The sequence below is a fragment of the Sminthopsis crassicaudata genome, chromosome 6 (assembly GCF_048593235.1).
Source record: "Sminthopsis crassicaudata isolate SCR6 chromosome 6, ASM4859323v1, whole genome shotgun sequence".
Classification (NCBI taxonomy): Eukaryota; Metazoa; Chordata; class Mammalia; order Dasyuromorphia; family Dasyuridae; genus Sminthopsis; species Sminthopsis crassicaudata.
In genome coordinates, this window is record NC_133622.1 from 2,213,864 (window position 1) to 2,285,952 (window position 72,089).

At 40.9% G+C, this 72,089-nt stretch overlaps 2 long non-coding RNA genes across 2 annotated transcripts; both read right to left on the reverse strand.

Moving 5' to 3' along the window:
* Window positions 1-17,079: 17,079 nt before the first annotated feature.
* Window positions 17,080-29,231, reverse strand: LOC141547897 (uncharacterized). Its single transcript, XR_012483659.1, has 2 exons — window positions 29,106-29,231; window positions 17,080-18,288 (listed from the first exon to the last, which is right to left on the reverse strand). It is a non-coding gene; the product is annotated as an uncharacterized LOC141547897 (long non-coding RNA).
* Window positions 29,232-34,612: 5,381 nt separating this feature from the next.
* Window positions 34,613-36,377, reverse strand: LOC141547898 (uncharacterized). The gene is made up of 2 exons (XR_012483660.1): window positions 34,991-36,377; window positions 34,613-34,832 (listed from the first exon to the last, which is right to left on the reverse strand). It is a non-coding gene; the product is annotated as an uncharacterized LOC141547898 (long non-coding RNA).
* Window positions 36,378-72,089: the final 35,712 nt, after the last annotated feature.

Genomic DNA, 72,089 nt, shown 5'->3' on the forward strand with positions numbered 1-72,089 from the left:
ACATGAATCAAACAAACAGAAAGAACCTCATTTTCTTGTTACAATGCTGTGAAAATATGCAAAGCGTCACACTGTAAAAACATTGGCGTGGGTCACTGGAGCAAAATGGGTAAGTGCAGTTTGCCATATGAAACTGGCCAGTAAAATGAAGATCACAAAATTGTTTGTTACTATTATAAGGCTCATTTTTCCCCCATAAAAAGAGTAATTTTCATTTACAGGGGCTTAGGGCAATTTTCCATCTAATTTGATGTTTTATAATGTCTGCTGAAGTTGTGGTACCTTATTAGGTTGTGTGGTCATGTAGATTTTATTTTCAAATTTTCAAGGTTATTGGTTCATCAAGAGCAAAGGAAAACTTTAGCTAGGTTTTCATAGACCTCGGAAAAATGCAGGCAGTACATGTCCCATGAGACATTAAATGAAGCTCACTTAAAACAACTCCCCCTGTCTTAGACCCAGAATCTAACAAAAAACTCTAACACATGTTATTGTTGTTTGGTCATTTTTCAATCATGTCTGCTTCTTCATGACTCCTTTTGGGATTTTCTTGGCAATGATACGAGAGTGGTCTGCCATTTCCATCCTCAGATCATTTTTACAGAGGAGCAAATTGAGGCAAAAGGGGTTAAGTGATTTACTCAGTGGTACATAGCTAGTAAGTAAAGGAGCTCAGATTTGAACTTTTAGGTCTTCTTAACTCCAATCCCAACACTCCATCCATTAGGCCACGTTGCTACTCTTTAGCATATAATAGAGGCTTAAGAATGATTATTCAATACTATGACCTGAAAGAGGCTTTAGAACATCGAACAAAAATTTCAAAGTGAAGGGAACCTTAGAACATAGAAAGCTAGTTTGAGAAAGGAAGTAAGAATATTAAACAAAGAATGGTAGTACTGGAAGGGACCTTAGAACATTGACCATAGAATGTTGGAGATGGTAAAAACCTTAGAACATGAAACATAATTATTTTCAAAATGGAAGAGACTTTAGGAATGTTAGAGTGAGAAGGAGAACACAGAATGTTAGAAATGGAAGGGACCTTAGACTATTGAACACAGAATTTTAGAACTGGAAGGGATTTTAGAATATTGAACACAATGTTTGAAGCTGAAGGGACCTAAGAATACTGAAAACAGAATGTTAGAACTGGAAGGGATCCTAGACTACTGAACATAGAATGTTAGGATTGGAAGAGATCTTTGACTATTGAACTTAGAATACTCAAACTAGAGGATAACCTCCTCACTTTACAGAAGACAAAGTTGAAGTCCAGAAAGAAGAATGGATGAGAAAGAATAGAATTGAAAGGAAGAGATAAAGCAAAAAGCAGTGAGAGGCAGAGATATTAAAGTGCAAACTCAATAAAAGATAAAAGCAGATTGGGATTGAAGGCAAAAGAAGATATGATTTCAAGAAGAGAGACCTCTTGGCACCTTGGTAGTCCAGTGGATAGTGTTGGCCCTAGAACTTGAAAGACTCAAGCTCAAATCCACCCTCAAGAATTTATCTGTATGATCCTGAGCAAATCATTTAAACTCTCTCTATCTCAGTGTCCTCAATATGAATAATAAACCTGCCACATAGTAGGTACTTAATAATGCTTGTTTTCATCCTAGGAAATACTAGACGGGAAAAAAACAAAACAGAGAAAAAATAGGGAAACAGACCATTTCAATACCAGCAAAAACCCTATGGATCCAAAAAACAGTGTTCCTGTCAGAGGATCTTACAAAAGGACAGAAAAACGTTTTAAATCCTAATAGTCAATCAGATAGCTAAGGAAAAATGTTTGCTTCAGTTTAAAAAGCAGCAGAACCAATCAATAAGCATTTGTTCAGTGCTTGTGTATAGCAAATACTGTGCTAATCACTGGGGATGCAAAGAAATTCCAAAACTGCCCTCATGAGAAGCTTATATTCTAAGGAGATCTGGTAGCAGTTATTTTAGTAACTGGTGTTCCAGATCCTTCCTGATTTCTCTGAATGACTACAGGCTCCAGCAAGCTTTGCTGTATTGATCACTGACCTTCGGCTCTGGATGTTTTCCTGTAGACTTCTCAAACACTGATGCACATAATCTGACAAAGAAAAGCACACTGAGAATAGAGATTTAGACTAAGTTGTATCAAAGGCTGCTTCTGGTTCAGACATGATGACTCCCAGAATCAGAGGATCTCAACTTTGGAAGGATTCTCCAAAGACAGCAAGTCTACAACCTAACTGTAGAACGCAAAGAAATGGTTCACCAACCTCTACTTGATCGCTTCCGTTGGCCAAAAGCCCAGAATTTCATGAACCCTACCTCCTGTGGTCACAGTGACTGACCCAGCCTGTCTGACTATATTCTATCAGCCTGATAGAGTTGAACTTCCAGATCCAGACTGGTGACCTTGAGGGAGTACAACTTTCTTCTGCTGCTGCCAGCCAGAGGAGTATAAGCATAAAAGGTTACCAGAATAGTTGAACAAAGATATAAGAGAGCATCAAATCAAACAGAACTAAGGAGTGGAAAGAATGGGAAGTAAAGGGATGATTAGGGAGCCAAGAAGAAAAGAAGGAAGGAAAATGAAACTGATTTTTATTATTTTGCTGGTTCCCAATGATCTCATTTTTTAACCACCATTATCAAAGGGTAAAGGAATTGCAAGGCAAATGAAAACATGGAGCAGCACTAGAGTTTTGCCTATGACACATTTCATGTTTCAAATGAAGTTACGATGGGAGCGGAGTTGCAGTTGATGCAATTGGTAATGAGTTAACTGGGCATACTCAAAAACCGGCGTGGTTCTAAGGATGCCTCTAGCAGCCAAAACCTAAGAGCTGGGTTGAGCTGAAAATTGAGGAGAAACCCGTCATATGTTTTGCTTTCAATTGCTAATCCATCAAATAGGGATTCAACTCATTCTAATACTCCAAGGATCTGACCTTATTGGTGTCAAAGCTATTTCTACTCACATAGATTAAAATAGCTTTGCTCTTTGGTAAACAGTTTTATGAGCATCTGTGGCTGGAAAATAATTATCATATCCGACTTTCTAGGGATAAGCCACTTTGTCATCCAAGGCCAGGACTAGATGATTCTAGACATCTCTTCCCCAGGTTGATATTTAAAGCCTTTCCTATTTGATAGGATATTGTGCCTATAAAAATAGCTTTTAGGATCTCACAGTCATGTCTATGCCATAATTAAACATTAGAAGAGAAATATTAGAGGACAGGAGTTTTCATAGGAAATGCACAGAAAATTATGTTGCAACAAATTCAACAAAGGAAACCGGGGCATATTTTCTCTAATATAGTAAAACAGGAATCAATGACTTGCCTAAATGTATGACAAAGACCCCAAGATTTGACTCGTTTTTAAGGTAAAAACAAAGAACCAAACCAGGTGGTAACATCATGGGATTCAGAACATCATAATGAATTATATCCCTGGGGTGTGGGGAACATGAGTGATTAGAAGTTGGGAATGAGGGGCTAGCAACAACTCCCTCCTTCCCTCCTGTGACTAAATGTTTGTTATTTGAGTCCATTGGCAAGGTTAAAAGATGGTGGACCAAACCACTTTGGATAGCAAACCAGACAACCTTGAAGCTTAATGGTTTAAAGATACTAGACCAGACTCCCTGGTATCCAACCGCATCCTCAAAGGATAGCAACACTCCTTAAGGCAAGAATGGAAAAGTAATCATCAGGAGACCTAGATATCTAAACTTAACTTATTTTTAAATTTTATTTTAACATTATGTAATTTTTCCAATTACATATAAAAATGGTTTTCAACTTTCATTTTTGGAAGATTTTGAGGTTCAATGTTTTTCCTTCCCTTCCTTACCTCCCCCATTGCCATGTTAGCTAGCATTCTGATACAGGTTATAGGTGTACATTCATCAAAACTTAACTTAAAAAAGGAATTTTATGTTATTTCTCCAGATTATAAATCTTTTAAGACTTGTAAAGGAAAAGATAAACCAAACACAATTACCAATACACATCCCTGTTTGCCAAGGATTCGCAGAAAGTTTAAAATATGTAATTTAAGAGAAAGTGAACAGGGAAGATTTGTCAGTAACCAAAATTATATGATGACATAAAAAGTAATCCTTCTAATTACACAAAATATCTAATAAATATTTGATGACAACCGGTAGAAAGAAAGAAAGAAAGAAAGAAAGAAAGAAAGAAAGAGAGAAGAAAGAAAGAAAGAAAGAAAGAAAGAAAGAGAGAAAGAGAGAAAGAGAGAAAGAGAGAAAGAGAGAAAGAGAGAAAGAGAGAAAGAGAGAAAGAGAGAAGAGAGAGAGAGAGAGAGAAAGAAAGAGAGAAAGAAAGAAAGAAAGAAAGAAAGAAAGAAAGAAAGAAAGAAAGAAAGAAAGAAAGAAAGAAAGAAAGAAAGAAAGAAAGAAAGAAAGAAAGAAAGAAAGAAAGAAAGAAAGAAAGAAAGAAAGAAAGAAAGAAAGAAAAAGAAATTTAACTTACTAGATACCAGCTGAATTTCTGCATTAAATTAAGAGACAACCATGATTTACACAGTTACAGGATAAAATCAATTAACTGTAAACAGGATCAACAAAAATATATACAAAATCGATTTAATCTCAATGTGCAATGGAAGAATAGGGTCAACAGCAGCAATCGTATTTTTGAACTATTCTCTTATATTCAAGTTCATTGAAAGGTTATACAAACCAGGGGATAACTTTTCTCAAACCGGTGGCCAACAGACATTATTTATACTTAAGACATGTGACTGTGTCTCACATGATATTGTGGCTCACCAAACAGTATATCCTTTATTTCTAATAAGTAAATTTTATTATTTTAATAACCCTGTTGCTTCCCAATGCTCCTTTCACAACCTACACAAATAATTCTTCTGTAGCAAAGAAGTCTATGTCAAGCAAAAAAAAAAAACAAAAAATCCAACCTAATGATCACAACTTATAACTGATGTTTTATTCCATCCTTGCACAGAATATAATCTAGGTCCTCAGTCACCATAAAGCCATGTCTTTTTCCATACCTAGAGTGCACGAACTCTTTGCTGGACATAGGGAAGCGTGTTTTGTCAATTCTCCGAAGGCAAATGGCCTTTTCAATGATCAGAGTTATGATGTCTCTTTATCACTGTGATCACAGAAATTATTTTCTTGCTTGTGCTTATTTTTTGTATGTCAGTCTTTCTAAATATTTTTCTGAATTCTTCACATTCCAAGTTTCTTATAGAACTATAATTTTTTTAATACTCATGTAACATAGTTCATCAAATTTTACCTCAGTTGATGGGCATCCATTTTTCTAAGTTCTTTACTCTCAAAAATTAAGTACACAAATTATTTTTGTATATATGCCTTTTATCTTATTTTTAACCTGCTTAAAGTATGCATTCAGTAGTAGTACCAATAGATAAAAGGATATTAGAGCTCAGTGATTTTTCTAATATAGTTCCAAGTTGTTCTCCAGAACCAATTCATAGTACACTAGTGAGTCTCACTTTCCCATAATCTTTCCAACATTTACAATTTCAACTGACTGATGTGAGGTAAAACTTCAGTTGTTTTAATTAGTATTTCTTCACTTAAGGGTTTGCAACATTCTTTCATGCAGTTGTTATTTTCTCTTTCTTCTTTTGCAAAACTCTCTGAGCCTATTCTTAGAGGCTAGTAGGTGGTTTAACAGGTACAATAGTGGGGCTGAAATCAGGAAGATCTGCTTTCAGATCCATCCCTAGAAATTAGCTATGTGTGACCCTGGAATCTCCGTCTTCCTCATTTTCCTAAACTATAAAATAAAGACAATAATAACATATCTTTCCCAAGTTATTATAGGATCTAATTAGCAAACATTTGTAAAAAGCACTTAACATAATACCTGGTACAGAGCAGATACTTTTAAAATGCTCATTCCTTTCAATCTTCCTCTTTTAATACTTATTTGTTGAGGACTGGTTTTTAATCTTATATATTTGTATCAATTTACCATATATCTTGAATATAAGGCATTTATCCAAGATATTTATGCAAAGATTTTCCCCAATTCTCAGCTTTTCTTCTGATTTCAAATACATTAATATTGTTTGTGCAAAAGATACTCTTTTTAAAAAAATATGTAATTAAAATTACCTTCTTTATCTTTTAATATGATCTTTATTCCTTGTCTGGGTAAGAATTCTTTCCCTACCCAAAGTTATATAATACATTTCCTTCCAAACTCCTTTAGTTTTCCCCAGTTGATTTTAAAACTGTTTACCTCTCTCCTCTGTCTCCATCCTTCCCATTCTCCCATCTCCTACACTCCATCCTTCAAAGTCAGAAGGCAAATTGTCAAGAAGGGGGAGAATATAGTGCTGTTTTGCTTCTATCAACAATTTGCATTCTCAGATTTCACCCATCCCTGTGCCTCCCCAATGACCATAATGGTTTGGAGTAATAAAAAGTCTTTTACCATAAGATCATGAATTATGATGTATCCTAGGATCTAGATTCTGGAATGCCAGCTAAAATGGATCTTTGATCATAGAATCACAGACTTTTAAAGTCAAAAGGGACAGTGATGAACAAGAAGTCCAAGAAATCCCTGAAAAAGAATCTCTCTGCACAAATCTGACAACTGCTCATCCAAGTTGTGTTGGAAGACTAAAAAGAGGGAAACCCATATGCTCCCAGAGTAGCCTTTTCTTTCTTTTTTTTAATAAAGCTCTAGTTTTTAGGAGAATTTCTGTATATCAAATGTGAATCATGAGATGGAATGTTAAAAGAGAAAGTGCCTCCAAAATCATCTGGTTTTATTTTATAGATGAAGAAACTTCATCTAAATTAAATTTACATGAGAATATAAATGTAAGGTAAATCATTTGTTCCAGCCCATACTTGAAGCATATGTTGTAAAAAGCACTAAGCTAGAAATAAAGAGAACTGGATTCAGGTTCTTCCTAGTGCTGTTATTTAACTTGATGACCTTGGATGAGTGACACCTTCTCCAAATTTCAGTTATTATAATTATGAAATTAAAATTTTGGACTTTACGGACATATTCTTAACCCTAAATTTACAGGATTCTATGATTTAATTAAAACATCCACATGAGAAAAGCAATGTGCTTTGCTAGACCTTCCCTTTAGGGCCAAGTTTAGTGGAGTAAGTAGCAGGGTCTGATGTTTCTATTATTAGTCCTTCCTCTGGAATAAATAAGTCAAGGCTCCAAGTTAAAATCCCACTGTTCTGTGCCATTATTATATATTATATGTCATATTAAATTTAAAAATTTTTATACAAACAAAAGCAATGCAGCCAAGATTAGAAGGGAAGCAAAAAATAGGGGGAAATTTTTACATCCAAGGGTCCTGATAAAAGCCTCATTTCTAACATATATAAAGAACTAACTCAAATTTATAATAATACAAGCCATTCTCCAGTTGATAAATGGTCAAAGGATATGAACAATTTTTAGATGATGAAATTGAAACTATTTCCATTCATATAAAAGAGTGTTCCAAATCACTATTGATCAGAGAAATGCAAATTAAGACAACTCTGAGATACCACTACACACCTGTCAGATTGCCTAAGATAACAGGAAAAACTGATGAATGTCGGAGGGGATGTGGGAAAATTGGGACACTGATACATTGTTGGTGGAGTTGTGAAAGAATCCAACCATTCTGGAGAATTATACCCAAAAAGTTATCAAACTATGCATACCCTTTGACCCAGCAGTGCTACTACTTGGCTTATATCCCAAAGAGATACTAAAGAAGGGAAAGGGACTTGTATATGAAAGAATGTTTGTGGCAGCCCTTTTTGTAGTGGCTAGAAACTGGAAACTGAGTGGATGCCCATCCATTGGAGAATGGCTGAATAAACTGTGATAAGAAACGACCAGAGAGGTTTGGAGAGACTTACACGTACTGATGCTGAGTGATGAGCAGAACCAGGAGATCATTGCACACAGCAACATGATTATGGGATGACCAATTCTGATGGACATGGCTCTTTTCAACAATGAGGTGATTCAGGACAGTCCCAATGGTCTTGTAATGGAGAGATCTGTGTCTAGAGAGAGGGCTGTGAGGATTGGGAATTCCAACATAGTATTTTCACCTTTTTGTTGTTGGCTTGTTTTTTCTTTCTCATTTTTTTTCTTTTTGATCTGATTTTTCTTGTGCAGCAAGATAAATGTGGAAATGTATATAGAAGAATTGTACATTTGAAATATATTGGATTATTTGCTTCCAGAGAAGGGGATGGAAAGAAGGAAGGTAGAAAAAAACTGGAACACAAGGTTTTTCAAGCCTGAATGTTAAAAACTATCTTTGCATGTATTTTGAAAAAAACAGATGATGATGAAAAAAAAAAGAGTCAGAGTAAAGAACCCTACCAGGAAGGGCAAACCATCATGGTGAACCAGAGCATCAGACCCTAGGCACAGGAGGGTAGAAAATGAAAAGGGAATCATAAAGAGCTGACACCAGATTGCACACAGGTCCCCATCATTTTTAGCATTGCTTTGGTTTTCCTTGCCTTTGTACTCTCCTTAAATATTTAGAGGCTCACCGGTAGATCAGTGGAACAGATTAGATACAAAGGACAAAAAAGGGTACATCTATAGCAATCTAATCTTTGACAAACCCAAAGATTCCAACATTAGGGATAAAAATTCATTATTTGGAAAAAACTGTTGGGAAAACTGGAAATTAGTATGGCAGAAATTAGATATGGATCCACACTTAACACCATATACCAAGATAAGATCAAAATGGATCCATGATTTAGGCATAAAGAGGGAGATAATAAATAGATTAGAGGAACAGAGGATAATCTACCTCTCAGACTTGTGGAGGAGGAAGGAATTTATGACCAGAGGAGAACTAGAGATCATTATTGATCACAAAATAGATTTTGATTACATCAAACTAAAAAGTTTCTGTACAAATAATACTAATGCAAACAAGATTAGAAGGGAAGTAACAAATTGGGAAAATATTTTTAAAAACAAAGGTTCTGACAAAGGTCTCATTTCCAAAATATATAGAGAACTGACCCTAATTTATAAGAAACCAAACCATTCTCCAATTGATAAATGGTCAAAGGATATGAACAGACAATTCTCAGAGGAAGAAATTGAAACTATGTCCACTCACATGAAAGAGTGTTCCAAATCACTACTGATCAGAGAAATGCAAATTAAGACCACTCTGAGATACCACTACACACCTGTCAGATTGGCTAAGATGACAGGAACAAATAACGATGAATGTTGGAGGGGATGTGGGAAAACTGGGACACTGATACATTGCTGGTGGAGTTGCGAAAGAATCCGGCCATTCTGGAGAGCAGTTTGGAATTATGCCCAAAAAGTTATCAAACTGTGCATACCCTTTGACCCAGCAGCACTACTACTGGGATTATATCCCAAAGAAATACTAAAGCGCGGAAAGAGACATATATGTGCCAAAATGTTTGTGGCAGCTCTTTTTGTTGTAGCTAGAAACTGGAAGATGAATGGATGTCCATCAGTTGGAAAATGGTTGGGTAAATTGTGGTATATGAAGGTTATGGAATATTATTGCTCGGTAAGAAATGATCAGCAGGAGGAATACAGAGAGGCCTGGAGAGACTTAAATCAACTGATGCTGAGTGAAATGAGCAGAACCAGAAGATCACTGTACACTTCAACAACAATACTGTATGAGGATGTATTCTGATGGAAGTGGAAATCTTCAACATAAAGAAGATCCAACTCACTTCCAGTTGATCAATGATGGACAGGGGTAGCTGCACCCAGAGAAGAAACACTGGGAGGGGAATGAAAATTGTTAGCACTAATATCTGTCTGCCCAGGTTACATGTACCTTCGGAATCTAATACTTAATGTGCAACAAGAAAATGATATTCACACACATGTATTGTACCTAGACTATATTGTAACATATGTAAAATGTATGGGATTGCCTGTCGTCGGGGGGAGGGAATAGAGGGAGGGGGGTAATTTGGAAAAATGAATACAAGGGATAATATTATAAAAAAATATATATATATAAAATTTAAAAAATTTTAAAAAAATATTTAGAGGCTCTCAGATTCAGAAAGTGCATGAAGGGTCATCCAGTCTCAAGGTAAGCCTAAGATACTTCCCAGATCATCCCTCATGTCACCTCTGCTTGGACTATGGTGAAGAGAAGTTCTGCAGAGAAATACTCCCCTCATACAACTTCCTTTTTAGGTGTTGCCTTTCCCCTATTAAAATATAAATAACTTGAGCACAGAGACTGCCTTTCTTGTTTTTATTTGTATTCCACAGCTTAGCATGATGTCTTTCACTAGGAAACATTTTTAAAATGGTTTATCTAACTTGTTAGCTAGAGGGGAATCCAGATGACACAGTGACTAGACTGCCAGGTCTGAAGTAAAGAAGACTTGAGTTCAAATCCAGCCTCAAGACATTAGCCATGTGACCCTGAACCAGTAACTTCACCCTTTTTATCTTAGTTTCCTCATCTGTAAAATGAGCTGGAAAAGAAATTGACAAAACTACTCTAGTCTCTTTGCCAAGAAAACCCCAAATAGAGTCACAAAGAGTCTGACATGACTGAAAATGACTGAACAAGAACCAAAAGCTTGCTTTTATTTGCCCATTCATTCAAAGAATATTTATTAAGTATGAACTGTGACAAGCACTGTGCTAAGTACTAAGATCTGTCCCCACAAAGTTTACAACTTAAGAGAGAAGAAGATAAAAACAGAGATGATGATAGCATGCAATATTAGATTCTAAGGCTAAGAGAGTTTTCCATCAAAGTGTTCTTTTTTTATTCATCAGGCATTCACTAAGTAGGCACTATGTACTGCAAGGGGGAAAGAGACTCAAAGAAAAATTAAACCCATTGCAGGAAGTTCAGGGAATATTTGCTGAATTTAGCTAAACCAGAAAAAAAGGACCATTCTACCACTAGCTTACATCTCAGGCAAATCAGTCAAAGCTTCTGAGACTCAGTTCCTTCATCCATAAGGGGGAGATGTTTGTAGGCCATACCTATCTGATAGGGCTATTGTAAGCATCAAACAAAATCATGATTGTGATAGAACTTCGCTAAATCATAAGGATAAAAAAAATGGGATTTCCAGAAGGAAATTGGAAGACAAGATATTCACTTCAGAATTAATTTCAACTCAATCTCCCCATCACCCCCAGCTTCAGAAGTGGCAGAAGAGACAAAGTGCTGGGAGCCAAAAAATACAGAACACTTGGAAAACCCTTTTATCCTATAGAGATAGAGCCCAAGAGGACTTCATCAGGCCTCATCTCAGCCAAAGCCACGCTTCTCCGTCCCATAGAAATTCCTGGAGCTACATGAGAGAGGCTGTCTTGTGGTATTAATTTTCCCTTATTTGATGATGAAGCCATGCAAACAGAGACATATAAAACTGTACTCCTAAAACTCTGGATGGCAATAAACCCTTAACCATGTTTCATTTCTGCAGCTTGCAATTGCACCCGTCTTACTGGAAGAATGCATAAAAACAATCCCTGGATGCAAGCGAGCCTATTAAGAGGTTTCTGGAGCCCTTGGGCTCCTCTAACAGTCTTAGATTCTTTTTTTCCTGGGATCCTAGCTTTGAAATGTTGGGGCCCAGACGTGTCTGTGACTATCATTCTACCTAGTCTTGTATTGCAAAGAACTACCCATCAGAAGTGAAGAACAACATTCAAGATGTAATGTCACGGACAGAAATGACTTAAAGGCCTATTTCACTGGGTTTGAACTTTTTCAGTTGCTATGGATAGAGCACTAAGGCTAGAGATAGGAAATGTGAGTTCAACTGAAGCCTCAGACACTTACTAGTTTGTCATCTAGCCTCTGGTTACCTCAGTTTCCTTATCTAAAATGTCGGTAATAAAAGCTCCTATTTCCCAGCATTCTTGTGAGGATAAAATGAGATGTTCATAAAGTGATTTGCAATTATAAATATCACTGGTTTTGTTATTCAATCATGTCAGTTATCTCTGACTCTTTGTGATTCCATCTGAGGATATGCATTGCAATGATTTGCCATTTTCTTCTCCTGTTCATTTTATAGGTGAGGAAACCAAGGCAAACAGGATTAAGTGATTGTCCGGGTCACACAGTTAGGAAGTATCTGAGAGTAGAGAGTAAAAGAATATGACCCAAAAAAGGAAAAGGAAAAAACAACAGAATTCTTGAAGCTAAAGTAATAAAGAGGAGATTCTTCCCAAAGTGGAAAAAATGGGAACATGGCAAGGTTACGACAGTTACTTGTCCTCTAAAGGATGGTATGGATCCATAAGCCTGTCAGATGATGAGGATCATCCAGTGAGAAGCAGTAAGTCAATATGCACTTAGTGAGCACTTAGTAAGCTCCAGACTCCATGCTAAGCATCGGAAATATAGCAAAAAGCAAGCCAGTGCCTATCCTCAAGGCACTGATAGTCTAGTAGGAAAGACCAAACATAATAGAATTCTGCACTGGAGAGAACATGGCGGAGAAATCCAGAAGAGCCCAGCCTGGGAAATGAAGAGATGATGGTCATGAGTAGCCTCCTTAAAGGAATACTCAGAAGGAACCGTCCAATCAGGGAGATATGACAGGAGCCCATGGTACTTCAGATGTGGAAGTTTTTTGGCTGAAATGATCTTCAGGTATGAAAAGGCTTCTGGAGCAAGTTGGAAAGAATAGAGCCTGATGAGATATAAGGATCAGAAGAAGAAAAGGAGAATTTGTAAGGAGCAGTTACCATAGTCTGTAGATTATAGCTACTGGCTTTCTGCCAAAGAAGACCAAAACAAGTATCTGTCTACCTAGTAACAATAACCAACAATATACGGTCTCCTGTCTTTCGGTAGCAGGTATCCAGAACAGGGCGGGAAATATCTGATCTAAGAATAGTCTAACTAGAGGATGACTATTCCCTTCTGATGATTCACACAAATACGAGAGATTCTGCTGCAAGAAAATGACCAAAGATTGTTAAGCCTCAGAAGCTTGAGCAATATATGGAAGACATTAGGAATGTGACATCTCAGCCCAGCTGGTGAATGAAGAAGGCAAGGTCTTCAAAAGAGAAGTAAAGCCGATCAGAATGTGCTTGCACTGAATCTGGTAAATATAATCAAGAGAGTTTTAAACAAAAAAGAAAGGGGAAACAGAGGATCCTGACTGTATTTCCTCATCAAGCTAGCTATTATGAGAAAGATTAAAATGTAAGAACATTTATATCCATTACATAAGGACGTCATAGCTAGAAATTTACAAGAGATAAAATCCTAGAAAAGAATCAGTAGAAACAAAAAGTAAAAATAAAATAAAATAAGCTATAACTCATGGCCTCAGATGTCAATTTAATTCAACAACAATAAAATTTACTAAAGGTATATGCAATACCCTTTGACCTAGAAATCCCACTACCAGGTATGTATACCAAAGTGGTTTTTTAAAAGGGGAAATTACCTATATTGCAAAAATATTTATAGCAACTCTTTTTTGTGGTGGCAAAGAACTGGAAATTGAAGTAGGATACCCATTAATTGGGAAATGGCTGGACAAGTTATGGTATTGGATCGTTATAGAATACGATTATACTATAAGAAATGAAGAGCAGGATGCTTTCAGAAAAACTTAGAACAATTACATCAAAGATTACATCAAGATAACATTGTACACAGTAATAATAATACTGTATGATAATCAACTGTTGTTAATTTAACTATTCTCAGCAAGACAACCATTTAAAATAATTTCAAAGGACTTAGGATGAAAAAGGCTATCCAACTCCAGGGAAAAAACTGATGAAGATTGGAAATCAAAATATACTATTTTTTACTTTATTTTTTTCATGGTTTTTTGTCTATGTTTACTTTCAAAATATGATTATGATGGAAATATTTTTGCATGACTGCACATGTCTAATCTATCTCAAATTGCTTTCCTTCCCATATAGGGGGAAAGGGAGAGAGGGAAGGTGAAAATTTGGAATTCAAATTTTTAATGAATCCTAAAAATTGTTTTTAATTTTGAGAAAAGTGAAATTTACAGTTTAAAAAAACAAACTATTTAAATCAGAACTAGGAATTGTCTTTAAACAGAAGCACAAAATATTATCATCAGAGTGTATTGCTACAGATAACTTAAACAGAAGGAGAAAAAAATCAATGAGTTTAGGAAGCAGATCTCATGCAGCATGATATGTAGTGACAAGGATTTCAATTATCCAGATGTCTATTAGAGGACATATCCCAAATGCCTCCCCCTCCCACCCTCTCTTTCTCCATCTCTTTCACTTTCTCCCCTTTGCTTCTCTTCTCTTTCTTTATTCATGCTACCTTTCTCCTTCCTTTTTTATCTTTCTCTCAAACATACAAAATACATAATAATTTCTTGACATACTTTACTGATAGTTTATCTTTCAAAAAGTAAAGTTTATTTTAAACTCAGTTTTGTATGAACAAAGAAAATCTTATTTCTGTGTTATTAATCAAGGAAATAATGAGAAAAAATAAATACACTATCTTAGAATTTGACATAGGGAAGAATAAGAAAGCTACATGTAATCTGAAATGTATCCTAGACTGTAAGGAAGCAGATTCCCTAAATCAGGGGGGTATAATATACTGGTCAAAAATTCCACAAGAGAAATCAGCTCAGAAAGCATGGGAAGATCTTAAGAATGAAATTCTAAAGACACCTAGAGAAAGTATTCTAATGAAGAGTAAAAAGGGAAATTTTCTAAGTAAAAGAATGTGGATGCCAAGAGAACTTATTAATCAGTTTAATTTTTTTAAGACAACAAAATGTAGAAGCCAAGGTAAACGATAGAAGATGGACACAAAATATGGTGGGATCTTGTAAGCACAGTGTCAAAAAAGTACTGAAGTTCAAAATGAGAAGAGGTTGAACAAAGCCAAGTACAACATAAAGGATTTGCTTTTTGTTTCTTGAGCTGTGATGGGGGAAAATGGAGGATCAAAGAAAGCATAACTTTGATAGATCTATAACAACAGATAATCCAAAAAAAAGACAGATCTTCTTAACTCTTATCCCTATTGTCTCTGTCAGATAGAACAAACTTTGCAATGGGAAGGAGAAAACAAAAATGGCTAATAGGAAGTTGAAATTGAAGAAAAGTAGGGAAAGGACCAGCTGATGAATGGTTGAATAGTGTCCATGAACTTTGAAAGACTGGAGAAAGAAAGAGGACCAAAGAAGGGCAAGTGTGACTCTGGTCAGCCAAAACTTAAGCAAGTGGAATATGTAAATGACAGGCCAGTGACCGTGGATTCAGTTCATGAAGTCTTTCATGACATGGTCCCAATCTACCTTTATGAGCTGCTATATATTATTCCCCTTCTGGAATCTTGCCAAACTTCACATATATCACTTTCTATCCCATCTCCAACTATCTGCACAGGCTATATCCCCTGCCTATACACACACACAAACACACACACACACACACACACGCACACACACACGCACACACACACATATACACATATATATAATCTCTTCCTATCTTCCTTTCAAATCGTACCCTCATAGTTCAGCTCAAGAAACAGCTTCCATGTGGAGCCTTTCCATGATTCCACTCATCCCCCAAAAAAAAAATCTGCTCTGCAGTCCCTTCAGTTAATTTATGTTTATTCTTTATATATTTATATGTGTATGAGTTGTCTTCTCTTTGAGAATATAAATTCCTTAAGGACAGGACTTACTTGATTGTTGTCTGTGTATTCTCAGTGTTTCCCTATGGCCCCTAACATACCTGTGGTGCTTAGTAAATGTTTACTGATAAGTTGTCTTCCTTGGTACTATTGGATTGGAATCATTTTTTCTTTATAAGTGCTGACTTTGATATCATCTTCACTTAAAAACTCCCTACCAGTCAAGTAGGATTCATCTAAAGTAGTAATTAATCAGTAGTGTGAAATGACATAATATCATTTGAACTATCCATATAAAGGCTGAAAAATGACTTGGCGGGATGTAGTAGAGAGAATTCATGCTTCAATCAGGAAGAGGAGGACTAGACTTCTGAGATCCTGCCAGCTCTGAGATTCGGGAACTAAAAGAGCACTGGATTGGGAGTCAAAGGAAATGAGTTGAAGTCTTGGCTCTTCCGTTCAGCTGTATGTGTGATTTTTCAGGCAAGTCATTTCAACTTGGAGAATTGGATGAGACTTCTAAGGTCCCATTGAGTTCAGAGAATATATTGGAGAAGCGATGGGAAGGATCAAGCTGGCTTTCAAGTGGGGCGCAGTGTGTTGGTTTTTAATGCGCTCTCAGAATGGCTAAGAATTTCTGCTTTGCAGGAAGTGGGCGTCTCCTCTAGTGAAATACAGCCCATTATGTATAGTCTCCAAATTCTATCACACTAGATAGAGACACTGATGGAAGTGGGTGTTAGAATCCCCTTCTCCACTACGGCCCATTACATCCAGTCTTCTCCAAGTTCTACCACATGAGAGACATTGACGGAAGAGAAATATTAGAATTTCCCTTCTCGGAGAGTTTGGGGGTGTGTCTGGTTACTCATGTCAAGTTCTGGAAACTCTCCCCTGAGATACTCCTCAGCATGAGTCTCTCAGATTCATCTTTGGCTGCAAAGCACATGTGTGAGCTGAGGGTGGAGTCTTGTGGAAAGTTTATTTAAGACAATCTGATTTCACTGAAAGACTTGGGCAAGTTAAGCAATTCTGAAAAAACTGTAGCAGAGGGGAAAATCTTGAGGGAGGATGTATAGGACTCCAGAAGCCATCGCTGGGTATGTCCTTCAAATTAGGAGAGGGTGGTCCTTGACAAAGATGTGCTGGGATTAAAGTCAATGTAAAAAAGCCCAATTCTATCCAACAGAGCCTATGATATAAGACTGCTTTGCCTTTGTACTGCTAGCCTCAATTACTTAGAACATGGTAGGGACCTTTTAATTGCTTGCTTATTGGCTTAGTGATTGGAAAGCTATGAATTTGGAGTTGGAAAATCTGGACTTGATTCCTGACTTTACCATTTACAGATCTAGGAATGGAAATTGCCCTATTCTGCAAGAAAGACCACTGAGGCAGAGCTCTGGACCAATGGCACTTTATTAAAGGCTCCAAGGCCCCTTTTAATGAAGTACACCTCACAATTGACATGGCCCCTTCTTCCAAAGCCTTAGTTTTAAAGTGCTTGATAACCAGGCAGTACAGGTGGAAGAGACCAAATGTACAATGTGATTGGTGGATAGATCTTGCCCCTTACGCCCTAATAGAATCTATACAAGACACAGAATGTCATTGGTTGGCAATGAATAGACCTTCACAATTCTATCTTGACCTTTCAGAGGTGCTACCAGCCCAATAATCACCCCCATGAGTTGGGCTGATGAACAGATGTCAAAACATCTACATAGACTAGTACAAAAATAGCCCACAGGTCACTCACTCGCTGGCCAAGTGCTCATGGTCATCTCCCCAGGTTAGCCAATAGAAAGTTAACAAAAGTATCTGGGGGCTTTCCGTGTCATTGCCATGCTGGACTTGAACACCCCAATAAAGAACAACCAGAATGGAGAGCCTCTGGTTATCCTCCTATGATTAAACAAACACATTTATAATGTGCAGCTCACAACTTTAGGGTTTTAGGGCTTAATATATAGAATCTACAATCCCTACCCCTATGGAATCATATCACCTTGCTTAGTAATGATTAGAATAAAACAAGGTCCAATGAATCACAGTCTGTGAGACCAGGGGCTCAGGCTTAGGTAAGCTGCATCTTTGAAATGATTACACTCTATCATTTCTTCTTACATACCTACAGAATAATAATCATAGCTAGCATTGACATAGTGCCAACCGAGTGCCCGGAATGGTGCTAAGCACTTGAAATCTGTCTCATGTGATCCTCACAATAGCCGGTCAGGGGGTACCATGATTATCACCATTCTCCAGACGATAAAACAGGCAGGAGAGGCGACTTGCCCAAGATTTCACTGCACGACTATCATTTTAGGTTCCAAGGCTGATTCCAATTCTGATGTTCAAGATTCTAAGATTCACAGACTCTCCTACAAGAAGGTTCATCATCATTCTGCTTCTCTGGTCTCAGCTCCTCTGCCATCCCATCAGTTTAGGTTCTGGGCTCATTCTAATTCTGACCTTCTAGGACCCAAGGGTTTCTGGCTCTGTTGCTCCAGAAGGCTCATCATCACCCGTGTTCTAAGGTTCATCATCACTCTGCTACCCTCTGTCCTCTGGTAGCTTCCAGCTCCCTCTGGGTCTCGGGATTTTCCTCTGAAAAACAGGGATGAGAGAGCCCTGCATGATCTGCCTCCCAAGGCTGCTGAAAAAAGTGCTTTGTGAAACTTAAGAGGATGCCAAAATGAGAGCTCTTCCTCTTGCTTTTTAGCCCCATTTTTTTCAGTGTGACAGCAGGGAAGCTAACTCAGTGAGACCCGTCAGGCTGGCCCGAGATGCAAGAGAATTGGAACCAGCCTAGAGCTTGAATCCCAGCCCTGCCTACCCCCAACTTGGTGGAGGACGGTGGCTGAGTCAGTCACTTCTCCTGGCTCGGTTTCTGCATCCAGAAAATGGGGGTACCACAGTGGTCTCTAAGGCCGCCGCCAGGTCTCCTATCACTAATCCTATTTCAAGCATCTTCTTGTCAGCAGGGCAGAGGCATGAAGCTCCCCTTCCCTCGGGCTCCCGGCCCAGAGACTGCACTCTACTTAATGAGCCTGGCTAGGAAACAGCTCGGTTCTCATCCAGCTCCTTATGCCATTTCTGTAATCAGGGTTTGTATTATTAACATTATTATGAGCTGTTAGTCATTTTGCAAATATCAGCCCCACCCACTGCCAGCATTATGCTCTGCTCTGCAAAAAACAAAAAAAATACAAAATGGAGAAATGAATATTCATGTTCACTTCCCCACGGGTCTCCAGCAATGTGTATGTGCACACACTCACACACGCCAACTTCTCTCTTGGTCTATTGAAAATGTTCTTGCTGAAATATCCTTTCACATTTACCTGCAAAAATCCTCCTTGGCCTGGTCTTGGTTTGGTTTTGGTTTTTGTTTTGGTTTGGTTTGGTTTGGGGGGGGAGGGGGAGGGCTGAGAGGAGTCTGAACTTATGGTTCCAAAAATATGTGGCATTCCCAGTGTGGAAATTCTCTCCAACAATACAGCTCAGCAATTCTCTTCTCATTTATGTTCTAGAGAGTTGCCCGGGGCATTGTAAGTTTAACTCCATTACTTCTGTCATGTAGCCAGTTTGTATGACTTGAACACAGGCCTTCCTAACTCCCACTAAGGCAGGCTGCTGCACAGGCTCCCTATTCTTTTTTGTGATTTCATTGCGATAAGGACTTCCCAGTGAGGAGATCTTAGGGGTAGGGGTAGGATCTTCCGGGTGAGGAAATTTTCCCCTATAAGGGCAGAACAGAACATGTTTTGCAATTTTAAAATTTAGACAGCTAGTTTTACTTCAAGAGCTACTTCATCTCTGGGAGTGGGTGGTCCAAAGGATAACTGCATCCATGTCACTATCAATGATGGCAATGGTAGGGTTAATAAGTCACTGGAGGTCACACAGCCAGAATGTGTCAAAGCCAGGGCTAGAACCCAGGTTTTCTGCATCCGTGACTCTATGCTCTGATTAAAAAGTTCAGTTTGTATGCTCAAAAGTTATCAAACTGAGCATATCCTTTGACCCAGCAGATATTGAGGAAGGGAGAGGGACCCGTATGTGCAAGAATGTCTGTGGCAGCCCTCTTTGGAGTGGCCAGAAACTGCAAACTGAGTGGATGCCCATCAGATGGAGAATGGCTGAATAAATTGTGGTACATGAATATTATGGAATGTTATTGTTCTGTAAGAAATGACCAGCAGGAGGATTTCAGAGAGGCCTGGAGAGACTGACAGGAACTGATGCTGAGGGAAGTGAGCAGGACCAGGAGATCATTATATACTTCAACAACAACACTATATGAGGATCACTTCTGAAGGACATGGCCCTCTCCAACAATGAGATGAACCCAATCAGTTCCAATAGATCAGTAATAAACTAAGCTAGCTACACCCAGCTATGAACCACTACATAGAATTCCCAATCCCTCTAATTTTGTCCGCCTGCATTTTTTATTTCCTTCACAGACTAATGGTACACTATTTCAAAGTCCCATTCTTTTTGTGCAGCAAAACAACTGTTTGGACATGTCTGCATATATTGTATTTAACTTATACTTTCACATATTTAACATGAATTGGTCAACCTGCCATCTGGGGAGGAGGCGGAAGGAGGGGAAAATTTTCTAGCAATTCCTTCCCCTAACAAAGTTCCATCCATGAGTTCCTGGGTTCTCATTCGAAGAACAACACTCCGTGTTCACTCTTAACTGAGATTTCTGGGATTTAGTTTCTTCAACCCTTTTGGGGTTGAACAAATAATTTAATATTTCTAAACCTCCATTGCTTCTAAAATGAAGACATTGGGTTAAAAAGGCTTTTGAAGTCTCTTGATTTTCTATGAAATTTTCTCTGAAAATCGATGATCTTCATAATCTCTGACTCCAGTGTTCCTCCCAGATCCAAATCCTGTGATTCTTTGACCCTAAGAATGGTTAGCTAACCTTCAAAGGCCTTTGTAATTATAAAGGTCAGGGATTTCATCAAAATTGCCAGAAATCTTGCAGCCAGAAACACCGCCCTTCCAACATTCTCCAAGTCTGACTATTGAAATCCTTTGCCTTCCCTCCCACATCAGTGTCCTGACAAGTCCACCATTCAAACCAAGAACCAGGGCAGGAGGAAACAAAACCGCCCCCTCCCAAAGGGAACGCTGTGGCCACAAAGCCAGCGCTCCTCCCTGAGCTTCCCCTTCCTCCCTCCCCCACCTCGGATCACTGAAGACAAAGGTTATCCAAGTTGGTGGGCCTGCTGGCTCCCGGCCAGGTGAGTAAGGCACCCTCAGCTAGGGGACCAGCTGGGCCATTGTCTGGTTGCTCCAAATGGGAGGGCTGCTGCCCAGCCTTACAGAACAGGCCTCTGCCACCCAGTAAGCAAATAGAAAGCCAAGAACAAAATGACATTTTTTGCCAGTTGGCCTTATAACTTGAAATGGCCCCGTGCCAGTGGCTACTAATTGGTTATTTGCAATGAGATGGAAAACAACGCTGCTGATGTGAATGCAGTTATTATTTGGACCATTCACCCCCAGAATTGAATTAGTCCCTGCTGGAAAAGTCCGCCCTGCGGCCATCCATCTATTCCCCCCCCCCCAGGTCCTCGAAGGCCAAAGGGGTGAGAGTGACTTGCTGAGAATGAAGGGAGCCAGCAGCTAAATTAAGGCAGGGGGTAGAAAGGAAGGCTTTTGTGTTCCTTTCTCCTTTCTTATGTTTCTGATGGAAACTGGAAGTCCCTGAGAGTTCATCAAACCTAGAGCTTTCTCACACTCTCCTAGAGAACTTGACATCTTTTGTCCATGCCTTTGCCTGGAATGCTTCCCCTTGCAGAATTTCTAAGTCCTTTCAAGGCTCTGCTCACGGGAATACATCTTCCTTAAAGCCTTTGCTCGTGTCCTTAGCCCTTGTTGTTCAGCCTGACTCTTTGTGACCCTATTTGGGGGCTTTCTTGGCAAAAATATTGGAGTGGTTTGCATTGTTCCTCTCCGGCCCATTTTTACAGATAAAACAATTGAGGTCAATAGGGACTGTGACTTGTGCGGGATCACATAGCTAGTCAGGGTCTAAGATTAGATGTGAACTCCTAAATAGGAATTTTTTCTGGACTCTAAGCCAACTGGTCCTAATCACTGCACCATCTAGCTGCCTTCCCCTTAATCCAGTCCTCACACCACACACACACACACACACACACACAATCTTTTTACTTTGTATAAGATGTTCTTATCTGACAATCTATTATCAGCCCCCCACTGACACATGAACTTCTTGAGAACTGGAGACTGCCTTTGTGCCTCCTAGCACAGTATCAGGCACTTAAGAAGTGCTTCCAGAATTGAATTGAATCTCTAAGATCCTGTCCTCCTCTGTACTGGATCCCGGGGGATCCTCCAGAATCCCGAGGTCCTTTCCCTTACAGCAAATGGCCAGATTCTACCACAAAATGAACACTGCAACAGCAAAGGCAAGGAGCAAGACAGAGAGCTGCTGCTCTTAGGATGTGGTGATTAGGGGTCAGGTGTCCCCAGAAGATTCTTACTAGCATCGGCATGTTAGAGCAGTTTCTTCTTCTGTATAATTAGATAATAATTCTGTATAATAAGTTAGGCTCTTCCTCTCTCATAAGGATATGAGCTCGTGCTTAAACTTGAAAGTTCTAGCCAATTCTTCAGAGGCAGAACACACTGATGCGATCAACAGACACAGCCTTAGTACCCTCCCTCTGCCTCCGTGAGTTTTTGTGGTTGTTTTCGGGGTTTGGTTTTGCTCTAGAAGGAAGCCCTAGTGAGAGGCAGGTGGAAAGCGAGGACCTTCAGACACTAACAGATGACTCCGGATGCCTTGTGAATGCTGAGCTCTAGGGGGGAGGTACTGACCATTCCACCAACAGAGGTCCAGGACTCATCTCTGTGACGGCAGTATTGGGGACACAGCACGATCACCCAAATCACGTGAAGCTAATGTTTGATACAGAGACACAGGGGGAAGAGGTTTGGAACTCCCGTACATAAGGGGGAGCCCCAATTCTGCCATTTGGATCAATCTGTCACCTGCTCTGAGCCAGGCTTTGTGAGAAGTGCTGGGCAAGCTTGGCCAAAGTACTCTCATCTACAATCTGAGAAACAGATGGAGCGCAAGCTTTGAAGTCAGAGGGCCCAAGTTCCAATTCTGCCCAACTCATTTATTTATATATTATTATATATCATTATATATCATATTTTATTATATATCATATATTAATATAATGATATATTATTATATATCATTTGCCTGCTGCCTTGACACCGTCTCTCTCCGTTTCCTCTCCCCTCTCACTGAGGTTTGGAGGGTCCAGTTCTAAACTCCTCCCAATGCCTTCCTTTATAGAAGGACTCAGCTCACTTTACTTTGCATCTGCTGCCCTGCCTGTTTTCAGCTTCACAGACAAGATGCACTCCAGCATCTTTCAGGTATCTCCTGGTATCCTTTTCTATACCCTCTGTCTCCTCTTATGTGTGTGATTTTGGACAATCCACTTTAATTTTCTGAACCTCGTTTTCTTCTCATTTTCTTTTTCATTTTCTTCTCATTTACAAAATGAGAATTAGATGATTTCTAAGGTCCTTTCTGCTGGAAAGCTACAGTCCAATAGCAAGTACTGTGGAACCAGTTTCCCTCCTGATTACTGGACTAATTTAGGTAAGAAAACTTCTCAAGCTATTTTGACTAGAAATCACCATTACTACATCACCTTCTGCTTCTTCTCTTTGGTGTAGAATAAGTCACAGTTCTTGATTGCCATCCCTAACATCTCGTGTTTTGGACACAAATCCTCACTTGGCTACATACTATTCCCACCTAGAACTCACACAAACAACCCAAACTTAGCCCAGCTAAAAGAGAACTTGATATCTGATCTCTTTAACTTGCTTCTCTTTCTGAGACTCTGCTATTTACTTATGGTACTTTGTTGCCTAAATCAGCCATTGAGGGAGACTGCTTCCACACTATTTGCTGGAGACCATATCGAGAGCTGAGAAGGCGATTTATTTTGCATCCAACCACTCATTCACCCAGTTTCTCACATTTGAAATTTGAATGTTTTGTCTTTTTCCCCCTTCTTTCCTTCTAGCCAACAAGTTACTAAATCCTATTAATCTTTATCTCCGGTATCTTATTCTTAATTATCACTGGAAGGGGAATAAGGTTGAGAACAAAAGGAGAAATCAAGAAAAGTTTTGTGGAGAAGGCAACACTCAATTTAAAAGATGTGTAGAATTCAATAAGTCAATGCAGGTAGGATCAGGAGAAGATGTTTCAGGCATCAGGAACAAGGAGGAAGAAAAAAGCAGAGAGGTTTTTTCCATGAGCATGTCCATGAGGGACATAAAATACTCAAATTCAGTTAGAGTGTAGAATGTTGGGATATTAATTATGATAAGTCTGGAATGGGAGCGAACAGCATCTGATTCTGGAAGATCCTAAATCCCAGAAAAGGAGGTAAGACTTTATTACTTCCACCCAACTTAATAGGCTAATCTCAGAGATGTGGCAAAAACTTTCTCCAAGCTCTCTTCTCCTCTCCATAATTACTCAAAGCTCTGAGATTGTTGGGTAGTGTGTAAGAAAGAGAAACAGGACTAAGAGTTCCATGAAGTCACAAAGGCAGAGAGATCAACAGCGAAAAGACACTGAAGAAATTTGCAGGAGTTAGGAAAATGAGTGCGCATATTGGTAGAGCATCTGAAACATTCCCTTTTTAGATGTGGAATCCCCCACCAGAGAAACTAGCCTAGTCAACATGCTCTGGCGTCTATATTACAAAAATAAAAAATAGTCCTATTGGTTCCCATCTATGTGCGTATACTTACTAATCAGTCGGAGAGTCTGAAGGAAAGGCATTTCATAAAATAGCATAGTAAGAAAAGGGTCAAAGGATATTTCACCCCTAAACTTGGGGCACAGATTCTCCCATAAGTTCACACAGCATCCATGAGGAGCATGAACACACCCCAGGAGGACAAACGAAAGGAATAATTGTGACAATGGCTCCCATGCACTCTCAGAGACGATTCACGCCTCCGGTGTTACAGGACCACTGCTGTCTCGTAAGAGCGTCATCACCTGGCTCCATGTTGGTATTATGTGGTATAGGATCTCTACCAGGTTTCACTTCTGGAAGTCTCCCATAATTATATGCCTCTGTTGACCTCTGGGACTTTTTCTGTCTGCTCCCATTTTGAGGACTTCATCTATTCGGTGTTCTCCTAACCCTCTAAGTTCCTGTCTACCAGATGGCATAACTAGAAAGCCTCTTCTTGAAAATGATGGGTTTTTCACTCCTTTCATCACAGTTAAAGAGATGAGAATGGGTACCAAATTATGGCCAAAGCCAGGGCATGGATGCCCAAGAGAGCATTAAATCTGTCGTTTAATTCCTCTTCCCTATTCACCAGAAACTGAATTTTTGCCTTAATCTAACCCAAGCTTTTGACTTAGGGTAGAAAGTCTTTGTAACTCCTTAAATCCAGGCTGGCAAACTGCACCCATTCTGGAACATTTCAGAGGCTGTCCTTTCGATAAAGTGATGAGAGCTGTTCTAATCTGAGCCCGCCCCCTCTCTCTCCACACTCCCATCATTCTCTCAACTCTGATATTTCTATAATTTGGACATGGTCTGGTCTAAAAATCTCCAGTAATTGGGGAAGCTTTTTCCTCAGAAAGCAGCATATCATACTTTGGAACAGGGGTAATCCAGAGGAAATTTTCCCTTAGATTAAGCAGAAATATATCTCTAAGCTTCTGCCTACTACTTCTAGGTCAGGCATCTTGGACAAGGCATAAAATCATAGGAGCTGCGAGGTGTTAAAGTGGATAGATCGCCAGGCCTGAAGTCAGAAAGACTCATCTTCCTGGCCTTAGACACTTAGCAGCTGTGCGATCCTGGGCAGGTCATGTAACCAGGTCTGCCTTAATTTCTTCAATTGCATAATGGGAGGGAGAAAGAATGGCCAACCACTCCAGTATCCCTGCCAAGAAAACCCAAATGGGTCATCTAGAGTCAGACATGACTGAAATGACCAAATGACAAAACAGAAGCATAGAGCTTGAGATGGAAGGGATGATCGATATGATTGAGTCCAACCCCTCCATTTTACAGAAGGAGAAATCAAAGCCCCTAAAATCATACCGGTAATATTAAGTGGCAGAGATGAGTTCTGCACTCTGATCCTGGGCCTCCAATTACAGTCTTCCTTCCAATGCACTAGGAAACCTCCCACCATGATAGCTCCAAGAAAAGACTGAATCTCCCTTTCCTGTGCCAGCTCTGCAACTACTTGATGACTTGCTGCCTCGTCTCTAACATTTAGTGATCCTCCGAGTTTAGCTTTTGATCACTGGCTTTGGAGTCAAAAGTTCTGAGTTCAAATGATACTTCTGCCTAGAGCCAGCTCAGGGACTTTGGGCAAGTGCTTTCCCTCGCGAGGGCTCAGCTTCCTTCTCTGTAAAGGGGTGAGGATGGTGCCCAGGGTGCTTTCCAGCTTTCCATTCTGTACCCCATTAACACACCTAGAGGTAGCCAGTTGGGTAGTTCATGCTGTTTTCCAAGCTTGGCTCCAGGAACGGATGCCAGCTCCATTCGGTTTAAGTAACTGACAGCGTGGTGATGTCCGCTTCCTACATGCCTTCCAATGGTCAGATATAAGTGAAGTATGCTCCCATTGTTTCACTGCCGGCCTTGTTAACTCAATCCAGACACTGTGTTCCACCAAGTTATCATGAAATCCCAGCCTCCCCCGTTCCTCTGACTGTCGCAGCATGGAAGAAATTGGGCTGTAAAAATCAGAGGTCCCTTTAATTAAATTACTCTCCTAATGGTCCTTGTTCTCCAAGAACCGTTTACCCCCTCGCAAGCCAAAGAGCTCTTTAGTGTTTAGTTTAAAACTAGTGGATGTAAGTTGGATGAATATCAAATATTAAGCTAATATCATAGAAAGGCAATTTGAGGAAAGAGTCTGTGAAAGACGAGCACAGAGAGTTGAAGACACTGAGCTCTGATGTCAGACTGAAGACTGGAAACACAATTTTATGTCTTTCAGTGGGCTTTCTTTGCCCTCCTAGTGATTATTCTGAATTTTTATGTCCCGAGATTTGGGTCTTTCATTTATTTAAATGCTGGTTTTATAAGCTGTACTCTCTGTGATGTGCATTTTCCCTTTGCAGAAATGTCTACTTAAAGCAAGTAGAGGGAGGGGGGACTTAGATGTACTCCTCTCTGAAGATCCTTTTTGTCCATACCATGTGGCTCTCTCTCCTATATCTCACTGTCCCCTCATCCTTCTTCCCATTAATATCCAGCAGGAAGGAATTGTCCCTCAGAGGCCCATCTGCTGTCTTCCCATCTCTTATAACGCATTCCCCGACACGCCCTCATAAGACTCAGTTCTTTGCTGGCTTCTGTCATTCTGCTCCTCTCCAGCAGAAAGCACCTATCCCCTTTACTGGGGAGCCAGCTCCCCATGGCTGCTCTCTCTGGAGAGATCACTCTGGCAGTCTGCCTGGCCAAATGTGCTCACAACCTGAAAATGTGACTCCTTTGATGCAGAGATTTCAAAACAAAACTGAACAAAAGTTCGGTCCGGAGTTGCTGCCCACCAGGAGCTACAGGAACTCTCCTACCACTTGACTCTGTTTCCAGCTTCGGGTTAGCTGGTGGCAAATGAGGGCCTCTGACCCGATCGCTTTACCAGGGCTGTGGCTCCCAGTGGTCAGCACCTGCCCCTGAATTCAGCTTCGGGGATAAACTATAAACTCCTTGGTTTACCCTTTAATGTCCTTCACAACCTAAACCCAACCAACTTTTTTAGCCTCTCTATGCTCAGCGAAATGGGTCTCCCAAAGAGGTTCCCCCTCACCCAATGCAAACCAACACTTCTGCAGTTGAATCACAGATGGCTACCTGTGTAGGGTTCCTTATGTGACAGAGATGGACATTAAACCCTCCTCTTCCTGATTTGAAATCATACAGAGGAGCCGCCTGTATTCCATATAGCCTCTCAAACTGTTCACTTTTGAAGGAAACATTGGATGTCATCCTCTCCTAACCGTTAAAAGATCCAGGACTTCATCACCTGAGGTAATCCTTCCATTGATACAAATCCCAATTCCTTCTTCCTCAAATGTATAAGTTTCTAGATTGAAATAAAGGTTGCTCTGTCAAGTGGTCAGACCACTAGAGATTACAGCATCCTAGAATTCCCAGGATCTCAGAGCTAGAAAGGGACACGGGGATCTTCTAGGCCAAAGCTGGACCCCAATAAGAATCTTCCAACAATATAACCAATAAGTTATCACAGATCCTTTCCTCAAGACCCCTGGTGGGGGAAGGGGTGGGGGGAAGGGAAGCACTAGAGGAGGAACACCTGTTACCCATTCTACTTTTGGAGAATACTAATAGTTTGTCATTGAGAAGAGCTTCTCTTGAACTTAGCAAGACTAGTCCTTGGAGGAAGGTGGTACACTTTATGTCCAAACATTTATATTAGACCTTTTTCAATTATTATCAACCCAGTGCTGTAGGTAGATTTGAGGAGGTTCCCCTTTTTGAGAGAAGACATTAAGTCTTCACCATCTTTGTATCCTCGTATATCATCCGTGCTTCATTATGGTTCAAGAATGAATGAATGAAGTTAATTATCAAAGTCACAAAACCAGAAGCTAATTTTTCTTCTACTAAGTCTAGGACTACTTCAGCAATCTCATAGTTTCATCTGAATTTCAATCGTAATCACAGAATGTCAGAGCTAGAATGGACTTTAGAACATGGAGTTTTAGAAGGAAAGGACTTTTGAATACAGAATGTTAGAACTGTATTTCACCTTAGAGTATAAAACATCAGAGTTAGATTCAATTTTAGAGAATAGAGTTTTAGAGTTGGAAAGGATTTTAGATTGCATAGGATTAGAACTAGAAATGATGAGAAGGCAGATTTCAGAAAAAAACTTGGAAAGTTTTACATGAACTGATGCAAAGTGAAGTGAGCAGAACCACGAGAATATTGTTGTAAACAGTTACAGCAAGGTTGTATGAAAAAGAATTGTGAAATTGGATTTATATGCATATATTGTATCTAGGTTATACTGTAACACATTTAATATGTATGGCCTGTCATCTAGGGGAGGGAGTAGAGGGAGGGAGGGAAAAAATTGGAAAAATGAATACAAGGGATAAAAAAAATTACTCATGTATATGTATTGTCAAAAAATTTTTATAATTATAAAATTAATTTTAAAAAATCAAAAAAAAATAAAATGTGAAAAAAAGAAGAAAATGAATTGTGATTCAGATATAGCAGATATCACTTCTTCCATGAAGCCTTTCTATGCCAACTGGAAATCCTCCCACCTAAGGGTAAAAGTTCTCTCTCCCTTCTCATCTGGTCTCCTACCTTTAGTTCTTTGCCTGAGACGCTCCTTTATCTGAAAAGCAAAAGGATGGAGTGGAAAGACTTCTGGGCTTGAAGTCAGGCCTTGGATGAACCATGGTTTTACTCCATGAGCCTCTGTGTCCCCATCTGTAAAATGGAGAGAATAGCACACCACTTACTCTATAGAATCACTGTAAAGAAAGTGCTTGACGAAGCAATAGCCAGCAATATACTTTTCTTGTTTTATTTTTTAAAATCCTGTTGAAACCCAAATTGCATCAGTTTAACAATCCTACTGAAAAAACCAAATATTAGGGTTTTAGTCTAATGCCAGCCATTGAAGAGTAGATTTGTTTTCCCCCACTATATTCAGTGAGCAAGTGCATGGTTTATCTAAGAAAAAGTCAGAAGCATTTTTTAAATTAATGTTATCACATTTTATAAAACATTTTAGAGAACAAAGTACTTTGTAGTGCTCAAGGTCCTAGGTTAATATGGGCTGCATTAATAATCTCATTCTCCCTTATAACATGGTTTCATTGGGTATACCTGCTCTCAATCCAACATGAGATTGTAAAATTCTTGAGATCAGGCAGGGCCCCTCATCTGACTTTTTATCCCCAGCAATCAATCATCAACAAGCAGTGATTAAACTCTTCATTCAGAGGTTGCCAACCTTGTTAGTTCTCTGTAATTCCTGGACTTTTCAGTTATCCTTCCCATGCCAACTATTCAACATAAAAGGAAATAATTCTAGAGTTTATCATGTATATGTTCATAAGAAACAATATGAAGAGATTGATTCATTTTTTTCTCCTAAGGACACTAAAACATTCATAAGTACATTGACTAAAAATCAATTTGGCGTTTCTGGAATATTTCAAGACAATAATATTTGAGTATATCAACTATTCCCCATACTCCTTAGGCAAGCCTCTGATATGAACTAGGTAGGTGTATGTGGACACCAGGTCAGGAAGTTTTCTCTTCTGACTTGCCATTTAATAAATGCTTAATAAATCTATTTTTGGTTTTCTTTTAAAATGCACTCCAGGCAGAAGGGTGGCTAAGTGAAGAGAATGCATGATGGTGTTCTCAAACATAAGTTGAAAACAAAATTAATCCATAAAATAAAGAGGACTCAAGTCTAGGGGAGGAAAGGAAGCTGGGGCATTATGTCAAAAACTAGAGAGTAAGTTTATCTCATTGCTTTCCTCTTGTATAAAAGAGAGCATGGGAAGTAGGGGATAGAGAAGGAGAGGAAGAGAGAGACAGAGGAAGAGGAAGGAGAGAAGAGAGGAAGGGGGAGGAAAGAACAAACAAATGAATAAACAAATGAGCAAACAAATGATCTAACAGAAAAAATAATAGTTGTCATTTATATGGGTTTTTACATTGACAAAAATAAATTATCAGAATTGAGTCCTTACAACCATGTCAATAAATAATCCTTCACTAACAAAATGCAACAGCAAGAGATACAAAGAGAAATTCCATTCCAAACAAATGTTGAGAGTATAAAATATTTGGGAATCCATCTACCAAAGAAAAGTCAGGAATTATATGAGAAAAATTACAAAACACTTGCCACAAAAATAAAATCAGATTTAAATAATTGGAAAGACATTCAGTGCTCTTGGATAGGCCGAGCGAATATAATAAAGATGACAATACTCCCCAAACTAATCTATTTATTTAGTGCTATACCAATCAGACTCCCAAGAAACTATTTTAATGACCTAGAAAAAATAACAACAAAATTCATATGGAAGAATAAAAGGTCAAGAATTGCAAGGGAACTAATGAAAAAAAACTCAGAGGAAGGTGGTCTAAGTGTACCTGATCTAAAGCTATATTATATAGCAGCAGTCACCAAAACCATTTGGTATTGGCTACGAAATAGACCGGTAGATCAGTGGAACAGATTAGATACAAAGGACAAAAAAGGGTACATCTATAGCAATCTAATCTTTGACAGACCCAAAGATACCAACATTAGGGATAAAAATTCATTATTCGGAAAAAACTGTTGGGAAAACTGGAAATTAGTATGGCAGAAATTAGATATGGATCCACACTTAACACCATATACCAAGATAAGATCAAAATGGGTCCATGATTTAGGCATAAAGAGGGAGATAATAAATAGATTAGAGGAACAGAGGATAATCTACCTCTCAGACTTGTGGAGGAGGAAGGAATTTATGACCAGAGGAGAACTAGAGATCATTATTGATCACAAAATAGAAGATTTTGATTACATCAAACTAAAAAGTTTCTGTACAAATAATACTAATGCAAACAAGATTAGAAGGGAAGTAACAAATTGGGAAAATATTTTTAAAAACAAAGGTTCTGACAAAGGTCTCATTTCCAAAATATATAGAGAACTGACCATAATTTATAAGAAACCGAACCATTCTCCAATTGATAAATGGTCAAAGGATATGAACAGACAATTCTCAGAGGAAGAAATTGAAACTATTTCCACTCATATGAAAGAGTGTTCCAAATCACTACTGATCAGAGAAATGCAAATTAAGACCACTCTGAGATACCACTACACACCTGTCAGATTGGCTCAGATGACAGGAACAAATAATGACAAATGTTGGAGGGGATGTGGGAAAACTGGGACACTAATACATTGCTGGTGGAGTTGTGAAAGAATCCAGCCATTCTGGAGAGCAATCTGGAATTATGCCCAAAAAGTTATCAAGCTGTGCATACCCTTTGACCCAGCAGCGCTACTACTGGGATTATATCCCAAAGAAATACTAAAGAGCGGAAAGAGACCTGTATGTGCCAAAATGTTTGTGGCAGCTCTTTTTGTTGTAGCTAGAAACTGGAAGATGAATGGATGTCCATCAGTTGGAGAATGGTTGGGTAAATTGTGGTATATGAAGGTTATGGAATATTATTGCTCGGTAAGAAATGACCAGCAGGAGGAATACAGAGAGGCCTGGAGAGACTTAAATCAACTGATGCTGAGTGAAATGAATAGAACCAGAAGATCACTGTATACTTCAACAACGATACTGTATGAGGATGTATTCTGATGGAAGTGGAAATCTTCAACATAAAGAAGAGCCAACTCACTTCCAGTTGATCAATGATGGACAGAGGTAGATACACCCAGAGAAGAAACACTGGGAGGGGAATGTAAATTGTTAGCACTACAATCTGTCTGCCCAGGTTGCATGTACCTTCGGATTCTAATGTTTATTGTGCAACAAGAAAATGATATTCGCACACATGTATTGTACCTAGACTATATTGTAACACATGTAAAATGTATGGTATTGCCTGTCGTCGGGGGGAGGGAATAGAGGGAGGGGGGGTAATTTGGAAAAATGAATACAAGGGATAATATTATAAAATATATATATATATATATATATATATATATATATATATATATATATATATATATATATAATTAAAAATAAATAAATAAATAAATAATCCTACAAGTATTGTGAGGCCCATTTTAAAGATAAGGAAACTGAGGCAAAGAGTGATCACACAACACTCCTGAAGTGACTGATGATAAGGTCAAGCACTGGCTATTCTTATGCCAGAATTCTCCCTGCCACCCCGCAGATGCCTTCCCCGAATGGGAAGGGAAAAAAGCTCTCCTCACTGGTATTCAGAAATACCACAAGCTTCTCTGTAGGGGCCTCTGAACTAAAGCCAGATCATTAACGAGCGGCTTTAACACACACCTTATTATTTACCATTCTTTCATGTTTACAGTGCGCTAGCAGTGCTAGAGGCATTGTCCAGAACATAAAGGCAGACACAGTCCCTTTAACACAAATAAATCAAACTCTGAAATATCATAGTTTTATTTGCACTGTGGGCTTTTAAAAAAATAATATAGCAAAAGCTATGGTTTTATTTCCTTCCCTAAGTGCCATGGTTGGGAAACACTAATCAGAGCAAATGGCAGCGTTTCGGACTGCAAAGTAATGAGCCCTCCAGTCACCGAGCTATCTGTCACACGAGAACACATCCAGAAACAATGAACAGACTCGGGCTGTTACTGCAGAAAACAACCCCCGAAAGGGCCCAAGCAGCCATGACATCTTCACTCATCGTGCTGCCCCCTCCTCACCCCGGAAGCTCCCCCAAACTTTCTGGACTCCTTCCTCCCCAAACCTCCTCCAATGTCAGGAAGATGCCCCCTCCTCACCCCGGAAGCTCCCCCATGTTTTCTGGACTCCGTCCTCCCCAAATCTCCAATGTCAGGAAGATGCCCCCTCCTCACCCCGGAAGCTCCCCCAAACTTTCTGGACTCCTTCCTCCCCAAACCTCCTCCAATGTCAGGAAGATGCCCCCTCCTCACCCCGGAAGCTCCCCCATGTTTTCTGGACTCCGTCCTCCCCAAACCTCCAATGTCAGGAAGATGCCCCCTCCTCACCCCGGAAGCTCCCCCATGTTTTCTGGACTCCTTCCTCCCCAAATCTCCAATGTCAGGAAGATGCCCCCTCCTCACCCCGGAAGCTCCCCCATGTTTTCTGGACTCCTTCCTCCCCAAATCTCCAGGGTCAGGAAGATGCCCCCTCCTCACCCCGGAAGCTCCCCCATGTTTTCTGGACTCCGTCCTCCCCAAACCTCCAGGGTCAGGAAGATGTCCTGCCAAGCCTGGGCCCATCCTTTGTGGGTTATCCCGCTGCCCAGCGTCCCTCAACCTTTTCAGCTTCCCCTTTGGGAGTGTAAGCTCTTTTTGCCTGCATTTGTATTCCCAGCTCTGGGCACCCGAGGTCCCAAAGGCACAGGGAAGACCCCCTGACCTCACCAGACCCTCAAACATTGAGACGGAGGGCCTGAAAACCTTCAAGGTCATCTAAGGAGATGGGGCAGCAGAAGCCAAGTGGCTTAGGTCCCAGCCCTGCCGCCCTCACTGAACCAAGCTGCCTCCTGCTCAGCTCCTTGGCTTCTGGAGGAGGCTGATTCTTTCCACCTTCTGGGCTCCCCCTTCCTTTCAGCAGCCAATGTATTCCTAAGGTTGGTGGTTCAGCAAGAGTGCCTGGTTTGCATTAAGCCCCTCTGGACACACCTTTTAAAACAAATCAATGGCATTGGCATTTGTTATTTATTAAAGCAGAGTCAGATTAGCAAGAGGGGAAATCTCCCCAAGCTGGGGGTCGGGCGCCGCCTCCCTTGCCTGTCTCTGCTCCATGGCTATGGGAACCGCTCAGTTTCCCCGGGCTCATGGCTGCACTGGATCACTCTCACACCTCAGGCATAACAACGGGCCCAGAATCCCCCGACTTGCCTCTCCCTTCCGTTGGGGAAGCCTGATTAAGCTTATGGGGGAGGCCAAAACTCGACTCTCCCCACCACTCCGCAGGACCACTCACTGTCAGAGCAGGGCAACCGCTCAAGCTTCCTTTCCCTTTGCTGGGATTTGCAGAGCTTCCACTGCCCTGCAGAGTATTGTGTGAGCTCTTTAATCGCGACCCAGTTCAGATGCAGAGAGATCAAGGCTTCATTTGGCCATACAGTCCTCCATGCATACAAGATTTGTGACTGTTCACCACTTCCAGGTGATTTTCTTTTTTTAATAATATTTTCTTTTTCCCAATTACAGTCACTTTAACATTTTTTTAGTTTTGACTTCCCGGGGTTCTTCCTCCCTCTCTCAGCTGCTCTTTCCCAAGATGGTAAACAATTTGATTCAGGTTTTAATGGGCAGTCCCAAATGGTCTTCTCGAGCGTTCTTTTGTAGAACTGACTGCGGAACTAAAAATGAACAAGAAAACAGACTCATGTTTATTATCTCAGATTCAACCTAGTGAGAAAATTGTGCCTGCCCCACTCCCACCTGCGGCGCTCGCAAAGCCTCGGTCCTCCGAGGGCCTCCCCGGCCCTGGGCCCTAAACTTAGCTTTCCCTCCTTACCCTACTCTCCCCCAGCATCCCCGGCAAGCCCTGGTAGGAGGCTCCCGAGGAGCGAGGACTACCGCAGAGCGGCCAGCCACGGCTGAGACCCGAGGCGGGGTCATCCCTTCGGTTCCTCTCCGCCCGAGTAGGCCTGAAGAAGGCTCGCGTGGAGTGAAAGCCTGAAGAAAGCTCAGACTCAATGAGTCATGGACACAGGCAGAGCCTCCCGCCCAGAGGGGGGCAGTGGCTGCTCAGTCAGTTAGTTCATAAAACGCTACGCGGCACTAAGGTGGAATCAAAAAGAATGCAGAGGGGCCCCTGCCTTGGAGGCTCTCGAGCTCCAGCGGGGGGCGCAGCATTAACGGAATTCCGTGCGAGCAGAGCGCCATCTCTCAGCCGTGGGGCCCGGGAGAAGCACCTGAGGCAGGAGGGCCAAGGTCACCACACAGGGACAGTAGATCATGGGTCGGTCTCCTTTCTTGGGCATAGTAGAAGTAATCTCGCTACTTTTTCCCCTTTAGGCTGCTGGGTTGGATGGTTGTTTGCTTTCTCTCGCCCCAGGTGACAGGAAGGGCTTTTACCAGTCTGGGCGCGCCCAGCTCTAGCCCGGGAACCTGGAATCAGCGTTCATGGCTGCCGGCCGCGGGATAACGGTGGGAAGCTCCTGAAGGCAGTGACCGCGGGTGACCGTCCAGCTGTGGGAGAATTCCGGCTCCCAGGCGTGTGCTGCCTCGGGCTCGCCCCTCCTCAGCACCTGCTGCCGGCGGCAGCGCTGATGCAAAGCGGGGACTGTCCGTCCCTCCCGCAGCATGGCCGCATGCAATGTAAATACTGGCTTCTGCCGAGACGCATGCTCTTAGTCACCGTTTTATCCAAATTAATTAAACCGCTCCCTACATTAGTGAGCCTGTGGACTGACATGGTGAGGTAAAGAGGAAAGGCGGGGCGCATCTTAGGAGAACAGGGGCCATTGGGATTTCTTGCCAAAAGTACTGGAGAGGTTGGTCCTTTCCTTCTCCGGCCCGCGTGCGGAGAGGAAGCTGAGGCGGCCGAGGGGAGGGCAACGTCTGAGGCTGGATTCGAACCCTGGAGAGCGAACTTCCGGCTCCGGCTCTCCACGCTCCGCCCCGCCCGGATGAAGGACCGCAAGATTCCGACAGAAAAGTGGAGACGGGGCGGAAGTGAGACGGGGCGGAAGTGAGACGGGGCGGAAGTGAGACGGGGCAGAAGTGAGACGGGGCGGATGACGATTTGCAAGATGGAACCGTGAGCCCCCTCGTCACTGGTGAATTGTTTAGTTCTGTTTGGTTTCTGAATGTTTTCTCTGAGATTACAAGGAAATATGGTCGGATAGGAGGAGTGGGAAGAAGAGGGCAATGCAGAATCCCGGAAATATCCGGGAAACGAAGCTGTCAATCAGCCAGTACTCGGCCCCGCCCCGCCCCCTCTTCCTCATACCTACTTTACTGTTACTCTCATAGTCTTTAATAAAGTCTCATCCAAACTGGGATTCCTGCCGCCTCCTCAGTCACATCCCTCCTTTCCTTCCGGGTCATTCCACCACGCGGCCTTAGTGCGAAGCTCCCTGCCTGTGTGAGCACTTTCATTGAATTAGACAAAAGGGCTCGAATGTGAGACGCTTTCTAGGAAACCAGCGCTTTTCAGCGTTGAAGCAGCAGAGCGGACAAGCAGAAAACTCTCCTCGCCCGGGGCCCCTCAGCAGTGTGTCAGCGGGTGCTGCTGCCCGGCTCAGGGAGACCCCGGGTGGTGGTGGCTGTTCCGTCTGTCCGACGCTCCACGAGCCCGGGCGGGATTCGCCGTGTCCTTCTCCCGCTCTTTTTCCAGGGAAGGGACAGCGCCCCACGGCTGGGAAGTGGGCGAGCTCCCGCGTGACTCCGGGCCGGCACTCTCCCGGGACCCCGGCTGCCCGGGACACAGCGCCAGGGGAGGTGCTCGTGGGCAGCTGGCGCGGGGCACGCGGCAGTTCTGGTCTGTCAGCGCGGGGACGCGGTATGGCCCAAGGAAGGGGGGAGCCGTGTGCTGAACGCCCGGTGGACGCTCCTGTGGTACGTGAGTCACCCTCAAGGTGAGGTGTGGCCCGGTCTCACCGGAGCTCCGGCTGAGGAGAAATTAACCAAAGGACCCGCCAAAAGGTGGGACGTGGCAGGGACTGTCCAGCTCAGCTGCCGCCACCGGCGATCAGTGAAGACCCTCACGCAGCCGCGCAGGCCCTTTGTGCTCGCGCCGGACCGTGGGCCCGAGGGCCCGGGACTGGGCTGAGACTGGCGTCTCCTCGGGGTGGCCCCAAGCCCGCGCGCGCGTGCAGAGATGAAGGTGACGCGTGAAAGAAAGAGGGCGATGAATAGAAATAGTGATGGAACTCCATGGAAAGTTTGCAAATACTACTTGTTTGTTTCACAGCAGCCTCGGGAGGCAGGGGCTGATAGCACGGCCATTTTACACTGAGGAAGGACTTGTCCGGGGTCACTTGGCCAGTCAGAGTTCTCCAGGACTCCGGGGCCGCATCACCCAGCTGCCAGTCCCGCGCAGTGATCTTGTGCGCTCTGATTTGTTTGTCCTCCCGTTTTGGTGTTCATTCTCGGAGGGCAGGGACTATTTTTACTTGTCTCCGTGTTCCCGGCATCTAGAACAGCGGGACTGCAAGGGTGACGGAACGTGGGAGCACCAGCCGCCCGGGGGACTTGCGGGTCACCTAGGAGAGTGACCCAGGGCTGGGACAGGGGAGAGCGGGAGTGGAAGGGGCTTCCTAGCTGTAACCCGGATGGAAGTTTACAGGGAGGCCCAGGGAGACAGCCCGGCGGCGTCTGGGGCCGGCTGTGGGGGCGGGGCCAGCGGGGTCAGCTTCACAAAGAGCGGAAGGCAGCCGGGGCCGTCCAGATGCGGAGGGGCTGAGCCGAGGCTGCGCGGCCGGCGAGCGCCGGCAGATGGCAGCAGAGAACAGCGACATCCCAAGTTGGATCCCCCAGCATTAGCTAAGGGCGAGAAGGGGGCAGGAAAAGCGAGGGGCGGAGAACCCTGGCCCGAGGGGGCGAGCCATCCTCCTGTGCCGTCCGGTCTCGGGCTACCCTGTCACGTGTTCTTAGCCCCCCCCCCACGGGGGCGGGCTATCAGAGCGACGGTGTTAGCTTCTACCCCATATGGAGGCTCTTTTTTAGCCGACTACTGCTAGCCGTGCCTTCCCATGCGATAAGCGCCATTTCCACGCCTGCGTGGGGGCTTACACGTGTCTATGACGGAAGCACGTGCCCAGAGCCGAATGCTCGGGCGCTCCTTCCGCGGCTACTTCCGGGCTGCAGGGCCGCGCTTTGCACCCGCCATCTTGGCCACTGCGAATTCACCCCGCTGCGTTTTCCTCCAGCATCTTCTTGTCTGAAAGAAGACCTGGAGCTTTGGTCAGAGGCTTTGCTTAGACGCGCCCACTGAGCAGCTCAATGCCCGATTTCTGGTCCAAGAGAAGGAAGCGAGGCGCCAGACTGGGCTTTAGCAAGGGTTTCTTTTCTAGAGCTACCAGATTATTAACGCGGAGAGATCCGCCCTCTGGAAATCCCCGCCCTTGTAATGGCAGCTTGGACCCCAGCTACCCCCGGACACCCAAGGCATCCGGGATCTCCATCGCTCCGGGAGATTTTTCTTACTTCTCCTTGAGGAGGTAGCAGGGGCCTGACCTGATGGAGGGAAAACTCCTTTTCCTGAATTCGAATCCGGACTCAGACCCCGTGACCGGGCAAGTCCTTTTCCCTCCTGGTCTTAGTTCTCTCAGCTGTAAAAGGAGCCGGAGAAGGACAGGACAAGAGGCTCGACGTCTTTGCCAAGAAAACCCCAGAGGGGATGGCAAACGTCAAAGGGGACTGAAGGACAAAATGGCTGCCACGTCCAAGCGCTGGGAATCAGTATGTGCCCCCAAGCACGACAAGTTCCTTCATTGGCCATCCCCGAAGCGTCGGCCCTATCCCGCCCCTCCCCCCCCCCCCCCCCCCCCCCTGGCAGCAGGGCTAACATGTTTCCTCAGCGGCCTCTCTGTGGATCCCAGTGCGTAATTCTTTCACAGGCGCGGTTTACAATGTTCCCGTCTCTGTATACATTCTTCCCGGTCCTGCGCCCTGCGCCCGGCCTCAGTCCCCACGCCTTCCCAGGGTTCTCTGAAGCTCCGTAAGGAGAGAGGCTGGACCAGGGATCTCAAGGGCTGAAGTAGCTAGCCCAATGTCACTCCGGACCGCCCGCCTCGCCTTTGGCTCCGTCTGTCCCGCCCCGCGTTTCCTCTCCTAGAGCTTTACACCAAGCTTTCCTCGTTACAACCCTACGAGGCAGCGTCCGGACGGACCTCGGACACCACCAGAGAGTGGCGGTCACTCCATCCCATTTGCCTCAGTTTCCTCATTTGTAATTGGGGACAGTAACAAGGATCTATCCGTTACAATTTGTAAATGACAGCGCGTAGTAAGTCCCTATAAATGTTAGCTGATGTGGTTCTTGTTATTGCCCCCATATGGTGAAGTAGGAGTATGGTTATCGTTATCTCAATCAACAAGTAGGGAAACTGAGACCCGAGCAGTCCCAGGGTGTTACAGTCCAGAGCGGAGACGCCGGGATTCCCTTAGGGAGCTCACAGACTCCGAGGCCGGAGAACTCAGAGCGAGACTGTCTGCTCCTCATGCGTGCCCTCAGGTTCCTGGAGTGCGCATAATTCCCGGGGACTGCTGTTTGTTGTCCTTGTTGCTTGGTTGCTCAGCTCGGGGACTCGGGCCAGCAGAGCCATTTCCACCCTCACTTTCTTAATTACATTTGTAGCTCCTCCCAAAATTAATACCCCCCCTCCCTCCTCCCCCAAATCCGACACAGTGTTGGATTTCTCTGTGGAGGGAAAAACACGCATGTTCATTCCAAGCAAAATTGCTTCACAACCAAAATGATTTCATCCTGCCTTTCCTTCTCCCAGAAGACACCCTTCTGCTGTTCCTCAATGGAAAGTTTTAGGGCATGTCTGACAGGATAGCTCCAATTGTCCCGGGGAGAAGGTGTGAGCTTGCAAAAATGTATGCTCTTCCTCCAGCTCTGGGGCCCTTCCCAGACCACTCTGGTGAGAGCCCGAGAGCCTGAGAAGCTTGTACTTGGAATGCATTTGTATTTTTAATTGAATACAGGAAGTGAGATAGAGACAGAGTGCCGTATGAAGGTGTGAAGTGTATTATGGTCATTCTTAGTTCATTTGAGCCACACAGCACCCCGTAAGGTAGGCTATTCAAGTACAGCAGTTTCTTGGTCACCCCCTCTTGCCCATGAGCCCCCAAGGAAAGCCATTCAGAACCATATCTCACAAGTCCCCGCTGATACGTTTACTTTTAGGAGTCTGTCAGAGGACGCATTAGCTCAAACAAAAGACATTTAACCAAATGACATAGTAAAAAAAAAAAAATTCCTCTTCTCCCACAGATCTCTAAGGTTAGAGCGCGCATTTAGGGTTAGGGTCAGGGTTAGAGTCGGGGGTTGGGAGGGTGCGCATTTAGAGAGAATGGGAATGAGCAGGACCACGCAGGCGGCCGAGGAACATGAACAGAGGCACACAACAGGGATCCTTGAGACCAGGGATCTGTGTTAGAGACATGGAAGCACGTGGTTAAGGCTTGTGTGTGTCCAGGGCAGCTCACACCCCTGGCACAGCTGGAAGTACCACCCGCTGTTTTCGTTCTTCTGCTGATCTCACTACTGGGCATTTCTGCTGGGTGGTCCCTAAGTTCTTATCATCCAGCAGTTTCTGGGCTTCGTCAGCAGGCTCCTATCACAGACTGGAAGGTTTCTCCCTGTAAGGGCAGACTGAGCCTCTACACCTCCCTGAGGATGCTGTTGAATAAAAATCTCTCAGGTTGGGGGTGGAGCCAAGATTATGTCATTCCACTGCCTTAGGCTAAATTTCAGCCCAACATTCTAAATAACATCTGATTTAGGATTAGAAATCTCCAAAATTCCCTTTAGCTTGGCTAGCAAAAGAATTTGACCAGAATAATAGCTAAATTCAAGGTCTTTGCCCTTCATCTCCTGTCCCCAAATTCTGTCTGTTGTGTATGCCTTTCAGCAACCCACTCCTCTAGTATTTGGTGCTATATTTTGGACAGTGAAAAACTTGTAGTCTCCTTACAACATTCTGTAGCTAGGGGAAGTGACTGAGTGAAAGTCATGTAATGAATAAGGGGTTAAAGGCAAGGCAGGCTTAAAACTCGTGTGCTCAAGAAGCATGTCTTCAAAGTCTAGCATTTTTTTAAACTTTTACTATGCGCCAAAGAGTACCAAACTTGGGAGGCAAGTTCAACAATTTTTCTTTTATATTGGACTGCTGTTCTAAAAATGACTAGGCAAAGAGAGATGAAAAAGGAAAGAGCTAATAGGCACTGAACTAAAAATCCTGAGAGATTATTTTTCTCTAAATAAAGACTTGGCAAAGAGTTGAGTTCTCTATCTGTTCTCTGAACCTCCACTCTCTCTTACTTCCATACTTATCCTCCTCTATCTTCAGCACCAGCACCTTCTTTTTCCCCCTTTTCTCTTTCTCCTTTCTTTCTCTCCTTCCCCACTTTCTCTCTCTTCTCCCTCTTCTCAAAAACCTTTGTTTGACCTTGTCTTTATAACTAGAAGCCAAACTTCTAGAATTCAAAGTGACTTATTATTTATATACAATGCATTCCACCAAAAAAAAGCATTAAAGGCATTGTGTGCTTTATTCATTTATTTAAATATTTCAGGAGATTAAGAAGCCCATTTATAGGGATATCCCTTGTACTAACACAAATCATGGCTACTTAAATATCAGAAAATGGCTTCATGAGTTATTTTATTACTCAGTTGTTTCAGTCATTTCCAACTCTCTGAGACCTCCATCTAGGGTTTTCTTAACAAAGATACTGGAGTAATTTTCCATGTCCTTCTCCAGCTCATTGTATAGATAAGGAAATTGAGAAAAAGAAGATGAAATGACTTGCCTAGGGTCATATCACTGATAAGTGTCTCAGGCAGGATTCGAACTCGGGAAGATGAGTCTTCCTGATTCCAGGTCTAGTGCTCTATTACTATACTACCCACCGCCCTTTGTGAATTAAACAATGGCCAAATAATCAAATTACCTAGTGTCAGATTTTACAGTAATCTATCTAGCTATGGGTTGGTCCATTTCTATAGCCCACCATGGTACACAATTCCCCATATCCAGACAAGATAATATCCCAGGTGGTAGAAAATAATGGATGGAGTGTTGGATTCCAAATACCAACTCTGAGACTTCCAAATATCGCACTTAATCTTTATATGCTTGGTGCAACTTCTTAGACTTTGTCTATAAGATCATAGCTGGATTCCCATCATGGAAGTGCCCTACATTAACAAAAATTATATATGCCTCACATATTTCCATATACTTTTCCATTAGAAATTCTAACAAATAATTTACAAAAAATCTCCATTTTTTTCAATGATGAATAAAAAACAACAGCAACTTAATGAATTGAAACCCTTGGGTGTTTCCCATTGCCTTTGAAGGGAGCACCAATCTCATCAGGATGGATACTGGTACAGACTATACCCTGTCCATGGTCCCTTCTTTCTGCATGATTTTGGTCCATCTCCATCTAGCTTAGTGACAGTGGAAAGAGCATTGGGCCTGGAGATGGGAAAACCTAAAATCAAATCCGACTTCAGACTGGTTGTGTTATCTGGAGTTAGGGTTGGGAAACTTAACAGCTGTCGACTTCAGTCTCCTCAACTATGACGATGGGATAATAATAGCTCTTCTCTCCCAGATTGTTGTAAGTATAATATGAAATATTTGTAAAGTGACTCACACGGTGCCTGGCACATGGAAGGTGCTTAATAAATATTCCTTTCCTTCCAAACAATTAGAATCATTGATTCCAAATCGTCAATAGCCATTCGGTCAGTTAAGCCCCTTTTTGGCCGCTGGGGAAACAAAATATGGTCAAAAATAGCCCCTGCCCTCAAGTTGCTCACAATTTAATGCAATGTGCATCAACTAGATGCAAAGAAGAGTTCTATGGTACTGAATGTGGAAGGCAGAGATGGGGGACAGGAAGTTCATTTGAGAGGTGTAGATTATGTGAACATTCCAGAGTCAAAGATGGAAGAGACTTGGACAAAAACGATGGTTTGGGGCTGCCTGTGGTGACAGAAGGAACATTCAGAGCAGCTGCTTAATCTAGCATGATTCTTGAGTGAACCAATCTCTTCTGGAGTCACAATTCTGATCAGTAGCCACATTGCTGTGTGACAACTGCAAGAGATTGTGAACAAGTATAGATGAGCCAGCACAAAGCATTCTCCACAACAGGAAAAATAAGGGGTAGCCAGCTATGGTGGCTCATGCCTACAATTCCTACTAGTTCTTCTCTTGAGTTCAGAGGTTCTGAAGGGCCATGGGGCTAAAGTCAATCAGAATTAATATGGGGAAGAGTGAAGTTATTAGATTAAGGAGGAGAAACTAAAAAATAAAAAGACAGCAGATTAAATCTCCAACGCTCATTAGAAGTGGAATTGGGGTTCATCAATGACTCCTGCACTTACCAAACCAAGTGAAATACGAAAGCCAGAAAGAAAGATTAAAAAGAGCTGACCTATATCCATACATCGGAGGGCATGACTCAGTGTTCCCTAGTGGATAGCCCTAATCTCAGAGATTAGTCATTAAAGGTCAGATACACAGCTCCATATCAAATCTAAGACATGTCATCTTCATGTAAAGCCTTTACTTGATGTATCCTGCTCTGGCCACTGAAGAAAGAGAGGGCAACAAAGAAAAAAAAAAAATCCTTGCAGCAAATGTGCACAGTCAAGCAAAGCCAATCCCCAAATCAGCCTTGTCCAAAAATCTGTATCTCGTTACACAGCTTGAGACCATCACCCTTCTCTCAGTGGATAGCATATTTTATCTTCAGGCCTCTGGAATTTTGGGTTTTCATTTCATTAATCATAGTTTTCAAATTTTTCAAAGTAATTTTTTATAATGTTGTTATTGTGTAAAGTCTTCTGCTGGCTGAGCTAACTCCATTCTGATCCATTCATACAGATTTTCCAATTTCCTCTGAAACCATGCAGTTCTAATTTCCACTTGTAACCAAAAAATGTGTATGTTTTTAAAATTTTATATAACATCTTCTCTCATAAATCCTTTGTAGTTGATTTGAATATTCTTATTACTTATAATAGCTTAGTTGTTCACAGTTGTTCTTCAAACAATGTTACTATTATAATAGACAACATTCTCTTGGTTCTGCTCATTTCTCTCCTTTCATGCAAATCTTTCCATGTTTTTTCCCTAAAATCAACCTGTTTATCATTTATTATACACAATAGTATTCCATCACAACTATATACCACAACTTATTTAGTCATTCCCCAACTGATGGGCATCTACTCAATTTCCAGTTCTTTGTCACCACAAGGAAAATTACTATAAATATCGTAGAACATAAAGATTCTTTTCCTTTTGTGCCTGATCACTTTGACAAAAAGACTTAGTGATGTTGCTGGGTCAGAAGGCATAATTTTATAACTCTTTGGGCATAATTCCAGTTTGCTTTCCAAAAAGTTTGCTTTACAGTTCTACCAACAATGTATTAGAGTCTCATTTTTTCCCACATCCCCTGCAACATTTGTCATTTTGCCTTTCTATCATTTTAACCAACCTGATAAGAGTGAGAAGGTATGTCAAGGTTTTTAAATATGCATTTCTCTAATCAATGATCTCTAATCAATGATTTAGAACTTTTTTTTTCATGTGACAACATAATAGCTTTTTTTCTTCTTCCAAAAACTGCCTATTCATATTCTTTGACCACTTATCAATTGGGAAATGGCCTATATCCTTATAAATTTGACTCCATTTTTTACATATCTGACATGAGACTTTTATCCAAAAAACTGTCTGTAAAAATTTCTCAGGACACTAAGTGGCACAATGGATAGAGCACCATCAGGAGGACCTGAGTTCAAATCTGACCTCAGATACTTAACATTTCCTAGCTGTGTGACCCTGGGCAAGTCATTTAACCCCAATTGTCTCAGCAAAAAAAAAAAAAAAAAATTCTCCCAATTTTTTGCTTTCCTTCTAACCTTGGCTACATTGGTTTTATTTGTACAAAATCTTTTTTTTAATTTTTGCAATCAAAATTATCCATTTTACATTCTATAATTATCTCCATCTCTTGTTCATTCATAAATTTTTCTCCTATTCATAGTTCTGATAGGTAATGGGTTCCATATTCTAATTTTCTTATGCTCTCTCCCTTTATGTATAGGTCATGGATCCATTTTGACTTTGTCTTGGTAAATAGTATAACATATTGGTCTATATATAGTTTTGGCCCTATTGCTTTTCTGATTTCTCAACAATTTTGAGTTTTTATCCCCAAAGCTTAAATCATTACATTTGTTAAATACAAGTTTACTATAAGTATTTACTGTTTATTCTATTCTATTGGTTCACCATTATATCTCTGACCCAGTACCAAATGGTTTGATAATTACTATTTTATAATATAGTTTAAGATCTGTAACTACTAGGCCTTCTTCTTTTACAATTTTTCTCATTAATTCCTTTGATATTCCTGACTTTTTGTTCTTCCAAATTAATTTTGTTATTATTTTTCTAACTCAATAAAATAATTTTGGTAACTTAATTGAAATAGCACTGAATAATAGATTAGTTTAAATAGAACTGTCATTTTTATTATATTCAACTCACCTATGAATAATATTTTCCCCATTTAAGAAGTAAACAGTCTAACCTTATTAAATCCTTTATGATTAGTCAATCATGTTTACCTTTTTACATTTCTCCTCATTCTTGTATGTCAAATTTTTTTTCAGTTCTGGTTTTTTCCTCAAGAGTGCTCGAAAGTCCTTTACTTACTTTTTTACCCAGCAGGAATACACTCAGTTTTTCGGAGTAAGTTATTTTTGGCTGCAAATCTGGCTCCTTTGCTCTACAGATTGTTGTATTCCATGGCCTTCAAACTTTTGCTAAATCTTGTGCTATCCTTACTGTAACTCCACAGTATTTAAATTGTTTCTACTTGCTTGCAGCATTTTCTTCTTGACCTGGGAGCTTTAAAACTCAACTATAATGTCACTGTGAATTTTCATTTGGTGTTCTCTTTCAGGTAATGATTAGTAGATTTTTCCTTCCTAATTCTAAAAATTCAGGGTAATTCTCCATGATAATTTCTTGAAGTCTAGTATCTAGACTCTTTTTGGGGGAATGACTTTCAAATAGTCCAATAATTCTTATATTATCTCTCCTCGATTTGTTTTCCAGGACAGTTATTTTTCCCAATTAGCATTTCATATTTTTTTTATTTTTTCATTCTTTTGATTTTAATATTTCTTGATGTCTTATAAAGTCATTAGCTTCCCCTCAATTCTAATTTTTAAGAGGTTATTTTCTCCAGTAAGTTTTTAGATATTTTTAAAAATTGGTTGACTTTTCATAATTTTTTTGATTTTCTTGCCTTACTCATTTCTTTTCTCTCTACCTCTCTTGTTTGACTTTTAAAGTCCTCTTAAGTTCTTCCAAGAACTCTATTTTGGGCTTTTAACCATTTTACCTTTTTCTTTGAAGTTTCATAGGAAATTGTTTTGACTTCATTTTTTTTTCTTTCTGAACCCCTGATCTTCTCTAAATATCATAGTAGCCATCTATGATCAGGTTCTTTATCTGCTGTTTACTCATTTTAATGACCTATTTCTTGATTGTTCACTTAATGTTATGGTCAGGCTCTACCCTCAAGTTGTGGGGGGAACTAGCTTTATGTTTTTCATGCTGTTATTTTCAGCACTCTGTCTGAGGGTCTTTGACTTTTTTTTTCCAATATACTTTGATCCAAGGTTATCTCACTGCTCCTCCAGCATCAGCTGGAGGTCTATGAATGACCTATGAATGACTCACCAGCCACTAAGGCTCCCCTCACCACTGCCACTACAACCACCCTCATTTTCTGGGTTCCTTACACTGCTCGACTCAGCTCACCTCTCAGCTCTGAAACCAAAAACATGGACTCCAAAGTGAGCATAATCAGCAGATTCCCTCCTCTCCCTTTGCTACCATACTCACCAAGATGGCAGCCACAGCCTGAGACCCATCCAACCCAAGAGCCTGAATCTCATGTCTAGTGAAAAGGGGCCCTCACAGACACTAAAGTCCCCACACACCTGGGGTGAAAGTTGCCTCTGACCCAGCTGACCTTAGGATTTGCTGTTTGTTGACACTACCCATAGGTCAGATCTTTCCTAATGACTTCCCAACTTTACGTGCTGAATGACCTCTTTACTCTGACTTGTAATTATTTCTGCCTCTGTAAAATTTACTTTGAGGCATTATTTTATTGGGGGGGGGTTGAGAGAACCAGTTAATTTTCTGTCTTACTCCCCCATCTTCCCACAATTCCCTCTTGAGACACATGTATTTTTGAAGTGACTGGCCCAAGCTTACAAGTATTCTCTATCTGACCACTGAGCAGAGCAAAGCAAATTGGTGTGCTAGGAGGATCAAAGGCACAATTTAACTTCATTTAGATTGGGATCTCAACCACTGAATCTCTCAACACCAGCCTGAGTTAACATGGACTGGCTACCACAATGCCTGTAAGGGAACGGTTCCTAAGGGAGAAAGATGCTGTTACTATTGCTGGCAAGGTGATTGTGGCTTTGTTCTGAGGTTTCTAAACCTGAGTCACTTCTTGAAAAGGCGTTGTTTTACCCAGGACACCACTGGCCAGAGTCGGAGAGAGCTTGCTGGGGAAGTCCGTTCCAGCCACAATCTCCCACTAATAGCAGAGATAAGTTAACCCGAATTGAAGAATAGTACCATCCTCTGAGCAATTTTCCTTAAATCAGTCATTTCTGGCCAATAGAGCAAAGCTAGCTAACCAAATGGACACTCTACAAGAACCAGTGGTTTGGGCTGCTGAGTCATGGGCAATGTGAGCCAAAGTCTGATGAAATCCTGGAGATGGTCTACCAGAGTAGAAAAGAAAAGGATATATCAGAGTGGAACCGAAAAGGAAAATCATATGATTTTAGCATTCAATGAGTACTTAAAACACAGAACATAGAAGGTTAGAGCTAAAAGAACATTAGCACTTAGAACAATGGTAGAATTGGAAAAGACCTTAGAACACAAAAAAGGGGATGTTTACCTGCAAGGGGTTTTAGAATAAAGAATGTAGAGTACTAGAGTTGGATTGACAGATTATCGAATCCAGAGTTTCTTAGCCTTGTTGTGTGTGCCTTTCAGTAGTCTGATAAAGCCTTTGAGGCTTTTCTCAGAAATACTTTCAAATGATCAAATAAAATACATGGGATTGCAAAGGAAATCAATTACATTGAAATAACTGTACTTTTTTCACACCTAAACCCATTGACTCCTAAAGCTTATCCATGGATCTTTCCATGAGATTAGACTATTAACCCTTGATTTAATTTAATATAATCCCCCCCTTCCACAAAGACTACATGAGAGACTTGCCTAGGTTCATATAGCAATAAGTAGAAATATTTAAGTTTGGGAAAATATAAACCATCCCCAGGAAAACTGTATGAAATTTTATCCTCAAGTCAGAATTTCATTTTATTTGTTTGTTCATTTAATTTATTTCTTTATCTATTTTTAAGTGGGACAGGACAAGTTGGTGTTTACAAGGCAAGCTTCCCATATGAATGTTGTCTACCCCCACCCCTCAACTCGTAAATACATAAACAGGGAGAAAAATCAAGCCAACATCCAATCTTAGATAACATGACCACTGGACAACGGCCATTAGGTAGACTATCTTCCTTCTCCATACCTGACCAGACAATATTTGGCAAAAGTGTAAAATCAGAGAAATATGTTTCCACTTACCTCTCATTTCTCCCTTTCCCATGCTTCTTCTTCTAGGTGTCCTTCTATCCTATCTTTCCTCTTATCCCAGGGACTTGGTTAACAGCACACCTTCAGACAGCCCTACAAGGACCTGTCCAATCTGGCTTGGCTCTAGCCCATCTTCTAAACAAGAGGCTTATGAAGTGGCTGGCTAGAAAAAGGGAAAGTGGGGGAAAGAAATTTATTTCTTTATTTCAATGTGATACTTTATTATGTAAATCTATATATTTTACTTTATGTGTTGAAGGCATTGTTCTGAGAAGGAATCCATTGGCTTTAGGCTAGTAAAGGGATTTAGGACACAGAAAAGACAAAATTCTTGCTCTAAAAAAAAAAATCTTCTCATCATTGATTCAAGTCTAATAACATGGAATCTATGAACACACTTAGTTTAATAGTTTGATAGTTGTATTCGAACAAAATTGGGCTCCTTTGTAATCTTACCTATTTTATGCATTTCAAAATAGTATTAGGAAAGGATGTTCATGGGCTTCACCAGACTGCCAATGGGTACATGACACACAGAAAGGTTAAGAATTCCTGAGCTATAACTATGACAGATTGGGTTCTTCTCAGCAGTTCAATGATCCAAGGCAACACCAATAAACTTTGGAGGAAAAATGCCATCTGCATTCAGAGAACCATGAAGACTGAATGTAAATCAACACATGCTACATTTGCTTTTTTTTTTCTTTCTCTTCTGTTTTTCCTCTCTCTCTCTCTCTCTCTCTCTCTCTCTCTCTCTCTCTCTCTCTCTCTCTCTCTCTCTCTCTCTCTCTCTCTCTCTTTCTCTCTTTCTCCCTCTATTTATCTCTCTCTCTCTCTTTTCCCTTTTGTTATGATTTTTCTCTCCCAACATCATTCATAAAGAAATAAGTAAAAAAAGTACATGTATAACAAAAAAAAATTTATTGTAATTGGAAAAGATAAAAATATATATAATATAAAAATAAAAAACAAAATACATTTAATTTTTTAAAAATCTGATCTAAACATTTTCCCAATCCACACTTAATTTGTCTTTTAAACTTCAGGGAGCTAACTGCCTCAGCTTTGAAGCTGCCTCAGAACCACAGAATTCCATAAAACTGAGGTGGGAAGGGAACTTGGGAATCTTCTAATCTAGTCATCTGATTTTATAGATAAGGAACTGGTGCCTGGGAAAGAGAAAGCTAGTTGTTTAAGGTCTCACAGTGACAAAGGTAGAGACTATGTCTCCGACATAAACATTTATTAAACTATTTGTCCTTTTCTCATCTCATCATCAAAACAAGACACATTCAACTCAACGGAAAAGGGACAGTGCCTGCATATATTTTTGAGATCTGGCATCTGTGCCATAACCAAACCTCTGGTACATGGGTTACATCCATATCCAAAAAGACCTGAGGCAGTTTACAAATCAAACAATGTTAAGATGTGGATATGGGATTTAAGAGGAAAATAAGGCTGAACTGAGAAAGTTACTGAGAAGACTGGTTAAAGTCCAAAGAAAGATTCCTTCAAACAACTCCCACTTTTCTCTTTCTGTTTTTTTAAATTGCCAACCATGGGAATATACATTATATTGTTACTTTTCAGAAAACAGAGAATAATAATATTTAGAGTTTTTTTAAAAAAAGAATAAAACAAAGACCAAGAAACAGATGCCTTTGGAAATGAAATGAAACTGATTAAAATCCCTGGGCACCATCAAAATGTAACCGTCCTATATCCCATTTCTTTGAGATCCTGCTAATCTGATTAAGCCATTTGAATAAAGTTAAAAATCATCAGAGTCCAGAGCTGGAAAGGACCCTAGAGGCCTTCTAGTCCAACTTCTCATATTACAAATGAAGAAACTGAGACCCACCAAGCTAAAGTGATGATATTACCCGACTAGTAAAAGGCTCTGGCCCAGATTTGAACTCGGGAACTCTGACTAAATGAATGCAGCATTTTCTGCTGCTAAATAACGAAGAAGTCCAGCCTCTGGAAAATCCAGTCCAAGCATCATAGAAAAGCATCGAATGTCAGCTCCGGAAAGAAACTTAGAACACAGTGTTGGAGCTGGAAGGGACTTTAAAACATGGATGTCAAAAATGGAAGGGTTCTTTGAGCACCAAATATTAGAGCTGAAACGGGCCCCCGGGACCCTCTCCTACAAATCCCCCTGCATCCCCCTCCTCACTGTGAATATGAGGACATTGCCACCGGCCCCCCCATGACTATCACTGAAGGGAACACTGTCAAACTCACTGACAGACATAAACATCTTTTCCCCAACCTTTTCCACATGCCTAATGACCCACATCAGACACGTCTCCAATAGGAAAACATTAGCCGGCCAGAAGGGAATTCATTGGTCAAAGCTAGAGATATTTGATATAAAAATTACAGGAAGGGGGTTACATTGATTTATGTGCTGCGGGAGGAATTTGCTGATTACCTGACCTAGTAGCCTGTCTGTCTGAATCCCCGTGCCCCGAGAAACTACGTGAGCTCCCAGGGCCAGTCATCCTCTGCAACCCATTAACATGAAGTTGCTGGCGTGAGGTGCTGAACATATCAAATTCTGTAATAAAAAGGGGGGCCTCTTCATGTTCTGGACACCAGGGGGCTCGAGGAGAATGGGGGACCATTTCTGGAAAGTGCTAGGGACAGGGTCAGACTTACACACTGACCCACATACTGAGCTCCTCTTAGCATAATTGTTTCTTCTCTCTGGTCATTGATTGCCTTGCTGACTGGGATGTGTGTTTTTCTTCTGATTCCCCCTCCCCAAAACTGTCCTTAAAAAAGGCTCTCATCTCAGTGCATTATGCCTGCCTACTTCTGGCATTTTCCCTGTTCTCTGTTCCCTGTTCCCTCCCCCCTCTCCCTCTCCCATTCCCTCGACCTCTCTCCCCATCTCCCCCTTCCCCCCTCTCTCCCTTTCTCCTCTTCCCCTCCCCCTCTCTCCCTTTCTCCCCCTCTTCCCCCTCTCTCTCCCTCTCTCTCTCAGAAATTGCTCCAGGTGCTGGTACACAGGGGTGAGAAGCAATCACCTTGGCACCTGAGGAGGTCATAGACTGATGGTACGGACTACGATCAAAGCAGAATGTGGCATAGACAGTCAATACTGAGACAAGGGTGTTTGGGAAATGTGAGGAGAGAGAGGAAGGCTAATGATTTCTCCGGGCTCCCAAGGCTAAGGCATCAGAACCAAGATTCTCTCACAAGCTTCCTCATTCCCCATCTACTGCTCGCTCCTTCAACCATGAGAGAACTCCTTTGCAGTGAGAAGCAGCTAAGAAAGGGTTGCAAAATCTTCCTCTAGGAGGAAACAAGCCATAGGCACAGAAAGCTAAAAGAGCCATGTGTTAAACGTCACCAAGATCCATACCTCCTGGAGAGCGGCTCATCCACTTGACCCGGTGCTGGGCTTTTCTGAGGAGGACACAGCTGTAGAAAACTACTTCGGCTGCCATCCACCTCTGAGTGTGGGATCCAGACACCTCTAGAACGCATGAGCTTTTCTCCAAGGCTGGAAACATCCATCTCAGAATTGCTCTTCAGTCGCCTCTGCTGAGGAAAAGGAAAGCAGAAAGCCACAGACGGGAGTCCAAAAACCAGCTTCGGGCTTGCCTAGGAAGCACCTGTGCCAGGTGTTGTGCATGAGCAGCCACTGTAGCTACCTGTGGGATGGCTGAGGAGGAGGAGCAGGAAGAGGAGGGCTCTCACAGCCCAGCCCCTAGCCCCACAAGGTCCTTACATGGTCAGCAGATAGAAAGGTAGAGTGACAGAGAGCAGAGTCACTTCCCTGTGAGGGCCACTCTTCAGGCTGAACTCAAATTCCTCTGAACTTTGTCCAGTAAGAATTGGGAATTCTGGCTAAATTATATTGGATGAAACAATGAAAGAGGAAGGCTTCTGTTTCCTAGTCTATATTGCTGTGGCAGAAGAAGTCTAAGGCCAGAGTGTCGAGACCCCAGGTCCAAGTATCTGGAGCTGGAAGGGGTCAAAGGCATCAGTGCTTTGCATTTAGTTAATGTTGTTAAACTAAATTTTGTGTGATTCACACACACACACACACACACCCCTTTACATAAGTGGAAAGTGAGTTTCAAAGGAATGAAATTATTTACCCAAGCTCACACACATAATAAGGAGCAGAGCCAAGATTTGAGCCTTCTCACCCCAAATCCAGTGTCTTCCCACTGTACCATTTCCTGTCACTTCCTTAACTGGATGACCATTGGGAAAGGCATTTCACCTTTTCAAGGTCTCCTCTAAGACCTATGATGCTAGATAAGGATTTCCAAATGTTTGCCTCAATCTTGCCCTCTCTTCCCTCTCCCCGTTGGGCTAAATGAAATAATCACTAAAGATGAGGCAGCACTCAACTAACCTCAGTCATTGGGGAGACTCTGGAGGAGGTTGGGAGTGATCCATTGGCTCAGCCCACACAACACCTGGATGATTGACTGAGGTCTTCCAGTTGGCGCCATAAACAGACAGACGCTGACTGCCTATCAGGAGGCATTTGTCTAGAAAGCCCTGGTTTGGAAAGAGACACCAAAACAAAAAAATAGTCTGAGTTTAAAGAAACTCCAACTCACATTTCTGCTTTGCTTATTCACTAGATTTTTCCCTGCCAAAGTAACAATCTGTTCTTCAGCACTGCCAGGGGACTGAAAGTGTGCGTCCACCAACAGTCAACTTTTCTAGTGCAAATAATGAAAAGAGCTCACATTTCTAGCCGTCTTTACCAGTGAGAAACTTCTTTACCTACAACAACACCGTGAGGTTGGCCGAGGAAAATATTATTATCCTATTTTATTGATGGAAAACCTGAGACGTGGAGGTTAAGGGGAATATCAGCATTGGGTAAAAGAAAAAGCTGATGCTCAGAAGAAAACTGGATCCTAATCCTTGCTCCACCACTAGCATGAGGTGATTTATTCCCTTTGAGAGGCGACTTGTAAGGTTCCCCCAGCATCAGTACACCCTGGCTTTGCTCATCATCACGTGGTGAGTAAGTAGCAAAGCTTGAGGCTCCATCTTCAGCCTTTGCTCAGTAAAGTCTTCATGGTCCCGTGGATGATAGACAGCACACCAGGTCCTTCTATTCTCTACCATCTCTGGAAGTCTATCCAAGTTCCTATTTGTTGCTTCCATGACACTCTCTGGCCATCCTTTTCTCCTTTTGCCTTCCATCTCCCAACATTGGGGTCTTTTCCAATGAATCCCATTAAGCAGACCAAGTATTGGAGCTTCAGCTTCAGGATTCATCCTCCCAATGAATAGTTTGAAGTGGTCCAAGACTAATACTCCTCAAACCATGAGTCGCTACCACGCCACATGATGTGAATCCTTAAATAAATAATACCATAGGAGTATGTATGCATCAGGTGACAAAATAATCACGGGATAATCTGTTAGCATTGCCTTATTATAAATGATAGTGATAATGATAACGGTTGTAAAGGGCTGAAACTCTTGAGTTGATGCACTGAGGTCGGGCAATCAAGCACTTAAGGCTAATTACCGCTTGGACAATGTAAGAATATGCTTGGGAAATGGCCGTTCCCACTATCCTGTGCTGGCCCAGTCATTTGGTGTATACAGAGAATTGTAGGAGGGACTGGGGGGTGGAGTAAAACTAGCCAGAGTCACTTTTGGGAGGGAGATGAAGAGGAGAGGTCATGGAGATCCTGTGTCCATTCCCTTCCCTTCTACCACTAAACGCCAAGAATAAAGACCAAGGACTTTTGCTTATCCTGACTCCAGCTGATTCTAAGGAGTATCCAATGTGCTAACTCGGTCATCACAAACGGAGATAATTCTATTTAGGGGGTAACAGGATAGTAATGTATAAACACCCTCTGAGACATGTGTAAACTCTCTGAGACAACTCTAGCAGCTCAGAAGAGGCTTCATGGAAAGATGCAGATGAGAATTGGAAGACTGTATCTACAAGTGCTTTAGAGGGGGTACCCCTGGCCTCTGCTCCTCCTGCCTATGATTCATGGCTGGCACTTCCTTCTGGAGAGTGTCAAAAACAAGGAAGGAATGTTCTAACTTGGTCAAACCAAATTTTCCTTTCACGGGACACTTGGAAGACACTTCTTGCAGAGTGCTGGTGATGAAGGTTTTCCTGACCCCATTATTTATCAATATATGCATTAATTCAACACAAACCACCCTCCCAAGCCCATGCTCTAGGTGATTAAACATAATAATAATAAAATAAAATGGGATCTCTTCCCTCAAGGAACTTGTAGGCTTCCAAATCCTTTTCTTTGTGAGATAAATACCAATTTAATAAAATTAGGTTAACAATATTGGTACGTGATGATTGAAGAGCTCTCAGGAGTCTGCATAATATTGCAGTGAGTTTTTAATTCCAGCTTTCAAAATAGGTTCTACAGCAACAATTCTCAAAGAGTAATTTAGTCTGAGGCATAAAACACCACAATGCATCGGGGAGAAGATTTTAGCCTATTTAGTCTATTTTCCACTATTAAATGAATCTACTTCAAAAAATATTAATTACCGCAGGGGAGGTACAGATGAAAAAAATTATACCATAAAATTCTTCCAAGAAGTTTTCAGTCTCATTGAAAGGATCATATGTTTATACAAATAATTATTATACAAGGCAGATTATAAATGCAAAGCAAACTTAAAAGAAAATACTATAAGAAACTAGAGACAGAAGAATGGTGAGAGTGCAGGAGGAGAGGGCCAGAAAAGGCTTCCTGGGGGCAGCTGGATGGCTCAGTGGTTAGAGAAAGCCTGATTTTAAATCCAGCCTCAGACACTTAACACTCACTAGTTGTGTGACCCTGGATGAGTCACTGAACCCCAATTGCCTCTCCGAAAATAAAATTCTATTTAAAAAAAAAAAAGAAAGAAAAAGCTTCCTGAGGGAGATGATACCTATATTGGATCTCAATGAAATGAAGAAATTTTGACATATAGAACTGGAAATGAGTGAAATAGAGTCAACCCTAGAGAGTCTGCTAGGGATGTCATGAGCAAAGAAATCAAAACAGAAGAAGGCCCAAGAGCCAAAGAGAGTGAAAGAGTTGTGTTTGGCTGAAACATAGGGTGCTTTAGGGAGAATGACAAAAGGGCCAATCTGTGGAGGAGCTTTTATATTAGGAGTTGCAAGTGAAGAAATGGAGGTGGAGAGGTGGAAGAGAATTGCAAAAAAAATTTTTTATAAATATAAATATTCTTTATTATTAGGCAGGCAAAAGGGAATCATTGAATGTCTTAGAGTAAAGGAATGATGTGAAAGGAATGATGCATTAGGAAGAGAAGAGGATAAGAGAAAAGGAGGCTCTTGGAACAGGATAGATAGGAGGTGGCAATGAAAATAAAGAATAGCAGATGGATGTTAAAGAGACTATATAAATGAAATGAAATGGCAAGTGATAGCTCAAATTTTGAAAAGAAGATGTAATATTCCATTTTTTACTGGTTTGGAATGAGGGATGGCAAGCCATTTAGGAGACAGTGATACAGCAAGCAGTGAGAAATGGTGCTGGAGCTCTGGGTGGGATCATTGGTAGAGATAAAGTTTTGGAAGTCCTCTGAATATAAATGATAATTACAAGCATGGAAGTAGATGACTTTCCAGGGAAGAGAACACAGAATAAGAAAAAGACCAGGGGCAGAACTCTGGAAGAAATCCTCATTAAAGGGGCAAAAGGGAAGATAATAAGGTGCTGGGTAAGAATGAACATATTCATCAATTGGAGAATGGTTGGGTAAATTGTGGTATATGAAGGTTATGGAATATTATTGCTCTGTAAGAAATGACCAGCAGGAGGAATACAGAGAGGCTTGGAGAGACTGACATCAACTGATGCTGAGTGAAATGAGCAGAACCAGAAGATCGCTGTACACTTCAACAACAATACTGTATGAGGATGTATTCTGATGGAAGTGGAAATCTTCAACATAAAGAAGATCCAACTCACTTCCAGTTGATTAATGATGGACAGAAACAACTACACCCAGAGAAGGAACACTGGGAAGTGAATGTAAATTGTCAGCACTACTGTCTATCTACCCAGGTTACTTACACCTTTGGAATCCAATACTTAACGTGCAACAAAAAAATTGGATTTACACACATATATTGTATTTAGGTTATACTGCAACACATGTAAAATGTATGGGATTACCTGTCATCTAGGGGAGAGAGTAGATGGAGGAAGGGGAAAATCTGGAAAAATGAATACAAGGGATAATGTTATTAAAAAATTACTCATGCATATATACTGTCAAAAATTATAATTATAAAATTAATTTTTAAAAATCATAAAAATAATTTTTAAAAGAATGAACATATTCAGACTAGGAAGAAAGCCATGGGAATATATAATGTCATGGATATCAAGGAAGGAAGTGCTAATGTGGAGAAAATGGTCAACAAGTTCAAGGAACAGAGAGGTCGAGGAGAATGAAAACTGAGAAAAGGCCTCAAAATTTGCAGATAATAATACTAATAATAATAACAGTAATTCTCAAATCTTTAAAATTCTCAAAATTTTCTAATTTTCAAATGTTTTCCTCATAACAATCATGTGAAGAAGTGCATTATTGTTCTCCATTTTTAATGATAAATAAATTAAACTTCAGAAGGTCATTTTGACCTGGGAGAATGCAGCTTTATTTGACTTCTAAGGACAGAAACAAGATTTCAAGAGATAGGTGGTTAAAAAAATGCCAACAGTGGCAATAATAGCCTCCAATAACACAATATAGGTTTAGGGACTCCTAAAATAATAGTAACAGAAAGTCTTCAAGGAAGGGCTGTGTATCTGTCTCATGTTGTAAAAGACATTCATCCTAAACTGAGGCTAAAGCTAAATGTCTTGAGACCCCTTCCAACATTGAGGTTCTACAGGCTAATGATATTTATATTACATTCCATGACCTACAAAGCACTTTCAGGTCTATATTTAAAAGAACAAAAATGTAAATGCTTAAAACACAGCTAGGTATGATGGCATGGTACAACTCTGCCTCAGCTAAATCCAATTTACATACAAGTCAAGGCCCCACCTATAATGTCATAATGAAGGCATAATAATGGTGTCTTGGGAAAACACGATTTTTATACTTTTGTGGTAAAAAGAGCAAATGGAAGATCGAAAGGCTCTTTGAGGTTGATGGGCTCCAATGCCCATTGGCTTTTCTGAGATTCAAGCTCGCAAGTGCTGTTTCTCTGTCTCATCTCACCTCTGTCTCATCTCCTGGGCCTTTCTTTCCACTGAATGAACCCTACCAGATCAAATAAAACAAATCCCCTAGGTAAGCATGGGACATTCTGAGAAGGCACAAAGTGCTCTACAGACTCCCCCTGTCTTCCCACCAACCTTCCCTTTCAGTTTATTTGAGCTCCTGATTCATCCTAATGCTAAGCTCTGCTGCCACTGCTGAACTTGGGGAGCCTATAGCAACTGCCTTTGGGGGTCAGAGCCTTCTTCCCTGCATACAAGAACCAGTTAGTGCCTTCTTTGACATGGCCACTTAGCCAGAGTCTCCCGGGTCTTACAGAAAGATCTTCACAGGGTCCTTGTACCTATCATTCCTTCTGACCTCCAGGTGAGTGAGTGCTCCATAAAATGGTCTTTTAGGCCAATGTGCTTTTACCACTGGAACAATGCAGCCAGGCCATTGGAGATGCGCTCCCTGCGATGGAATTGGAACACATGGCAGTTAGTTTGAGAAGGGATCTCGGTATTTGGCACCCTATCTTTTTTTATTAAAGCTTTTTATTTTCAAAATATATGCATGGATAATTTTTCAACATTCACCCTTGCAAAACCTTGTGTTCCAGATTTTCCCCTCCTTCCCACAATCCCCTCCCCTAGATGGCAAGTAATCCAATATATGTTAAACATGTTAAAATATATATTAAATCATATATATATATATATATATACATATTGATACAATTATCTTGCTGCACAAGAAAAATCAAATCAAACAAGAAAAATGGGAAAGAAAATAAAATTCAAGCAAACAACAACAAAAAGACTGAGAATACTATGTTGTCATCCACACTCATTTCCCACAGTCCTCTCTCTGGTGTGGATGGCTCTCTTCCTGACAAGGTCATTAGAACTGGTCTGAATCATTTCTCTGTTGGGAAGAGTAACATTCATCACAATTGGTCATTGGATAATCTTGTAGTCCGACACTATCTTTCAGGGGATCCTGAGTCTTCCTAAACAATCTCCCTCTGCCAGCAGAGGCTGATTGTCAGTTTATGAATCACTGCAGAGAAAATCCCCATGCAGTCGCTGCTCAGACCAGCATGCCTCGAGAAGTCCGTCATAGCTCAGAAATGATGATTCTGGGAGTTTTTTCCCACCATCAACCTGAAATCCACATCCACAACTTGCACCCAGTGCTTCAATTTCTGTCCTTTGGGGCCAAAGAGAATTGTTGGAATCCCTCTTCTACTTGGACCTTCAACAATCCTTCTTCTTACTCTCTTCCCTTATCCCAAGACTTTTCTTTTCCAGATTAATCACAAAAGTCAAGGGCTAGAAGGTCAGAAAGAACCGAGGAGTTGTCTGGTCTAGCTCCCACAGTTTACGTTTGAGGAAGGAGAAGTCCAAGGCAAGTGACCTTAGCTAAGTGGAGGATGGAAATCTGGGTCATTTCACTCTAAATCCATCACAGTCCGATCTGCTGCTCCAATCTGAGAGCTGAGCATTGTCTTGCACAGTGTCTACCTTACACACCAACCTGTTCCAAGTTTTCCAGATCTGCCTAAGGTTCTTAATGTCTTTCCTAAATTGATTAGGAAGCTGGCAAGGTTCCTGTTTCATCCTGACTAATTCTCAGCGTTCATTGGACCACAATTGGATTCACTTCATCCTCCCAGCTGGGGGTGAAGGCAAGGAATAAAACATTGGTTCTCAAAGGATCCTTGGAGGTCCTCAAAATCTTTACAAGACGAAAGAATCCGTAGGATCAAAGGTATTTTCATAACAATGTTAAGGACATTATTTGCCTATTAAAATACTCTTTCCTTTCCCAAATACATATTTTTAGAAGACTAGATTTTCTTCACATTCTTAAACCAAAATAACATATCAGAACCGATTGAAGGCAGAAGCAATAGAAAATCCAGCTGTCTTTTATTAAGCTCAGCATTAAAGAGATTTGCAAAAATATGTAAAACAATGCCACCAAATTTTTCTTCTGAAAAACATAGTTTACTTTGGGTCTTTTAAAAAATTGCTTCTACTAATGTGTAATTGGGCTTATTATTTCTAATTGATACACATCTTCCTCATTATCGGTTTTAATTCTAATAAGGTGAATACTAACATATATGATTTACATAAACCAAAGTTCTTTGATGTCCTCAATATTTTAAGACCATTTTATAGGGGTCCTGGGACTCCAAAAAATTGAGAACTAACAATAGAAGGGCAAGAACTGGAACTGGAATCAGGAAAGGACTGATTTCAAAGTCCACCACAGACACTGACTTATCTGAGCCTCAGTTTGCTCATCTGTAATATGGAGGCAGGTAATAATGACAACTATAGTGCCCACTTCACAGAGTTGTTGCCAAGATGAAACGGGAAGGGACGTGTAATGTGAATGTGAATGGATTTCATAAATCTTAAAGTTCCACATCCCTTTGAGTCATTACTCTGAATTAGTCTGGTGCTCTATCCGGATAAAGGTCATTCTCAAAGATCCTCCCACTGAATCAGGAAGAGTGCTGAAAGATGGTGACCCATTGAACCCCAATTATGTCTCTCACTGACTCCGTCACTTGTGCCATCTCTCTTCTAGAGGACAGTGTCACAAAACTCAGAGAAGAAGCCCACAAGTACTGAGGTGCCAGCTTTTTTTATTCAGGAGGAACTCAGGGAGAAATAAGGATAAGACAAAGGGGGACCATGATTCATTTATACACTCAGCTCCATGAATACATGTGGATGGGAATCTAGCCGCAAAGCGACTCGTTCACTCCCTTAGCATCAGGGATGACCTAACCTGCCGTCTACCTGTACTCCACAGGCCACTTTCTTGGTAGAAGCTGGAGAAAATATACCTGTACACCTACCCCCTAATCTTCTGGACTTGAGAACTGGAAGAAAGCAGATTCAAGATGTTTTTTTCTTGGTCAAAAAAGCAAACCCAATAGAAAACAACAAAGTTTTCCAGCCTCGGTTTTCTTATTTGTAGAATAAGGCCATTTGACTAAATGGTTACTAAGTCCCTTCTAGCTCTGATATTATCCTTTTAACCTCGTGAAAGCCTTGAGAAGCTTTAAAAAAAAAAGACCAGCACAACTTTGATAGATGGGAGAAAGAGGTGGGGAACCCCAATGTTTCAGGGAAGGAGGAAGAGAAGGAAAGAGCCCTAGATTTTACATTCAAAGCTCTACGTCTTCAAATGGGGATCTTTGGGGCTGCCAAAGTGTATTGAGAAATTGAAGAGAAATAGGCAGGGAAAGTAAAGAAATCTTTAGTCCACAAGCTCTATGAGCAGAGATCAGGCATTGTCCCTCTCTCAGACAATTTTTTTTCCATTTATAAAATGTAAAGGTTGCATATAGTGACTTCTAAGTCTTCAAGCACTAGCATTTTAAAGCATTTTTCCAGTCTTTTCTAGCTCTGACATTCCATGTTCTTTGTTCTAACATGCCATCCAACTCTAGAATTCTATGTTCTATATTGCAAGTACCATTCCAATTCAGACATTCCATTTCTATGTTCTAAGGAGCAGTATAGATCTGAATTTTAGTTTCTATGTTTTAAATAGCATCTTAACTCATACAATCTATATTTCCAGATCTAACATTCTGTGTTCTGTGTTCTAACATCCCATCCAGCTCTGATATTCTATGTTCTAAGGACTGTTCCATAAGTGACATTCTATGCCCTATGATCTAAGAAGATTTCATCCATCTAGTCTATATTCTAAAGATCTGACATTCTGTATTCTGTGTTCTAAAATCCATCTCATCTCTTGACTTGTTGTACTACATATCATTAAGTCTCTTTTCATTCCAACCTTCTTAGATTCAGATTCTCACCACATCTCATTTTCTCTCCTTGAATCCCCCTTAAAGAAGTATGGATGTACTTTTTTCTCCCCAGCCCACCACTCCCCAAAACCTCCACTGTCCTAGGTCAGAGGAGGTGAAAACAGATCAGAACCCTGCTGGAGTGATTGGAATCCGTACATCACTAAACAGCCATGTGACAGCTTTTTGGACGGCTTAGCATTCTAAGCTCCAAAACGGGCTGCTTTGGAAAAGCTGCCTACTGTGCATGATCTTAATCAGCTTGATTTTCTGTTTCCAAACAGCTGTCTTTTTTTTACTGAACCAAAATTTTCCACATGTCAAGGGCACTGGACCCAATTCTAAAGAAAGCCAATGCCAAAACTGACTTTAAAAATAAAAAAAAAAAAAACCCACCCTAACAGCCCTGATTCAGTTACTCGGGCACCATTTTTTTTCGTCTTTAAAAGGCATCCAAAGACTCTTATCTGATGAAAATATGTTTTGACTTTTTCTCACCTTGGTAACTAAAAGCTATTAAGTGGATTTGGGACCAATTTAGTTCTGGAATAGCTGTGTACTCCTTGGTCAAGGGGCAGAGTCTGGATTGGAAGGCGACCACCGAAGTCATCCGAGTCTAACTCCACCTGAGTCTCCTCTCCAAGATCCCACACTTGTAAATCAATATTTACAAGCTGGAACATGCATAGAGGAGAACGAAGGCTTGAAATTCTGCCATTCATGAATCAATAGAGGGAACTAGGGATGTTTATGCTGGAGAAAATGACTAAGAGGGGGCCATGGTAACTATCTTAAATTACCTGAAGGGGCTAAATAAGAGGATCAGATAATGTCTTTGGCACCAAAGGCTATAACTAGAGTTAATGGGTAGAAGCTAGAGAGGCAGATTTCATCTCTTTCATCTTTTCATTTTCTCCCTCTCCCTCCCTCCCTCTTTCCCTCCCTCCCTCCCTGTTTCTCTCTCTCTCTCTCTCTCTCTCTCTCTCTCTCTCTCTCTCTCTCTCTCTCTCTCTCTCTCTCTCTCTCTCTCTCTCTGTCTCTCTCTGTCTCTCTCTCTTTCTCTGTCTCTCTCTGTCTCTCTGTTCTGTCTGTGTTTCTCTCCCTCTCTCTCTTTCTCTCTTCTCTCTGTCCTCTGTACTCTGTGTGTGTTTCTCTCTGTTTCTTTTCTCTCTATGTGTTTCTCTCTGTCTCTTTCTCTTTTTCTCTGTTTTTCTCTCCCTCTCTCTCTCTCTCTGTTTCTCTCTCTCTGTTTCTCTCTCTCTCTCTCTCTCTCTCTCTCTCTCTCTCTCTCTCTCTCTCTCTCTCTCTCTCTCTCTCTGTTTCTCTCTCTGTGTCTCTCTGTCTCTCTCTTTCCCCCTCTCTCTTTCTCTCTCTCTCTCTCTGTATCTTTGTGTCTCTCTCCCTCTCTCTCTTTCTCCTCTTCTCCCTCTGTACTGTGTTGTGTGCTTCTCTCTGTTTCTTTCTCTCTGTGTGTTTCTCTCTGTCTCTTTCTCTTTTTCTCTGTTTCTCTCTGTCTCTGTCTCTCTCACTCTACTTGTATCTCTATCTCTGGCTCTGTGTCTGTCTCTGACTGTGTTTCTGTCTTTGTGTGTGACTCTGTCTCTGCGTCTCTCTCTATCTGTATACATATTATATACATATATATGTATATGTATATATATGCACATAATGTATGTATATGCATATTATAGACTAACAATGGAAGTTAGCCCACAAGTTGAGTGACTTGAGAAAATGGGGACCAGCAAAAGTAGACTTTATAATCACTGCTTATGGGACACTGTAGAGGCAGGATCATGCTTCATGTTAAAAGGATTGGAAAACATAATCTTCAAGTTGTAATAAACTCTAAGATTATAGGATGATATACAATGTCCCCAAAGTCTTAGTGCAGATTAAAAGCTATTAAAAGCATTGAAGTGCCTTAAGAATTTTAGGACTTCTAAAAATCATGGGTTTAATCTCTGTGTGAGCCAGCTAGATTCTCTGTGTTTTCTGGCCACACACTCCAAATAGCTCAATTATTTTATAAATGCGATTATCTAGGTGTTACATAAAAGAAGATGGGTAAATCTTTGCATTCTCACTAGGGGAGGGAAAGGACAAAGAAACTATTTGAAGCTACAGGTCCTACTGATGTGGGAAGAAGTGATCATCTTTGGGATAGAGGATAACCTATGATCTTCAAAAAATCGCAGACACAAGGGTGACTTTAATCATAGCTGCTTCAATGCTGTGAGTCAGCAATAGAGGCCCTGACCAAATATATCTAACTCATCTGTTATCTAGCACATGAAATATCATAGTTAGAGTTTCATTTCTTTAGTCTTCACTTAAATAGGAACTCTTTTCTTGTGCACAAATGTGAATCCCTCCTGAGAGGTACAGAATATTACTTGCTTACACATCAGAGGGGATGAATTTATCATTCACAAAATCAAATTTGAGATGATACCAAGCCATATCTCACTGAGAATCCTCTCTAAAACATTCTCAGCTTTTATTTCAAGTGTTGAAGGAAAAAGGAATACAGTCTCCCAAAGCAGAGTAATTCACTTTTACATAGCTCTTAAAGTCAGGAAATGATTCCTTACATCAAGCTGAAAGAGATCTCACCCAATCTTTTCCCCATTTCTCATAATTTTGCCCTGTGGGGGCTAGCAGCACAATTTGATGTGTCAAATACAGCAAAGAAAAAGCTAGAAATATAAATTCAGTTGGGCAATTTGAAGAGGTTGTATTCGGACATGGCACATGGTATTACCATTCTAATAGGAGAAGAAATGAGGGTATCTTCTGTGCTCTGAAGTCTTCAAATGGCATTGAAGGAATGAAATAAGAAAAGCTGAGATGGGGGGATGCGCTGATTCTTTTCTGAAGGTGAAGGGACCATAAAAAGGAAAATCCACTCCTTTAGAAAAGGTGGAAGAGGGAAATGGAACATGCTGTTCCCATGGTTGGTATACATCAGAAGGTCGTGAGTCAGCAGCAAGCCCCAAAAAACTCTTGACTGCAGACTATCTCCTCCTCCAGCTTGGACAGTTCCTCGCTTGACAAAGGGTAAAATCACATTAGCCTAATATGACAAAAAAAGGAAAATGATAAATGTGCAGGAGATGTGGAAAAGCTAAGATACCATGCACTGTTGGTAGAGTTATGGACTGTTCCAACCATTATGAAAAGCAATTTGGAACTTTGCCCAAAGGGCTATAAAACTCTGCATACTCTTTGAACCAGCAATACCACTGCTAGGGCTATATCTTAAAGACATCAGAAAGGGCTGGGGACCTTGTTATAGAAAAAGATTTATAGCAGATCATTTTGTGTTGGCTAAGAATTGGATTTGAGGGAATAATCATTCATTGAGAAATGGTCAAATAAGTTGTGATAAACAATTATAATGGGATTATTATTGTGCTATAAGGAATGATGATCAGGATGACTTCAGGAAAACCTGGAAAGATTTACAAAAACCGCTGCTGAGTCAAGTGAGCAGAAGTAGGAGAACTTTGTTCCCCATAAAAGCAACATTGCACAATAAAGAACTGTAAATAACTGAGCTCTTCTCAGCAATGCAATGATCAAGACAATCCCAAAGGACCAATGATGAAGCATATTGTCTGCCTCCAGAGAAAGAACTGATATTGATTGAACACAGTCTGAAGTGCACTATTTTCCACTTTCTTTCTTTCTTTTATTTTTGTTGGTGTCTTCTTGAACAAAATGATGAAAATGTAAATTTTTACATTTTTACAATTTTTATAATTAGCCATTGTGACTGTTCATCTCCATCTTACTTTTGATTCATCGAACTTGCAATCCATGAAAATCCTCACTACAACTTCTAACTCTTGACACCCGTAGGTCTTTCAAACAGAAGCCATGGCCTATCTTGGCCAGTGCGTAAGGGATTCAGATTTAAGCTGGGTTGAATGAGATGTCCTCTGAGGTCCCTTCCTCCCCCAGGTCTTTCTATAGTCATATATCAGAAGGCTCACGGGATCTCAGAATCGTAAGGGACTCAAAAAGTTTTTTGAGTCCAAAAGTATCAATCTCGCCAACCTGTGGGCTGCAGGGATCATTACACTCCACAGCGAGGCATAGAACCAAATTAAAATGTAAGATTTTTATGAGATAAGGAAAAATACAATACAATAGGTAATAATCATTTGTGTGCTATCATTCTGTGTCAGTGTGCTATCCACCAGGATCATTCTATTTGAGTTTGCTACCACTGGTGTACATGCAGATAAAATGAAAGAAGGGATAGGAGAGTGAACACCAAATGCAATGTTTATCTTAAAAGAACAAAATAGAGTGAATACACAAGCATGATTACATACATATATACAGACAGACTTAACACCATGCATATATTTGCCAGAACACAAAAAGTTTGGTGTAAAAGTAAATTAAATCCAAAAGGGAATATATGGACATAGAGAGGGGGATTCAAAGAGAGTCTAGCTGAGTAACATTGAGCAATTCACTTAACCCTGTTTGCCTCAGTTTCCTCATTTGTAAAATAAACTGGAGAAGGAAGTGGTCAATCATTCCAGTATCTTTTCCAAGATAACCTCAAATGGGGTCATGAAGAGTGGGACACAACTGAAATGGCTAAACAATAACAACGTATTATCAGAGAGAGGGTATTCTAAAACAGTGGTTCTCTCAAAAGATAGGAACAATTTTCTGATGAAATTAGGGCCATCTATAATCATATGAAGAAGTGCTGAGTCTCTATCTATTGAAGAAATGCAAATTAAAACACTCTGAGGTACTCCTCAAACCATTGACTAAGATAACAGGAAAAGATGGTGACAGATGTTGGAGGGGATATGAGAAAACTGGGACACTGGTGCATTGTTGGTGAAGTTGTGAAATGATCCAGCCATTTTGGAGAGCAATTTGGATCTGTGCCCAGGATGCTATGGATCTGTGCATACTCTTTGATCCAGTGGAACTATTGCTAGATCTGCATCCCAGAGAAATCATAGAGAAGGGAAAGGGACCTACATATGCAGGTATGTTTGTGGCAGCTCTTTTTGTGGTGGCAAAGAATAGGAGAATGAGTTGGGGAAAGGCAGAGTCGATTATGATATATGAAAGCAATGGGGTATTGTTATTCTATAAAAAAAAATTATGAGTGGGCTGGTTTTAGAAAGGCCTGGAGAGATTTGCATGAATTTCTGATGCTGAGCAAAACAAGTAGAACCAGGAACACATTATACACAATAACAGTAAGATTCTGTGATGATCAACTATGAGACTAGGCTCTTCTTAGCAGTTCAGTGATTCTAGGAAGTTCCAATAAACGTAGGATATAAAATGCCATCCACATTCAGAGAGAGAACTATGGAGAATGAATGTAAATCAATACATGCTATGTTCATGTTTTTTTTTTCTTTTTCTTCTGTTGTTTTTTTTGTTTTGTTTTGTTTTTTTTGTTTTGTTTTGTTTTTTTCTGTCATGGCCTTTTCCTTTCGTTCTGATTTTTCTCTCCCAATATGATTCATACAAAAAAAAAAAAAAAAAGAAATGCACATTTAAAAAATTAATGTACATGTATAACCAGAAAAAATAAAACAATAAAAAAGGAAAAAATAGTGGTTCTCAAAGGGTGGTCCATGAATCCCTGGAGGGATCCCTATGTCAAAACTATTTTTGTAAAAATTCTGAGCTATTTGCCTATTAAAATGCTCCTCCCTTTTGCAACTACATATCTGTGTGAGGTCAGATTTTCTTACTTTACTTCTACCACAATGACATATTATAATAGACTGAATACAAAAGCAGATATGAGAATCCAGCTGTATTCTATTAAACCAGGCATTTGATTTTCAAAAAAAAAAGTGTAAAACAAGGTCACTCTTTTTTTTATTAATTTGTTTTGAAATGCTACTTTTCCTAAAAATAAAAAGTTCTTTTTATCAGCATATAACAGCTTTATTATTATTACTTTTAAGAAATTGATGGATAAATATTTTATGTATATAGGTTATAATTTCTAACATGGTAAATATAGATAGCTATAATCACATAAACACAAGAGCCTTTTGGAGTATTCAACAATTTTCAAAGCCATGAGGGAGTCTTCAGTAATTGCTAAGAAGATAAAGGGTTAGGGGCAGCTGGATGGTGCAGTGGATAGAGCATCTGCCCTGAAGTCAGGAGAACTTGAATTCAAATTTGGCCTCAAACACTTAACACTTCCTATCTGTGTGACCCTGGGCAAGTCACTTAACTCCAATTACCTCAAACAACAACAAAAAGAATATAAAGGATCCTGAGATCACAAAGCCTAAGGACTGTGAGTTTAAAGCATCACAACCATCCTGATCCTGAAGAGATTAAAGGGGACAGGGGAGAGACTAGAATCTAAAGGAATTCCCATAAATTGTAGAATGGCTGAGCAAATTGTTTTACATGGATGTAATGGAATAAAATTACAATGTAAGAAACAATGACCAAAAAATTATTCGAATGAATGCTGGAAAACAGGACTTGTAGAGTGAAATAGGCAATACCAGGAAAACAATTTATTTGTGAGCAGCTTTTTAAACAAAACCAATTCAGCTCTGAACTCTGACCAATTCTCCAGAGAAACCTTTTTGAAGCACATTACCCGTCTCCTGTGAGGAACGATGATGGAATTCTAGGTGCAGAAAGATATTTAGGGATATGCAGATTGTGGGGATTTGTTTAGCTATTCTTATTAAGGGACTTTAATGGAGAGGGGTTGGGAAGGAAGAGAAGAAGTTAACACTAGTGATAGAAAAACAAAAATAAAGGGTCAGAGAAACTATTTTTCCCCCTAATGCACAGAAGAGAACAGATGGAAATTCAGAAGGAAAATAGACAAGCTGGCCCCAATTAAAAGTGATGTGCAGAATTTATTATTTACTTTCAAAAATGAGCAGTATACAATAGAGATCCTGTTTCATTTGCAATCTTTTTTTTAAGTTCTGTGGTACCTACAGGAACGTTCTTTTGTGTGTGTTTAAAGTCAGAATAAAAAAGTAATTTTTAAAAGCCCATCAGGGGTCAGTGTCAGAGCTGGGACTTGATATTCCTTATTTGCAAAGAAGCCCTTTATCCACCACTCCATGTTGTTTCTCAATGACCACAAAAATGTAAATGAAAACATAACTAAAAGGAAGTTAAGCTCCCCAATCACTTGCATATGTTTTGCATATATATGTGTGTTGTCTCCCTGTATAAAAACGTAAGCTCCTACAGGGCAGGAATCATTTGACTTTTGTCTTTGTAGCACTATGCCCCTTAGAGGGCTGGGCATGAAAGAAATGAGTTCAAATCCAGTCTCGGATCCTTACTTAACCAGTTTGCCTCGTTTTCCCCAAATGCAAAATCGGGACAATGATAGCCGCCTGCCAGGGTTGTTCCTGAGATCAAATGCGATAGCATTTCTAAAGCACTAACTAGCACATATTAGGCGCTCGAGAAATGCTTGTTTCCTTCCTTCGGTGTCCTGGAGCATGGCAACCAATGCTCACTACAGAACTCATCATGATCCGGGACATGATTCAGGGAAACATACCCTTCCCTGCTCTCCCCCATTCCCAGCCTCCAGCACCTTGGCAGATACTGCATTCGCTGTTTTTGCTTCACTTTTCCCCTGATTACAAGGGAGGCTTGGCTTCGGAGGGACAGGGATTTTTGGCAGGAGGGAAAGGGGCGAGTATATTTAGAACGGACAGTCACAGCGGCTCCGGGAGATTAGGGATTTCTGCTCCCTCCTCCCGGCTGAAACCGAATCTCCTAGCTCTTCCCTATCACCTTCCCCCAAGGGGGCTTTAGAGTGTGATCTTTTATCCAGTCACCATTCCATTGTTCCTATCACCCATCTCTCCAACCCGCCTTTCCCAAAGACTACAATTAACTCCCTTTTTAGCCTAGAGACATTAGGACGAGCCTCCCGTCCGAGTGGCCCCTTCTAAATGATTAAACTGATTTTGATGTTGATTAAACTGATAAGATTATTAAAACTGAGGACAAGTTAGTAATATGGGCTTGATAATTCGGAAAGCTCATTTGGGAAAATTTTTACTATTACTATTATTAGATTTTCTGCTCGATTTTAAATGTTTGCATATAAGCATTGTTAAGGGTAAGGAGGAAAAGGATGAAAGGAGAGAGAAAAATATAAATGGGGAAAAACAGGATGGAGGAAAATACAGAGTTAGCAATCATTATTATGAATGTGAATGGAATCAACTCTCTCCTAAAACGGAAGCCAATAGCAGAGTGGATTAAAAGCCAGAATCCTACAATATGTTATTGGCAAGAAACACATCTGAAGCAGAGAGATACACCCAGAATCAAAGTAAAAGGCTTCAGCAGAATATGTTGTGCTTCAGCTGAAATAAAAATAAACAAAAATTTTGAAAAGCAGGGGTAGCAATTATGTGTAAAGATGGTTTTCAACTTTCATTTTTTTTAAGATTTTGAGTTTCAATTCACCCCTCGTCTTATTTCTCCCCCCACTCCAGCAAGCAATCTGATACAGGTTATATGTACCCATTCATTTCTTTCCTTCAGTAGTATTTTTCCAAATACATGAAAAAGTAATTTTCAACATTCATTTTTATATAAATTTATGCTCCAAATTTTTCTCCCTCCCTTCCTTGTCTCCCTCCTCTCAAAGAGAGCAAACAATCTCATATAGGTCATATATGTGCAATACTTTTAAACATATTTCCATATTTGTTTTGTGCCCAAAAAATCAGACCAACTACAAGAAAAAAAAAAAGCAAACAAACAAAAGGATGAAAATCTGATGCTCTGATCCACATTCAGTCTCCATATTCCCTTTCTGAAAGGGGATAGCATTTTCCATGCCAAGTCTATTGGAATTATCTTGGATCACTGCGTTGCTGAAAAGAGCTAAGCCTATCACAGTTGATCACATAATCTTGCTGTTACTTTGTCCAGTGTTCTTCTGATTCTGCTCACTTCACCATACATCAGTTAATGTAAGTCACTCCAGGCTTTTCTAAAGTCAGCTTGCTCATCATTTCTTGGAAACCAATAATATTCCGTTACATTCATATATGATAATTTATTCAGCCATTCCGCAATTGATGGGTATTTTCTCATTTCCAATTCTTTGCCACTATAAAAACAACAGCTACGAATAAAAAGGGTTCTTTATCCTCTTTTATGATTTCTTTGGGATACAGACCCAATAGTGACACTGCTGGATCAAAGAGTATCCACAATTTGAGAGTCCTTTGGGCATAATTCCAAATTGCTCTCCAGAAGTGTACATTCATTTTTATCATGTTTCCATATGAGTCATGTTGGGAAAGAAAAATCAGAATAAAAGGAGAAAACCATGAGAAAGGAGAAAAAGTGAAAATAGTAGGCTTTGATTCACATTCAGATTCCATACTTTCAATTGAATGAAGAGATCTGGAAACAGACTGTGGAAAGGCCAGAAAAAAGTAAGAAGAAAGGAAGTAAAGGAATCTCAAAGAGCTTGGCCACAAAAGGGAGAAGAGATATGAAGCAAGGATAGATGGATCGAGTGAGGGGGTTTTGATACTGGGGAGATATAGGCATATTTGTAAGCAGGCAATGAACATTTTTAAGCACCTAGTATTTGAAGGAGCTAGTAAGAAGATTGAACATCACAAGTGAGAAAATGAGACTGATAAAGACGTCGATCTATTGGAAAAGTTGGCATGGAATGAAATGGATCAATTGTGCATGTAGAGGCATTTGCCTTGGCTAAAGGGACTATCCATGTAAGAGAGAGGTAAAGGAGGTTATGGTTGCAAAAAGGAAAGAGTGATGTGTGATGAGGAGGAGAGAAGTAGAGGGAACTCTCAGCAAATGGCTTCATTTTTTTCAATAAAATATGAGTCAAAGGTCTCAACTGAGAGGGTAGGGAGAGGATGAGGAGTGGGAAGTGTGGGGAGGGATGAAAAGGTCTGAAAGATAAATAGAATAGTAAATTAATCAGGAACGTGTAAAAGGATTGTCTTGCCAATAGTGAGAGCCAGTTGAGATTATATAACAATTTTTTTTAGTGGATCCAGTCAGGACAATTTTCTCCAGCATCATTAAACATCCCATGAATAGGAACAGAAGCAGTGAATACCAGAAGTAATCCA